Here is a 72,089-nt window from a genome sequence, read left to right on the forward strand (position 1 = left end):
TATCTTACTTGTAAAAATTACGCATGCGTATGTCCAACATCTGCTTAATAAGTCTCAAAAACATATTCATAAATAATTCTGTAGACGTTGTAAGAATGTCATTTTTTCACCCACTTTAACAGACATATTCATATCGGGTACATACGATACTTCACTTGGATTACCCACAAATACATCACTTAAAACCATTGGCGGTCCCATCCAACTGATTGCTAGAGGGGCCTTAAATCTCGCACCCATACCAAGTACAAAAGAGTTCATGAAATAACCCATTATAACTAAATCAAATTTCGTATCAGGATTCTCGTAGAGAACTGTAAAGCGAGGATCTTTCAGCATGTCAGCCTGCATATCGATCATGGGTTTCAAAGAACCGAAAAAGTTGCCTATAGTAGTGAAAAGGGTAGTTTTCTGTGTAGCCATTCCTTTCATGGCTTTACCAATCAACTCCTCTACTTCTGCGCTGGGTGGTATGATGATTGTGTTTATTTATCATGCTTAACTTTGGGTTCTTGAGACGCAACTATGGTGACATTGTGTCCCCTTTCTGCCAGAACTTTAGCCACCGACGTATGAATAATCAAATGTGAGGTACTGTGGCTGGTAAAGATGCCCAAAATATTGGCTCCATTTACTTGTGATACTTGCCATATTAAGCATATTGTCAAGAGAATGCCAAACGCGGCTAAACTTTTTCCAGCCATGGCGAGTGTTGACGTTCATACGACTAAAGAAAAACTACTAAAAATTTGTATCAGCTACCGAGGGTTTATGTGTGTTTTCTAACGACAAGTGTGGGTAAGTTATCGGTGAAATGTATACATGCACTCTATACAATGCTTAGTCTTTTGAGATGGTGTTATCAGTTAACGATAAGAAGTGTAACGAAAATGTGTCGATGGTAAAAAGATAATGTAGATAATATACCTCTTAATTTTACGACCCCCCTACATTCTGGACTTTCTTCTATGAAATTTCTCCAGAACTGTTGCAATTACACAAGTTAGTGGAAAATATTTTAATCTATTTGTATCGTCATGATGACAGACGTCATTTCTAAAATGAAGAGTATACATCAAGAGTTATATACTCGATGTAAGTACTACAGAATCTATTAAAGTACTATTACAGAAGGAATTATAAAAGGTGACATTTTGTTGGTATTAGAGGAAAAGGGTGGATGAACCGATTTATACTTGGTATTTTGATATGTGATCACCTTAAACAAAGTCGACCAATTGAAGAAGTAAATGAAATCAACTCTAATATGAAAAGTCTAAAATAATTGATATATAAAAAGCCAGGAAGCCGTAATAGTAAACATTTTCATAATATTTTAATTCCTTGGACTGTCGTCAACAAAATTTCAAATTAAAATGTTACAAACATTACGATAAACAATATTTTTTCACCGATTTCATAAAATAAATATTAGAAATTTGAAAGGTTGATAATCGGTTATCTTATCGTTTGTGCGTTTTAAATCGTTTGAAATTTTTTGGACTATTTCATCAATAGCTTATAAAATCAACAGGGTTGCCATAAGGTTCTAAGTAACATTTATAAGTAACTTTAGCGAACTAGTTCCAAAATATTAAGAAAATGTTATTACATATCCGATTTTTAAACTGAGTATTAGAAAATATTCGCACACAAAAAAATTCCTATATAGTATATACATAGTTAAATATTACTAAAAATGTCAGTTTTAAAAATTATTGGTATGTCAGTCTTCAAATAAATAAGCGAGACATATTTTCGAAGCCCCAACTGATTGGGTTCTTCACATTTTATTTATATTTTAATTGCATTTTATCATGAAAAAGATAATTTCATATAAATCAAAGACTTCTAAATTTTGGCAACACTGATGATTTAATTATTCTTTCAAAATTATGATAAAAGTTACCTGCTTTCCTGCACAAATCCATTCAATTGTTATCAACATTTTATGAACTATTTTTATTTTATATTTTTAACAATAATCATGACTAGAGAAAACATCACTTTACATTTTAGGGAAGGTTATGGTTTAGTTTATTTTTAAAAAGCGTGGTTATGTTAGATAATTTTAGTCAAGTTATATTCTAGAGACTAACAGGGATTAATCAATTATAATTAAAAAATGTATAACTATAGATGTCAAGTCCACAGCGTGAGTCATTTCTACAATGAGGTCGAAAAAAAATATACATAGGGCAACGACAAAGTGATTCATATCACCAGTTTTTGGTGTAATTATCCGATATTTAATTTACCCCTCTGTTAATTGATTAGTAAGAAAAAGGGTAAACCTCGAACCAAAACTTTATACCTCCGTAAATGCCCTAAATCCCCTAGCTAGCTGGTAGCTGTGCCGAGAACCTGAATGGCTAGTCAATGGTTAAAGAAGACTGGTCGCTCCACTCCATTGCAAGAGTACGGATTGATTGTAATCGTAGCCTAACTCATGTAGCCCAACAATTATAAGATACCAGCTGGAGAAATATAAGCTGACGAAATGCAAACATTCAACTATCCTGCCCTCTGGTGGTAGTCCGACTTATAGCAGCGAGTTTGCCGTGGATGTCATACCAAGCACCTAAGTAGCTGCTCAAACCTACGCTGGTACGCCAGAAAACACCATGATTTTGGGCAATACGAACCAAGCAGTATTTCCCGCGTTCACTGGAGAGATTGAACAGTCGATTGGAAGAGCTACAACTCTTTCAGCAATCCACCCAGCCGAATACTAGACTTCCGAAGCAAGAAACCAAAGTAATCAATAGATTCTATCGTGGAAAAGTTGCTGATAGTTCATCAAAAAATGCTGTATGTGTTCTAGAAGATCTTCAAGGATAATCCTGGTCTATCTCCGCAAAATTACGATGCTGTCTTTAATAAAATATCTCTTAGACCGAGATCAGTGACAGTTATTCCTGCGAAACCACACGACCCAGAGGCGCTACTGGCCCATATTCAAATAGGAAACCCTGATCTCCCTACCCACAATAGGAAGGTGGTCAAGGTCTCCGTTCCTAAAGGTGAGCACAGGTAAGCGGTTGTGGTCCTTAATAAGAAATCTTTGGCTCCACTCCGGTAGAAGCAAGGCAGAATATACTATGGATTTGATAGGACGGCGGAAAAGTGAACGATCACAGTAATCCTGAGGAAAGAATGGATACCCAATCAAGCTCGGACTTGCTTGGAGATCTATTTTAGAGTCTGGATCCGGTAGTAGACGAAGGGGTTCTTCCATCATCTGATGCACAAGACGCCAATGTTTCCATCGCCTACTACCCAGACAGATACAAAGCCTCGATTGCGCTATCCCTCCGCTTGACATTAAGATCCAAGATCCGAGGACCCGTAACGTCAGCATGTATGGACTGAATGTATAGTCTTATACAAAAGGCAGAGTTAATATTAGATCATGCATACACAGGTAAAATTAGTTCAGAGAAATTAGTGCAGTAAATAAAAATCGCTCTCCTGGGTTTATTGACACAGACGCAATCGCCCATCATACGATATGGGGTAACAGTACACAAATGCCTTGCATCTGTGTACCTGTCTTTCGACTGTCCGATACCGCACATGTTGTATTTCATTTTTCCATATCGAAGCATATCAATGAAGATATGTTTACAAATGTCTTGGTAGAACCACTTGAGGATAGATGTACTTTACGAGAGCGCACATTCGACTATACTGAAGCCTGATTACCAAGAATGAAGAAGACACTGCAAAACTTTCCCTGCCGTTCGCTGAAATTAGATCCAAACATCTCTGGAGCGATGTTATAAGAAGTATTCCATCCCCCAGAAACACTAATCGGTAATTAAATATACATTATCTTTTAAAGCTAACCCATATCAGGGACTAATAAATTTTATGTTTTTAAGCCATCAAGTAAATACCGCTGATTTATAAAATAAATATTTGTTATAATAAATATAATTATTTTATTAAAAATTTTAATAATAAGATGAAGAAACTACTTAATTACAATTTTATTGTGATTTAACCTTTTTGGTTTTCTTGCTTTTCCTAATACTAGTTTTAGAACACTTTTTACAGACTTTACAAACTACAAATAACACTACAAGTTTCATTAATCTATAAACGATATAGAATATTATTAATATTATTAAATAAATATCTAAATTTAAACTTTCTATGGTTGTCATATGAACCAAAGGGCTTTGCATATGGGCAGCACCATGATGACGTATCACATATTCTGTCCAAAAGGCAACACTTTCCCGTGCAGTTAGGGGACGATCACGATAAAGTTTTGAAAATGTTTGTACATTTAATTTGTACTGTGGATTACTGAGAACTTCAACGATGGTGATATTAAATGATTCTTCAGTTAATTTTAGCAGATCTAAATCTTGACCATAACCAGCATTTACTAATTTCTTAGCATTGACATGTTGGTCGGCAAATACGGGTAAAGCGACCATGGGAACACCATGATATTGAGCTTCTGCTACACCGCCTTTACCGGCATGAGTGATAAACAACTTGATATTAGGATGTGCCAAAATATCATCTTGTGGCATCCATTTTTTGTATAGAATGTTGGGCGATTTTCCAGGTGTTTTATTTAAGTCTTCCCATTTCCAAATAACTTTCTGCTGCAGTTTTGATAAGACATTAAAAATATAAGTGGTAGTTTCGGGTTTAATGCTGGATCCTTTTAGATTGGAACCCAAACTAAAGAGTATGGCTCCGGTTTCATTGGCAGAATCAAGGAATTTAGCGATGTCCTAAAAAATTATCATAATAAAATATTAAAAGAATTCTCAAAAGATAATTCATAGAAATAGGTGAACTGAAAATAATGGAGTGAAACCAAGTTAACTGAAAGATTGATATTGAGTCTTAAGATCACTTTTTGTGAAAATTTGATTCAAAGACACTCACCTGTGGCAAGGGTTCAGGTTTATTCTTAACCTGAATACCACCAATTTCAACAACGGCTGGAACATTGGGTCTAACAGAACCTTCAGTAAAATGACTGTTGCAGAATACCAAAGAAACATTCTTTTCCATATCACTCAAAGTGGGAAAAGAACCGTCAGTAGGGTACAGTTCACTGTAAATGAAAAACACTAATTAGAAACAATCTTTAACATTAAAAATATTAAATCTCTCATTTACCTGTACAAATGACGCATACGAACATCCAACATTTGTTTAATCAATCTGAAAAACATATTCATAAATAAATTCTGAAGACGTTGTAAGAATGTCATTTTTTTATTAACTTTAATAGACATATTCATATCAGGTACATATGACACTTCACTCGGATTACCCACAAAAATATCACTTATTAACATTGGTGGTCCCATCCAACTAATGGCAAGTGGCGCTTTAAATCTGGCACCCATACCAAAAACAAAAGAGTTCATGAAATAACCCATTATAACTAAATCAAATTTCGTATCAGGATTTTCGTAGAGCACTGTAAAGCGAGGATCTTTTAGCATATCAGCCTGCATATCGATCATGGGTTTTACGGAATCAAAGAAATTTACTACATAAGTAAAAAAGGATGTTTTTTGTGTAACCTTTTCTTTCATGACTTTACCAATCTTCTCCTCCACTTCTGCGCTGGGTGGTATGATGATCATGTTTATTTTATCATGCTTAACTTTGGGTTCTTGCGACGCAACTATGGTTACATTGTGTCCTCTTTCTGCCAGAACTTTTGCCACCGACATGTGTACAATCAAATGTGAGGTACTGTGGCTGGTGAAGATACCCAAAATGTTGGCTCCATTTACTTGTGATCCTTGCCATGTTAAGCATATTGTTAAGAGAATACTTAACACGCCTAAACTTTCTCTGGTCATGGCGAGTGTTTTCATTTGTATGATTTGAGAAAAACTACTGAACATTTTATCAGCTAAGTGAGTTTTATGCATGTTTATTCTTTAGCGGCAAGTGACCAATTTATTCTGTGTATAAGTTATCAGTGAATTGCGATAAATTACAATCTTTAAAAAACAAATCATAGAAATTAGATTATAATCGGTTATCTTATCATTTCATACAATTTTGAACTTCAAAAAAAAAAAATATTTTTATTTAATATTTTTACCCATAATCATGACGGGAGAAGAAACTCATTTTGCTCTTTAGAAATATTCTACAGATATGGATCAATCAATTGTAATATTTGGAAAAGTCATGTCCACATCGTGAGTAATTTCTTCAACATGGGGGACTTAAAGAAAATAATACATATGCGTATAGGGCTAAACTAAAAGGAGTCACATCTATTATCAAAAGTTTTCTAAATAGAATCTTAATAAAGGTAATTTTGAATACTTATTATGAAATGAATATTGTTTGTGATCGTATATCGGCATGGAAAATTCAGTACTATATCAAAAAATACCGTGTTACCCCCATGGCATTCCCATACTTATGCCAACTTATAAACCTTTTTGATAAGGTGGACTACTTATCAAGAGAGTTTATTATAAAAAAAGTTTATTATAAGTACGAAAAAAAGCCGAAATAGTCTAGTCTAGCCTATTGTCTAGTGTATAGTCTAGTCTATAGTCTTGTCTATAGTCTAGTCTATAGTTAGTCTATAGTCTAGTCTATAGTATAGTCTATAGTCTAGTCTATAGTCTAGGCTATAGTCTAGTCTATAGTCTAGTCTATAGTCTAGTCTATAGTCTAATCTATAGTCTAGTCTATAGTCTAGTCTATAGTCTAGTCTATAGTCTAGTCTATTGTCTAGTCTATAGTCTAGTCTATAGTCTAGTCTATTGTCTAGTCTATAGTCTAGTCTATAGTCTAGTCTATAGTCTAGTCTATAGTCTAGTCTATTGTCTAGTCTATAGTCTAGTCTATAGTCTAGTCTATAGTCTAGTCTATAGTCTAGTCTATAGTCTAGTCTATAGTCTAGTCTATAGTCTAGTCTATAGTTAGTCTATAGTCTAGTCTATAGTCTAGTCTATAGTCTAGTCTATAGTCTAGTCTATAGTCTAGTCTATAGTCTAGTCTATAGTCTAGTCTATAGTCTAGTCTATAGTCTAGTCTATAGTCTAGTCTATAGTCTAGTCTATAGTCTAGTCTATAGTCTAGTCTATAGTCTAGTCTATAGTCTAGTCTATAGTCTTCTATAGTCTAGTCTATAGTCTAGTCTATAGTCTAGTCTATAGTCTAGTCTATAGTCTAGTCTATAGTCTAGTCTATAGTCTAGTCTATAGTCTAGTCTATAGTCTAGTCTATAGTCTAGTCTATAGTCTAGTCTATAGTCTAGTCTATAGTCTAGTCTATAGTCTAGTCTATAGTCTAGTCTATAGTCTAGTCTATAGTCTAGTCTATAGTCTAGTCTATAGTCTAGTCTATAGTCTAGTCTATAGTCTAGTCTATAGTCTAGGTCTATAGTCTAGTCTATAGTCTAGTCTATAGTCTAGTCTATAGTCTAGTCTATAGTCTAGTCTATAGTCTAGTCTATAGTCTAGTCTATAGTCTAGTCTATAGTCTAGTCTATAGTCTAGTCTATAGTCTAGTCTATAGTCTAGTCTATAGTCTAGTCTATTAGTCTAGCTAGTCTATAGTCTAGTCTATAGTCTAGTCTATAGTCTAGTCTAGTCTAGTCTATAGTCTAGTCTATAGTCTAGTCTATAGTCTAGTCTATAGTCTAGTCTATAGTCTAGTCTATAGTCTAGTCTATAGTCTAGTCTATAGTCTAGTCTATAGTCTAGTCTATAGTCTAGTCTATAGTCTAGTCTATAGTCTAGTCTATAGTCTAGTCTATAGTCTAGTCTATAGTCTAGTCTATAGTCTAGTCTATAGTCTAGTCTATATCTAGTCTATAGTCTAGTCTATAGTCTAGTCTATAGTCTAGTCTATAGTCTAGTCTATAGTCTAGTCCATAGTCTAGTCTAAAGTCTAGTCTAAAGTCTAGTCTAAAGTCTAGTCTAAAGTCTAGTCTATAGTCTAGTCTATAGTCTAGTCTATAGTCTAGTCTATAGTCTAGTCTGTAGTCTAGTCTATAGTCTAGTCTATAGTCTAGTCTATAATCTAGTCTTTAGTCTAGTCTATAATCTAGTCTATAGTCTAGTCCATAGTCTAGTCTATAGTTTAGTCTATAGTCTAGTCTATAGTCTAGTCTATAGTCTAGTCTATAGTTTAGTCTATAGTCCAGTCTATAGTCTAGTCTATAGTCTAGTCTATAGTCTAGTCTATAGTCTAGTCTATAGTCTAGTCTATAGTCTAGTCTATAGTCTAGTCTATAGTCTAGTCTATAGTCTAGTCTATAGTCTAGTCTAGTCTATAGTCTAGTCTATAGTCTAGTCTATAGTCTAGTCTATAGTCTAGTCTATAGTCTAGTCTATAGTCTAGTCTATAGTCTAGTCTATAGTCTAGTCTATAGTCTAGTCTATAGTCTAGTCTATAGTCTAGTCTATAGTCTAGTCTATAGTCTAGTCTATAGTCTAGTCTATAGTCTAGTCTATAGTCTAGTCTATAGTCTAGTCTATAGTCTAGTCTATAGTCTAGTCTATAGTCTAGTCTATAGTCTAGTCTATAGTCTAGTCTATAGTCTAGTCTATAGTCTAGTCTATAGTCTAGTCTCTAGTCTAGTCTATAGTCTAGTCTATAGTCTAGTCTATAGTCTAGTCTATAGTCTAGTCTATAGTCTAGGCTATAGTCTAGTCTATAGTCTAGGCTATAGTCTAGTCTATAGTCTAGTCTATAGTCTAGTCCATAGTCTAGTCCATAGTCTAGTCTAAAGTCTAGTCTAGTCTATAATCTAGTCTATAGTCTAGTCTATAGTCTAGTCTATAGTCTATAATCTATAGTCTAGTCTATAGTCTAGTCTATAGTCCAGTCTATAGTCTAGTCTATAGTCTAGTCTATAGTCTAGCCTATAGTCTAGTCTATAGTCCAGTCTATAGTCTAGTCTATAGTCTAGTCTAAAGTCTAGTCTATAGTCTAGTCTGTAGTCTAGTCTATAGTCTAGTCTAGTCTATAGTCTAGTCTGTAGTCTAGTCTATAGTCTAGTCTATAGTCTAGTCTATAGTCTAGTCTATTATCTAGTCTATAGTCTAGTCTAGAGTCAGTATTGTGTCTAGCGGAAAATTGGTTTAATAATTGAAAACCTAAATTAGTACTATTTTAGATGGCAGTGCCGGATGAAAAATGAATTTTAAAGTACCTTTTGTATAAGTTACTCTAATTTGTACTATAACTTTAAGAAAATACTTATCCCCTTATTCACAAACAACATCTTTATTTTATAAAAGGTTTATAAAACAAAATTTTCATACAAAATCTAATTTATAAACTGTATTACAAAAAATTTAAAAATAGCTTATGAATCCAGGGGAATATAAAAAAATTATATTTTTTAAAAAATATCTTACTTAATTTAATTTCATTGTGATTTTACTTTTTTAGCCTTTTTATTCGACGCCGCCGCTGAACCTTTTTTGCAAACTTTGGCCAAAATGAATAGAGTAACGAATTTGAAAATTCTAAAAATCACATATAATATAATCACAATAAACAAGTATATATCCAAGTTAAGACTCTCGATGAAATTCATATGCACCAAAGGACTTTGCATATGTGCAGCACCATAATGACGTAAAACATATTCGGTCCAAAACACAACAGTTTCACGTGCTGTTAGAGGACGATCACGATAAAGTTGTGAAAATCGTTTAACATTTTCCCTATACTGTGGATTGTTTAGGACATCCAAGATAGTCTGTCTGAAGGGATCTTCAGTAAGTGTTAGCAACTCCAAATATTGGCCATAGCCATTGGCAACCATTTTCATAGCATTGCCATGCTGATCCGCAAAAACGGGTAAAGCCACCATGGGAACACCATGATATTGAGCCTCAGCTACGCCTCCCTTACCAGCATGTGTGATGAACAATTTGAGATTTGGATGTGCCAAAATATCATCTTGTGGCATCCATTTTTTGTATAGAATATTGTCGGATTTTCCAGGAGTATTTTTTAAATCTTCCCATTTCCAAACTACTTTTTGTTTTAGTTTTGACAAGACATTGAAAATGTGAGTGGCAGTTTCGGGTTTAATGCTGGAACCTTGGAGATTGGAACCTAAACTGAAAAGTATGGCACCGGTTTCATTGGCACTATCTAGAAATTTAGCAATGTCCTAAAAGAAATTCATTTGTTATTGGCTTTAACTTCTTGAGATTATTCTTCACTTACCTCGGGTAGTGGATCGGGGGTATCCTTGACTTGTATACCACCAATTTCTACAACAGCTGGTACATTGGGTCTAATAGGACCCTCGCTAAAGTGTCCATTGCAAAATACCAATGATATATTCTTCTCCATTTCACTTAAACTGGGAAATGAACCGTCAGTGGGGAACAAATCACTATAAAAATAAATAATGCAAATAATTATATGTTCTTCTGAAAGCAGATAATCATACTTACCGGTAAAAGGAACGCATACGAATATCGAGCAGTTCTTTTACGATTCTAAAGAATAAGTTTGAAAATAAATTTTGAAGTCGTTCCAAAAATGTCATTTTTTCACCAAGTTTAACGGCCATATTCATACCCGGTACATAAGACTCTTCACTGGGATTACCTACCATGATATCGCTCAATAGCATAGAAGAGCCACTCCAACTAATAACTAAAGGAGCTTTAAATTTAGCTGCTACACCATATTCAAATGAATTCATAAAATAACCCATTATGACCAAATCAAATTTTGTATCAGGATTTTCGTAAAGTGCCGTAAAACGGGGATGTTTTAATATGTCCGCTTGCATATCGATAAGCAGTTTTAACGAGCCGAAAAAGTTACCGATGGTGGTAAAAATGTTATTTTTCTTTAAAGCCATTCCAGAAACTTCCTTGCTGAGTAGTTGCTCATGCTCTTCGGTAGGTGGTATGATGATTAAGTGAATTTTATCGTGTTTAACTTTGGGTACTTGAGACGCTACTACGGTTACATTGTGACCTTTTTCCGCCAAAGCTTTAGCCACTGACATATGAACTATTAAATGCGAGGGACTATGACTAGTAAACAGGCCCAATATATTGGCCGAATCCACTTGACCAATTTGCCATGTCACACACACTATCAGAAGATGTGTTAAAAACGTTGCTTTTTCCGGACCCATTGCAGTCCGTGGTTGTTGTGTTTTCGACTTATTGTAATAAACTGAAATTTCTCATTCAATAATTGCATTCGTATAGCAAGTGTCCAATTGAGAAATATAAAATTTTTAAATTAATCTCACGTACTATTATTGTAGCTATAGTATTGTCATCGGCTTTGGTAGACATTTGCATAATAATAAATACAGTTTTTTAGGAAGTTTTTAAATTTGTCGTTATCTTAATTTTTGCCTGATTCATTTTTTTTTTAAATTTATGAAATATATTTTGTTTTTAAATTTTGTTGCACAAATCTTTGTAGAATTTAAAATGACTTTATCAGTAGGGGAGTTAATTATTTAAGTTTTAATTAAGGGTATCCAAATGTCGAACATATCACCGACTAAATATTACGTACCAGTATTTAATCTCTTTATTAATTGTTTATCTAATCAGTTCTATACATAGAGACTCTCTTCTCTCTATATTTCTAACACTCTTTCTCATTTTTACATTTTAGGAAAATGACTCCAATAACATTACAAATACATTGTACATATATGTGTGTTATAAATGCAAATATAAATTAATTGTTACTACGATCAATTTTACACCCTACATTACTAAAATATAATATAGTTTTTAAAACTAAATAATTTTTATCATCCCTCCATTATAAAACCTACTTCCCCTATTAGCCCTTCTTCCTAAATTTAACTTGAAAAATGTCTCCGAAACATTGATGTAGGGTATCGTATGGTCAGCTATGGTCAACCATAATTGCTTACTTATTTCTAATAAGTAGTTGTAGATTAATAATTACTGTCATTGTGAGAAATTTATCTTATCGTTGTGGTTTTTAAATTGGAAATGATGAAAATTTAGTAATTGTTTTGAAAAATACTATTTTGTTTATAACTTGTATCTTAATTTTAAAATGACTTGTATATTTTTTTTTTTTCAAAATAATTATATTATAATCAATAAAGGCTAGTGTCAAAACATTAATCACTATATCCATAAGTGATTAATAAAGTTATTGATGATTTATTACAGGAATTTTGTTTGAGAAAAACTGCATAATAAACCATAAATAAGCGATTAATAACTTTTTGAATACAAGCGTAATATATTATGCTGAGTTTGTAATTCCCAAATAAATGGGTCTTATACCCTTAAAGTATACCAATCGGCTCAGAATCACTTTTTGAGTCGATAAAGCTATGCCTGTCTGGCTGTGTGTCCATGTAAACCTTGTGCGCACATTACATTTCGCAATTTTTAGATAATTTGGCACTTGACGCAAGGTCGAAGTCTACTGAAAACTGTTGAAATCGTTCCATTATTTTACATAGCCCCCATGTAACCGTCACACCGAATTATACTCTCATAATTGTGTTAAATGTTTTAGTATCTCTACAAAAATCGCCACAAATTAGTTACACATATATGTATAAGTCTAAATAATACAACCGATTTTCGTATCGATCGGGCCACACTAGTCCCCTTGAGAAAATGACTTGAAGGTTAATAATTCACTTATAAACCTAGTACGACGGTGTTACTATTTACCTTTGCCTCCATATAACCCCTTTTTTTTGATCAACAAGTAGTTCAAATATTTCGGAATTAAGGTAAAAAAGAACTTAAATCCACCTTAACATACTCACTGCTGTAGGGTATAATATGGTCGGAGCTGTCCGACTATAAATATGCATAATTTTTTATTAGCTACATTTAAATTTTGTATAAAATTATTTAATTATATACTTGCTTAGTATTTTTATACTCTACTCTAGGGTCTAGGGTAATAGGGTGGTCAATTATTCGACATTTTCCAAAAACCGGGTTTCGAATAGTTGACATTTGAAAAAATGGTTGATATTTTTTAAATTCAGAAACAAATTAAAACATAAATGTTGTTTTAATTTGTTTAATATTCCAAATTATAAAATCCCTTAGTTCTAACTCTTCTGTATAATATGGCGGATCACACTTATGCTTTCTATCTTGTTGTTCGATTTTAAATTATAATTTTAATCAACCGATTAGACTTCCTTATTTGTTTCGATTTGTTTTCAATTAAAATAAAAAAAATACTTTAATTAAAAATATAATAGCTATTACCATGTTCACACGAACAGTTGAATTACTTAATTCTGCCTTCGAATTACAATACAATACGCTGTTTTCACGCCACATTCGTAATTAGATTTTTTCATTCGTTATTTTGTTATTTTTTGGAATATGTATTTATTATTTTTTTTATTATAATTTGTCTCCAACAAATAAAAACAAACAGCTGATTATGATTAATACCCTATATAACTTAAAGATGACACTCATTCATTCGTAATTCGTAAGTGATTCGCAGCTGAAATTTTGTTTAAATTCAGTTCGTAATTGGGGATTGAATAAAGAATAATTGCTTCGTGTGAACGCGGTATAACGACTGTTTGCTTGTTTCATGTTCTTCTGTCCAGCGTTCATTAGCTCACATGTGTAATTTAAATGAGATTTTACAAATGTAATTAATCAATAACAGACATTAGGGAGGTTAAAAAACATAAAAATTACGATTTATAAAAATTCTATGACAAATGACTTGAATGTGATTTTGCCATGAAAAACTTAAAGTACATAATATTGACCTGAAGTTGAAGTAGTCATTAAAAAGTATGCTGATAGGTAAGTAATTACAATTGAAAGCATTACCCAGTTTTTGCTGGGTACTTTTAAATTAAATAACAGTTACAATTTTTTATAAAAATAATTTATTTTTATCACACCTTAACCGTTTTTCTGACATCCCCAATAGACACTTAATTCTTCTCTTAATTACTTTTCTTATTTCTTTCGCATGGTGGTACTGGATTCGGTTTCGTTCTCAACAACTGCTTATTTTGACCAATAATGTGTTCCAAAAATGTACACTCCCGCAGCTCTTCTTTAAATTCTTCAAGTGTTTTTCTAAACACTGGGTACAGTTGTGGTAGAACACCATGATCCAGAGTGGGAAATAAATGATGTAAAGCATGTTCACCAAAATGAGTAAGAACCATAAATTGAGATCCCTTAATATCACCACGATCTATAACAGTATCCAATTGATAAAGGCCCCAATCGCGATCTTTACGATTGGCATCACCATCATGATAAATAGTTGGTGTATGATGGGCAGCATTAAGACCAATTAAACCGAATAGAAAACTACCGATAGCGATAATACGAGACCAATGCAGTAAAACATTTGTTAAAGAAGAGTTGGAGCAAATAAGCATTAAGAGAGGTAAAGAGAAACCGATAACATCATGCCACAATAGTTCATTTTTTACAAAAACAGAACGTAATAGTCTGAAAGAGAGAATTATGGAAAATAAATTATTTTCTTAATTTTGTTGCTTATTTTGGACTCACCTTTGTATGAAGTGGAAGGGAAATATGGCAACATAAAATATGGGCTGTATTATCACCGATAAAATTCGTTTAACTTTGGAGGAAATATGTTCATTGGGAATCCAACATAAGAAGGGTTCAAACAAAGACATTTCCAAGTCGTATAGTGAATTAGTATAAACATGATGAGATATCGCATGCGAAATGCGCCATTCGGCAAAATTCATTAGTGTAAAATTAAAAGTATACATCTGCCAATTATCTTTTTGGTGAAAATAATTATGAGCAGAAGTACTCAGCCAACATAGAGATAAAGCCGCAATAAGTTCAAATATTACACCAGCATTAAGGGCTGATAGTATGGAACACACTAATGTGGAGATCAGAAGAGTTAAATGGAATAACTGGCAATAGAAGAAATAATATTAAATCTTTAGTAAATAGGTACACCATTTCTATTAGGCATGAAAAATTTAAATTTTGAAATAGTACTAACTTATATATAGGTTCCAAAGTACTAAACTAATCATCCGCTATACTCTAGACTAGACTATATCGTACAGACTAGTCTACATACCTAGACTAAAGACAAAACTACAGATTATAGACTAGACTGTATTCTAAATTTTAGACTAGATTATAAGCTAGGCTATAGATTAGACTATGGACTAGACTATAGACTGGGCTGTAGACTATACTGTGGACTTCGCTGTAGACTAGACTATACAATCTGCGAAGTAGTACCTATGAGCAATTCCGTAGGAAACAGTTGAATTTCACATAATGTATTATATATATTATAATTCATATCTATGAAGATTCAGCACCCATATCAAAAGAAAATACTAGACTATATACTAAGCTCTAGACTGGAATATAGACTACACTATAGACTACACTATAGACTGGACTAGACTATAGACTAGACTAGACTAGACTATAGACTAGACTATAGACTAGACTATAGACTAGACTATAGACTAGACTATAGACTAGACTATAGACTAGACTATAGACTAGACTATAGACTAGACTATAGACTAGACTGACTATAGACTAGACTATAGACTAGACTATAGACTAGACTATAGACTAGACTATAGACTAGACTATAGACTAGACTATAGACTAGACTATAGACTAGACTATAGACTAGACTATAGACTAGACTATAGACTAGACTATAGACTAGACTATAGACTAGACTATAGACTAGACTATAGACTAGACTATAGACTAGACTATAGACTAGACTATAGACTAGACTATAGACTAGACTATAGACTAGACTATAGACTAGACTATAGACTAGACTATAGACTAGACTATAGACTAGACTATAGACTAGACTATAGACTAGACTATAGACTAGACTATAGACTATACAATAGACTATACTATGGACTAGACTAAATAATAAATTTTAGACTAGGCTATACTTTAGACTAGAGTAGATTAAAAACTGGTCTATTGACTACGTAGTGGACTATATACCAAAAGTTTATAAGTACTTTTGGATATCTTACGATATCCAAAAAGTACTGAAAAAAGTACTATAGTACTAAATTTTCAATGCCTGATTTCTATACTTACATTTGACTTTTCAACGGGTGTATAATCTAAATCCTTTAGTGTTTCAGCGACTCGACTTTTAAGTGTTTTATAAAAGCCTTTTTCATGCATGGTGAAGGTGTAATTTCTTGGTTTCAATGCCTCACGTATTTTATACTTTTGCAATAGTAGTGGAGAAATTCCCTTAATGTGATGTGTCTCAAATGGTTCTGTAATATCGGTACCTTTGGTTTTTTCTAACCAGAATGAACCTCCCGGATGTTTAGAAATGAAGGGTGTAAAATCGTATAAGGTATCGTAGATACGCCACAGTCCTTCAGCCTCATCGTCAATGTGTTTGCCCTCTAACCAGCTGCAAGAGATTATGAATAATGTGAGTGCAAATGGATTTAATATAAATTAAATAATCGTTTAAAAGCTTAATAGATATTAATCGATTTTCCATGGTATTCAATAAGTTTGTTCGTAAATGGACCCTATACTTTAGAACGGTTACATCTGTAGCAGTTTGTGTTTTAAAGCATGACGTATGACAATTTTCCGAAATATTCAGTTTTGATCAAAGAGTTTGGTATTGAAAAATAATATTTTAAATTTTCTTTCTGCTATTCAAAACTGGTTAATAGAAAATGATGGGGCCTAGACTACTAGACCTTAAGTATTGAAGAACATGTTAGTGCCGGTATGTTGTTTTAAAACATCACGGTTTTAAATATTAGGCTTTAAAACAAGCTTGTTATTACTGATATAAATATAATTAAAACTTGTTTGAAATAAATAGCTTCAATAAAGGTGAGTTTGTATTTAAATTTTAATTGTTTATCAATTCATTTATTATACTCTTTGTATGTACTTGTAAATAACATAGATACGAAGTAGTCCCATAATGTTGTTAACAATCAACTTGATAATTTTAATCTAAAAAATTACAGTACAAAAGTACGCTTCAGTATAAATAACTTAAAATAATAACAGATATTAAAAACAATAAACAAATTTTAAAAACAAGTTAAAGTGTTATATTCGGCTATGCCGAATCTTAAATGCCCTCCACATGTAGCCTACTTTTTTGTGTTTGTTTGTATGTTTGAAGTTTATAGAAGACTTAACTGCAAAACCGTTTTTCTTGAAATTTTCACAGTGTATTTCTGTATGTCTGAAAGTAGTTATAAGCTTCTTTCAAGTGGGCGAGGAGCCACGCCTACATATTAAAAGTTGTATATCTCAGAAATTGCAACAGCTAGAGACCTAAAATGTTTTAGGTCAACTTTGACATCCATAAGAATAGTTGTGGATAAAATGGGCGGAATGGCTATAGTGGGCGTGGCACCCTCCATGTGAACAAAATATTAAATATAGTATTTAAGACAAAAAGTGGGCGCACTATTTGTGGGCGTATTTAATATGAATTAAATACGAAAATTTGTTTATCTGGGAAACTATTAGGGTTAGAACCCTAAAATTTAGCATGAAGAACTTTAACATCCATGTAAACATTTTGGGTAATAAATTGGTGGATTACCAATGATGGGCTTGGCACCACCCATATGAATTATATGCAAAAATACGTCTATCTGGGATATTAATAGTGTTAGACTCTTAAAATTTTGCACGAAGAATTTGAATATTTATCTGACCATTTTGGAAAAAATGGGCGGATTTTGATTAGGGGACTAGCAAACTTTGTATGAATTAAATACAAAAATTCGTATATTCTACTTGCATGATAAACTTTGACAATCAAGTGAACATTTAGAGACTTTAAATGGGGAGCTTGGTACCTCCCATATGTAACTGGAAAACTATTATAGTTAGAATCTTCAAATTCGTAATACACCTAGGCCTCTATCGGGCCTAACTACTAACTAACTAACTAACTAACTACTACTACTAACTAACTACTAACTAACTAACTACTAACTAACTACTAACTAACTAACTAACTAACTAACTAACTAACTAACTACTAACTAACTAACTAACTAACTAACTAACTAACTAACTAACTAACTAACTAACTAACTAACTAACTAACTAACTAACTAACTAACTAACTAACTAACTAACTAACTAACTAACTAACTAACTAACTAACTAACTAACTAACTAACTAACTAACTAACTAACTAACTAACTAACTAACTAACTAACTAACTAACTAACTAACTAACTAACTAACTAACTAACTAACTAACTACTAACTAACTAACTAACTAACTAACTACTAACTAACTAACTAACTAACTAACTAACTAACTAACTACTAACTAACTAACTAACTAACTAACTAACTAACTAACTAACTAACTAACTAACTAACTAACTAACTAACTAACTAACTAACTAACTAACTAACTAACTAACTACTAACTAACTAACTAACTAACTAACTAACTAACTAACTAACTAACTAACTAACTAACTAACTAACTAACTAACTAACTAACTAACTAACTAACTACTAACTAACTAACTAACTACTAACTAACTAACTAACTAACTAACTACTAACTAACTAACTAACTAACTAACTAACTAACTAACTAACTAACTAACTAACTAACTAACTAACTAACTAACTAACTAACTAACTAACTAACTAACTAACTAACTAACTAACTAACTAACTAACTAACTAACTAACTAACTAACTAACTAACTAACTAACTAACTAACTAACTAACTAACTAACTAACTAACTAACTAACTAACTAACTAACTAACTAACTAACTACTAACTAACTAACTAACTAACTAACTAACTAACTAACTAACTAACTAACTAACTAACTAACTAACTAACTAACTAACTAACTAACTAACTAACTAACTAACTAACTAACTAACTACTAACTAACTAACTAACTAACTAACTACTAACTAACTAACTAACTAACTAACTAACTAACTAACTAACTAACTAACTAACTAACTAACTAACTAACTAACTAACTAACTAACTAACTAACTAACTAACTAACTAACTAACTAACTAACTAACTAACCTAAAACTACTGCTAACTACTACTAACTACTAACTGGGTAGCAAATACAACTGGGTATACTATAACTAACTCTATTAATAACAAATGACTGTACGAACTTACTAATTGTATTAACTAGTAACTAACTAAGTACTAACTAACTTGTACTAACTACGTAACTAAAACTACTAACGACGCTGAGCAAAGTACCTGGGTATACCTAGTAATATCTATATATATAAAATGAATGTGTGTTTGTTTGTTATGTTTGTATGTTTGAACGTTATAACTACTAAACGGCTGACCGATTTTCTTGGAAATTTTCACAGCATATTCCTGCATGTCTGGAATAGGTAATAGGCTACTTTTTATTTCGAAATTTCAAGTGGCGATGAGCCACGCCCACATTAAGAAAATATAAAATCCGTATATTTTAGATAATATAACAGTTAGAGTCCTCAAATTTTGTCGGAGCCATTTTAGTGTCAATATGATCATTTAGGACAAAAAGTAGGCGGACTAGCATTAGGGGGCGTGGTACCTCCCATATAAATTAAATACAAAAATTCGTTTATCTGGGAAACTAATAGAACTAAATTCTTAAAATTTAGCACGAAGAACTTTAACATCCATATAAACATTTTGGGTAATAAATTGGCGGACTACCCATGAGGGGAGCGGCACCTCCTATATTAATTAAATACAAAAATTCGTTTATCTGGGAAACTAATAGAACTAAATTCTTAAAATTTTGCACAAAGAACTTTAACATCCATATAAACATTTTGGGTAAAAAATTGGCGGACTACCCATGAGAGGAGCGGCACCTCCCATATTAATTAAAAACAAAAATTCGTTTATCTGGGAAACTAATAGAACTAAATTCTTAAAATTTTGCACGAAGAACTTTAATATTCATCTGAACATTTTTAAGGAAAAAAGAGCGGACTTTCATCTGGGGGGCTTGGAGCCCCCATATGAATAAAATAGAAAAATTCGTATATCTGAGAAACAATTAGAGCTAGAATCATTAAATTTTACTTGAAGAACTTTGACATTCACCTGAACATTTAGAGTATAACGGGCGGACTTCCAATGGGTTACTTGGTACCTCCCATATGAATTAAATACAAAATTTCGTTTAACTGGGAAACTAATAGAACTAGATTCTTCAAATTTTGAACAAATTATTTTAATATTCATCTGAATATTTTGGAGGAAAAAGGGCGGACTTTCATCCGGGGGGCTTGAAGCCCCCACATGAATTAAATTCGTATATCTGAGAAACTATTAGAGCTAGAATCTTCAAATTTTACATGAAGAACTTTAACATTCATGTGAACATTTAGAGAATAACGGGCGGACTTTCAATGGGGGGCTTGGCACCACATATATGAATTAAATACAAAATTTCGTGCATCTTGGAAACTCTTATATTATTCAAATTTTTTGTAGATAGATAGAAATTGGCGATGGATAGAAACTGGCGAACTTGCAATAATTTGCTTGACATCTTTTATATGTAACATATAATAAATCTGGTATTTATTTATACATATTCCTTTTAGGGTAGCAAAGCACACTGGGTATAGCTAGTATGTACATAAATATGTATATATTTAACTTCTTTTAATGCATAGTGTTGCCAATATATATAATTTAAAAATTGAAAACAACCAAAATTGTCAGATCTGGCAATGGCAACGTAATGTGTTTACACGATTGTCAGATGTCTGACAATATTATTGTTTTATAATGTACTGCCAATCCTTTTTCTGACAACGTTGCAAAGAAAACAACAATTTGTTAAAAAAATATCGTGTGCGCCATTATAAGCACACGACATTTTTTTTCACAAATTTTGTCTTGTACAAGCCTTTATTAGACATTCACTAAACATTTTTCTGACAACATTGTAATGAACTGACAACCGTGTAAGCATAGCATAGTGTAATAGAAAAACTCTTTTAGAACCACTCTTTACAGTTTTACGAAGAATCTTCTATTTAGTCGCATAACAGTTAATTTATTCATTTTAGAAATTTGTTTATTTTTTGTTTTGGGATTGTGATCTATTAAAGTAGACCTACAAACTATATTACTGTATCGCTGCACAGTGGAGCAGAATCTTGTATCTAACTGAGAATGGAGAGAGTCTTATAAGTATGTCAAAATATATGTTGTTACCAAAAAAATTAGACTAAAGTTTTTTTAAGGCCAATAAGTTCTTTTGAGCTTTTGATTGATTATAAAATAACTAAATTTTATTATGGCCGTAAATCTTTTTGTTTAACATATTGCGCAGAAATGTTTTGAATATAAAAATTCCAAAAATATTCCATTTCGCAATTTTCCACTTGAATTTTAATTAATACATATCATATTAAATATAATCGTCTAACAACTAAGTAATTTAATATTTTATATATTTTTTTGTATTATTTAATGCAAGTTGTTAATAATTAAAAAAATCACCAGATTAACAAATAACAAATATAAATAATTTTCCTTTACCTTTCAGTTGTTATAAATGGATGATTTCTATATGATGGAATTGTCCTAGAAATATTCGAACGCCTCCAATCATCTGTGAATTTATTGCTAGATTTTTCCTTATTTACTTTAGACATTTTCGATTTTTTTCTTTTAAATAAAACTTTCCACAAATTCGATAACTTCATGTGAGTATTTTCAACAATATTTCGTTTCACAACAACACAACTATATATATTTTAATAAATTCATTAACTAGAGAGGTCATTCATGTTTAATCTAAATTATTGTTTTATTTTTTTGCTGTTTCGCCGGTTGGGAGCATTAACTCTTCGTCGCTCGTTTGAACCGATCGAGTATTCAGAAAACAATGTTTCTAGTTTGTTTACACACAAAGTACTGATTGTTTTGCTTGATCGAAAACCAGAGTTCTGGGGAGAATTAAATATTCGTCACATACGAGCGTGTGTGTCTACCAAATACATACTTAAATATTATTTTTATTTATTTCTTTTGATAAAGCTTCGTTTTATTATTTAGGAGACTAAAAAGAAAGATTAATAATGAATAAAGAAACAAATCTTCATATAAATATTTGTATAAACACAAAAATGTTTATCATACATTCGAAAAAACATTCTTAATATTGAGAATGAGCACTGACAGATACTAACATCATTAATGGTCGTTGGCAATTAAAGTGCTGTGAACAAATTTATGAATTTTATTTGAAATCTAATTCCTAAACCAATTGATGGTTATGTTCTTAGCCAGTGCCAGTTTGGGGTACTTTTACACGATGTGTTTTTTAGGCCCTATAGTGATTGAAACACAAAAAATAAATTTTTCTAAAAATATGTATGTTAAAGCTGACAGAATGGACTTTCAGATGGCATACAAAATTTTATAAATAAAGTTGTCTTGGCGATGTTATAACGTCTCAAAAAGGGCCAAAAATTGAGTTTTTTTTCAAATTTCAGGACTCGATATCTCAAATCCCAGATGTGATGGAGAAAATCAGTTTCGGATTCAATACGACTCAATCCTTTAGAAACGTCTAACTTGGTCTCAGCGTTTCGAGTTTTTTCAAAATTTGTCGGACTGTGTAAATGGCATTAACTGGACATCCAATTTTATCCACTTTTTCGATCATACGATAAATAACACAAACATTGTTATCACTAGAATAAACTAGTGATTTTATGTGAACCCACAGAAAATAATCGAGATGTGTCAAATCGCACGACCTTGGAGGCCAATTGACAGGCAGGTCCATTTCTCGAAATGTATCAGGATATTTTGATTTTAATATATTCGTGGTTGCGGCTGCCAGTTAAATCCACTCCATCTGCTTTAACCGTAACCGTAACCGTACTAAACGGTTTTGTTTGTAACGTAGTCTGTTGTGGAATAATTTCACTCACATAGTGAGCGAAAATACAAAAGGATCTTATCCAAACCTTAGACTATTTTCGCATGTGTTGGACTAACCACTTGTTGAGGAATTAGATGGTTAACCTGCGAGCTGTATGATATAACTATCAGAAAAAGACCATTATTCAAAGTAGACGAAACACATGGGGCAAAGATTAAAATTATTTATGTAGTAGTACCGAGGAGGCCTTAAATTCGCCCTAAGAATGGACTCTACCGAGACCGCATTATGTTTTATTCCCAACTACATTGAATCTAATTTCTTGGGCGATTTTGGTGACTGATAGTGTTAAGAAATCAGAAATTTAAAAAAGTGGTTATAGGACATGCCGGAAATTAGGAGATATCATGGTCAAGATATTATTGATACAGCTAATGTACTTACTATAAAAGAAACTTGAGGTAGTCAAATTGACTGATTGAGTAATAGGTCGGCGAAACCTAAGAGATGTTAAGACGAACCCTAAGATTGGTAGGATAAACCAAATTCGTAGAATATAAAGCATATGGAGAGAACAAGATGTCGAAGTGATTTACGTGAACACCTGCCGTGTTAGCCGTATTTCACCGTGGTTCTTTTTCAACCACTGGGTGAGCTGACTAGACGACTCATCACCGCCCCTTTGTGTTTCTTACTCGTCGATGACCACTTTTGTACATGGTTCTGCCGGTCCATCTACAAGCACTTTACTCAAGTTCTCAAGATGTAATATTTGACAATTTTTGCCGATCCATGTACAAGCATGACTATTACTGCCCCGTTGCTTAACCTCCGAGATGCACAAAAATTCAAAATTCTCTTCTGGTTACGAAGTATAGGTCTTCAAATGTTGATGTTTCATACAAAGTAATTGTAATTTCAGAAAATATTTATTTTTAAGAATTCGATTAGGATTGCTATGGAAAGTTAAGTTGTATTTATACGCTATACCCTACACAACTATAGTGCGTTTGTGCTGATATTTGTAACACCCAAAAATATTGGTACTAAGTGTACCCAACATAAAGTATACCAATCGGCTCAGAATCCCTTTTTGAGTCGATTAAGCTATGTCAGTCCGTCTGTCTGTCAGTCACTCTTTTACACACTCTTTTTTCGACCCAGGGACGAAGCCTGTTGAAAATGGTTAATTCGGCTAGCCCCCCTACAACCGTACACCCTAAATAGGGCTTTTGAGCTCATAATTATGTAAAATGTTCTAGTATCTCTACAAAAAATCGGCATAACGTTTTTTTGTATACGTCTAAATTATACTCCCGATCTTCGTAATGATCGGTCCATATTTGGCCCTAGTCTCCATACAAAGTCCCCTTCGGAAAATCACATCAAGGTCAAAATTTACTTATAAACACTAGTATCACGATAAAATTCTTCATAAATAACTTTAATGTAAACGTAAATGTGTAAGAAGAGGCCCATATTTACTCTTACCCCCACATAACTCAGCTTTTGGAAAATCTCTTTTTTGTCAATAAATTGTTAAAATATTTCGGAGTTAAGGTGAAAAACTTAAATGCTTTATTATTAAAAAATAATCCACATTCTTAACATACGCTCTGGTGTAGAGTATCATACAGTCGGCCATGCCCGACTGTACATTCTTACTTGTTTCATTTTAATTGAATTGCTTCTGATTGATAAAATATTTGTTCGTTTGTATAAAATTTCTTTGATCCATTCACTTTGAAATATATTGAAATATATTGGTGCCCTGGTCATCTCCCACTAACCCCTTATTAAGTAATGATGAATTTTGCATGTTGTTTACACAATTTATGATCGATTTAAATAAACAATCTATATAAATAGGTACAAATTAAAATATCATTCATGTTTATTATTAATCTGCGATCATTAAAATAAAGCGTGTTTGAACTATTAGCCCTTTATTAGAAATTAATTGAAAATATATGTATATTTTTAACTTTTTCAAATATTTAGCGTAGTTCAATTAATATTTTAAATTCCATTTTTTTGATTTAAAAAAATTAATTATTTTTGTATAAAAATGTATGTCGAATGAATTGTTTCTGCGTCTATTACCCCATTGACAACAATTGCTTTCTAAATTTTATTTTGCAATTTGTTCGTAAAAATTGTAGGAATGTTTCTCATTAAATTATGCTGATAACAGGTTTTATGCTAAAAATCCAATTTTTAAATTAATTTAACGATAATCAAAATAATTTTGTCTTTTTCCACAACATCTGTCTGGTCCATAATCAATGTCTCTCCCTAATAAAGACTTTGGTGATTATTTAATCTATATACTTATATAAAATTCTAACGTTACTGACTGACTGATTCACTATCGCACAGCCTAAACGGTTGAAGCTAAAGAGCTGAAATTTGGACAGGAGGTCGGTCTCCCACTTTTTGGAAATTCAAATGTTTAGGGGGTAAAAAAAGGGTAAAAACAGGTAAATTCGGTAACCTCATATCTCCTAAACTAGAAAAGATACAAAAACAGTTTAAAGCTTATCGTCGTTCATTTAAAAAATAAGTGTCTGGTACTTTTTTCCCCTTTAGGGAATAAACGGGCAAAAACTGTATTTTAGTACTTTTTTCGCACCAGTGAACATACAAAAAATATTTTTGACTCCTTCATAACTTGACAAAAAAATAAAAATTTGAATTTAGTACTTTTTGGATATTCGGACGTTTAAGGGGTGAAAATTGTACCTATTTTTGGTACTTTTTTCATAAAACATTGTTTTTAAAGTTAATAAAAACATATACATATGAATACATAATAACGGGCTCCCAATACGATGTTGCAACTTTTTGGAACATAATTTGTATCGTTAATGGGGAGGAAAAAAGTACCAAAAGGGGTAAAAACACAATGATCCAGTTTATATAATATTTTTAGATTTAGAAACACTAAATATGAAATTGAAATCGAAACTTGAAATTAATAATAAAGGGACTTTTCGCTTAGGAACATGAAATTAAGCACTTAAAGCCTGGAATAAATGAGAATCTATAAAAGGGAACTTTTTGGATTTTAATCGCACTTCGACTGGTACTTTTTGAGTTTTCTATAAAATTAAACCTAGAAACATAAAAATAAACATGTAAAGCCCGGAGTAAGTTATAATCTACAAAAGGGGACTTTTTTAGTAGTTTTTCGTTCTTCGACTGGTACTTTTTGATTTTTTTATAATATTGAACCTAGAAACATGAAATTAAGCATGTGCAACCCTGATTAAGTGAGAACGTATAAAACTGGACTTTTTGGTACTTTTTCGTTCTTCAATTGGTACTATTTGAATTTACTATTATAATGAACCTAAAAGCATAAAACTAAGCAATCAGGGACTTGAGTGAATGCAAATTTAAACTGGAATATTTTCTGGTATTTTTCGTTCATTAACTGGTACTTTTTGAATTTTCTATAATATTGAACTTAGAAACATGAAATAAAATAAAAGAGGACTTTTGGTACTTTTTCGCACTTCATCTGGTACTTTTTGAGTTTTCTAAAATATTAAATATATAAACATAAAATTAAACACGCAGTATCTTGATTGAACGAAAATTTAAAAAGTTTACTTTCTGGTACTTTTTTGTTTTTTTACTAATACTTTTCGAATTTTTTATAATATTGAACCTAAAAACATAAAATTGGACGCGCAGCTTCCTGATTTTATAATAATCTGTATGCGAGGAATTTCCGGTTGAAAATCAAACATGCATCATCCGGATTTAATTAAAATCTGTAAAAAGGCACTGTCTGGTACTTTTTTGTTCTTCAACTGTTTTTTTTAATTGTCTGTAATATTCAGACTAGAATCATAAAATCAAACTTATATAAATGAGGACTTTTTGGTATTGCAAATAAGTATATGTATATAATATTTATTTTATTCCATTACGATGAGGGTAGCGAAGCACACTAGGTATAGTTAGTAATAAATAAAGTAATAATATTTTTATTACATTCATATAACAAGTGATTCTGAATGTTTCGGAATATATTTACAATTGATAAGGATTATAAAAATGTAAATAAAAATTTATATAAAACTTATAGCAATTATTCGTGTAACATTATTAATAAACAAAGTGTCAAACGCAAAAGTGATATATGAAAAACTTTAATACAATTGAACACGGCTATAAACTAATTACTTTTATAGTAATGGTAAAATTTTGGATTGAAATTCAAGATTTTTTATTAATTTTCGAAACATCTGCATAATCTGAAACACCAACAGAAAGTTACAAATTTAGAAAATTTCTCTAATGGGATTTCCTACAACTTGTTCTCTTTAGCTGTATTCCACTGTATATTTAGAAAATAATTACGTATTTTTATAATCTAAAAAGAAATTTTGCCAAGATTTTACGGAGGTAGTGTCGAACAAAATAATGTTAACAATTGTCATTAATTAATAGAGATAATGAATACAGATCTAAAATATTATGAGATTAACAAATAATTAGGAATAAATATCAAAACAAAATAATAATTCTAAATTAGTTTAAGTTCATATTTTGTTGATTACAGTGCCTATAAAAAGTTCCAGGCTAGACATCATTAGCCAAGTGAAGTGCAATTTAGAAAAAAAAATATATTATTAAATCAAATCCTGATTGAATTAAATAAATAAAATACAAAAATGGTTACCGAGGAATGGAAAAAATGTAGTATAGCTACAAAATTTCCCACATATAGAAATTCAAGTTTAGTGACTACTAAAAGGTAAAAATTCCTCGCAAGGATAACAATTACAAGGATGCATTTTTCAAATATTAATATTTCACAGTTGGTTAGAGGGCAAACGCAAAGATGATGAGGCTGAAGGTCTTTGGCGTATTTATGATACCTTATATGATTTTACCGATTTCATTGATAAACATCCGGGTGGTAAATTTTGGATACGAGAAACAAAAGGTCTTGATATAACCGAAGCTTTCGAAGCTCATCATTTGACATCGGCTCCAGCTAAAATGATTGAAAAATATAAAGTGCGCGAGGCTGCGAAACCAAGAATATACACGCTGACCCTGCATGAGAATGGTTTCTATAAGACTCTGAAGAAAAGGGTGGCGGAGAAGATGAGAACAATTGATAATAAACCAAAGAAGATCTCGGATGTAAGTTGTCCTATAGGGATTTTTAAAATTTAACGAAATCTCTTTATAAAAGACTATTAGACTATTAGAGTTTTACAGACCAATTATTCTACATTCAGAGTGTTCAGGGTAACAGAATTAAAAAGAAATCTAAATCCAGAAAGGTCTGAACAATGCTGAATCCGAATTTGGCTTTAGAAATTCTCCATTACATCATATTTTCCAGATATGGTGTCATTAATATTGAAAAACCCCCTTTTTGGCCGTATTTCAGACGCTACAAGACGCGAAAACATCTATATTTATAAAATGTCTACTTTAAGAAAGGTTTATCATCCGGTATATCTTCTTCCTACTTAGAGATTTCTTAACTTATAGTTAGAAACAAATATAAATTCCAAAAAATTAGACACGATATCTTAGCAAATACAAGAGATTTTTTACCACTTCAAGAACAATATCTGTAAGAAGAAAGATGTTAGATGTTACACATTGGACTTTCTGGCGACATAACAAATTTTATAATTAATGATGTTTTCGCGCTGTTGTAATCTCTCGATATTAGGGACGTGATATCTAAAAAATGTACTGTGATTGAGCGCTGCTCACTCCTTTAAAAAAGTATTTCTGGGTTAAAAATTTGTTGACCTGTGTTATACAGGCCTTATATGGGAGACAAGGCTCATTATGGTCTGATCTTATAGAATTTGAGAGAGCGTGAGCTGCGAGTTCAGCATGGGCGTGATGTTGATGAGGTTGTCATCTTATCCCTTTTACAGGAAAGAAGAACCTGGGGAACTCTATTTGTAATAGGTATCGACAAGAATTCCATGACTAGTCTTGCCAAGAATAAAGGTAGGGTTTACTTCGCCTCTAAAGCTGTCATATTAAAAATTGGGAAGGTGCCAATTGGAAGGGATGTTACAACAAGACAGTGCCATCAATAGTACCCATTGCATCAATGGCAAATCATAACACAAGCTTCCAGGCAAAAGCAAGACGAAAAATCTCCTCAAGTCTGAAGTTAGTATGATAGTACGTATTCTGAGTGGACACACAGAATTACGAGCACGTCTATGCAAAATTGGACATGCGGATTCAGACGAATGTAGAGCATGGGGAGAGGACTGTGAAACTTTGGAAGTTAAAACCAAGTATCTTGGAAGTGATGTTATTCCGGAAATAACATTCCTGTATAACACTAATTTTTTTTTCATGAAAAGGAGCGCACAACAGGCCCGATAGTGGCCTAGGTGTATTTCTTCGGATTTGATGTAGTATACATCCTCCTATCAACCTAACCTAGCCTAGAAAAACTTTATATTAGGGGGAATTCAAAATTAATCGTTGCTGCATAGGTATGTTAATAGGATATTTAATGATAATCTAAATGGACCGATTTTTTTATAAAGGACATTAATGAAGTGCCCAATTACATTTAAATTTAAATACTTATCCAGCTAAAATCATTCAAATTAATTTCACATTTTTCCCCCAATTTTTTACAGGCAATCCATTTGGGTTTGCTCTTAAGTACCTTTATTTTTTCCATGGCCAGTGCTAAATACGATAGTTTGGTATTCATGGCATTAGCGGGTGCAGCTCTAGTTTGGACCACAGTGGTATCACACAACTACTTTCACAAACGTGACAACTGGCAAATGTATGCTTTCAATTTGAGTATGATGAACTTTACAGCGTGGCGTATATCTCACTCTCTGTCACATCACATCTATCCAAATTCCTATATTGATCTGGAACTATCAATGTTTGAACCACTTTTGTGTTGGGTGCCAAGTCCACATATAAAAAGTAAAATGATGCGTTATGTATCCTGGGTAACTGAGCCGATTGCCTATATGATTGCATTTTTCCTGCAAATACTAACAAGGTACTTTAATTACTAAGTTTCACTAATATTATCAGATTAACTGTTTTTTTTTCCTGTAATTTCAGAATTTTTTACTCCCTGCGTAAGACGAATATCATGTACTGGCACGATTTAATATGTCTTTCTCTCCCATTATCCATGTATTTATGTTCGAATTATTCCATTTTCTGGTGTTTGCGTCAGTGGATCTTTATCACCGCAATAGCCAGTTTTTCTTTCTGTGTTATTGGCTTAAATGCAGCCCATCATGATCCGGAAATATTCCATGAAGGTGATGCCAATCGTGAAGATCGTGATTGGGGTCTTTATCAAGTCGATACTATAATCGATCGTGGTGATCTTAAAGGTTCTCAGTTCTTGGTCTTGACCCACTTTGGTGATCATGTTCTGCATCATTTATTCCCCACATTAGATCATGGTATTTTGCCTCAATTGTATCCTGTACTTTACGAAACATTGGAGGAATTTAAATGTGAATTAAGAGAAATTAATCATTTGGAACATATTATTGGTCAACACAAGCAGTTATTGAGAATTGAAACTAATCCTAAGGCTCCGGGTTCTAAGTAATTTTTTTTAAATTTCTTTGATTAGTTAATTAAATTTAGGTTTTAAAAATAATAAATGTTATAAAAAGTGTAATTATCAATTAGAAGTCCACAATAATATTTATCTATATCTATCTTCTATATATATTAAAATTAATGTGTGTTTTTATATATGTATGTATGTTTGTTTGAAGTCTATATACGTCTATACGGCTAAATCGATTTTCTGGAAATTTTCACAGTGTGTTTCTGTATGCCTGGAAGCAAAAATAGGCTACTTTTTATTTTGGAATTGGAATGTCCTCTTACTAAATAACTATTAAAAGTAGTATTTCTCGAAAACTGGTACGTCTATATTCCTCGAATTTTGCACAAACATCTTGGACATATATATGAATGCGCGGGGAAAATTTGGCGAACTAGAATTAGTGGGTGTGGCACATCCCACTCTTATATTGCTAGCCAATACTAAATTATGTAAATTTGGAAATCTATAACAAAATAAAAATTTTGTGTAATAATGGGCGGATAAGAAATAGTGGGCGTATCATCCCCCACATAAAGTTAGTACCAAATATATCGTATATCTGGGAAACAATAAAATTTGGAGTGCTCAAATTTCGTCCGATCCACTTAGATATCAATATGAATATTTAAGACAAATATGGGCGGACTAGAAAAAGGGGCATGGTACTTCCTATATGAATTAAATTAAAAAATCGTATATCGGGGAAACTATTGGAGCTAGAATGCTCAAATTTTGCAAATACAATTTTGACACCCATGTAAGTATTTGTCTACTAAACTGACGGGGGCATGATCCCTCCCATTCAAGGAAACTTTTGGAGCTAAAATGCTAAAATTTGTCTAATAAATTGGTGGATAATGGTAGCGTGGAACCTCCCATATGAATTAAATACAAAAATTCGTATATCTGGGAAACCATTATAGCGAGAATCCTCAAGTTTTGAACGAGCAATGCTGAAAACAATGTGAACAATTTGCGGAATAATAACCGGACTAGCAATAGGAGCATGGTCCCTCCCATAATAATTAAATTTTTACATCTGGGACAATATAGGAACTAGAAACCTGAATGATGTTGTACGTGTTGTAGGCGACATGGCACCACCCATATTAATTAAATAAAAGAAATCTCAACATTGAAATCCATATGCACATTTGGGTAAACTATCAATAGCGGGCATCTCCCATATAAATTAAACTCAGGTTCCCACCTATCAATTCAACAACAGGTTCCTTTAGAAACAGTTCGTTTAGAAGGGGTTCTACTAGAATCGTTTTTTAGCAAAAAACTAATGTTCACGATAATTTTGAGAACAGGTTCCTACTTTATCAATTCTATAACAGGTTTCACTAGAATCTTAATTACCTTAGTTTTAATGTGTTTACTATGGCATTGAAATTATAGAAGTCAATGTTAACAAAACAATTGTCTTTTGGTCGATGAAATTAATATCAGACGCGATCTTCCTCATCGCGCTCACAGTTAGTGCCATTGGTAGCATTCTTGTCTAAAATAAATTTAACTTTGGCATATCTAGACTTTCTGGCCCTTTCCTTCTTGTTCATTTTCTTCTTCTTGGCTTCAAATTGACAAGGGGTATTTGTCGAGAGTTGTGGAGTGCTATTATATTCGCTCTCACTACCTGGCATACTGTACATCTCTATATATATAAATGTTATTTATTGAGCTTCGTATCGTGAAGGAGTTAGCTGATACTTTAGCACCAACACCGCGAACGTTTAACGAGAGCATAGTTGAATAAGATAATATCAGGTGTTACTGATAGTCATATGTTTTAGGTTAACGTTAAGTAAGTTCCTGATCACAGTATTCAAATGTGTAACTGTATGTGAATTAGTTAGTAGAGGTGCGTTAACTCTCTTACAAAATGCAAGTCCTTGTTCAATATAAACCGTAATGTCTGGCTGAACTTAGGTGTCGAAGTCAGCTTACTTCATGAAAAGTCTCCATATAGAGAGATTAAGAGTAATAATTAGGGGTCTTTAGACGACACACATGTTGGGAATCCGAGTCTTGTCTTCAAAGAGTACTGCATAATTTTGAACAATAAAAAGGAAGAAAAGATGTCACGGCGTCAGTTTAGAACACTCTTCCTTTTTGCATGGAGTAACCACGAACTTGATAACATTTAACCCGTTTAGTAGCACTTAATGGCGAGTACATTATATTTCTGCAAACCTTAGGGCATCTCAACTTTCTTGTAGAGCTGCTGAACGTATCTTAACAAATTTGAATATATCGCGAATAGATAGATGTACCAACTTAACTGATTCTACGTTTTTGTAGATCTGATCCCTGAGTGGCGTCTCGTTTTTCGTTCATTCGTCGATTATGTTCCATGCCTTTATCGGGGGTTTATAGTAAGACATTAAAGATCGCAATTAAATTTCCCTGAATGACCTCATGTTGTGTATTGTCAGATTTGAACTTATAAGTTGGAGTTGGGAGCCTTTTCTCCACCATATCAATAGTGTAAATTTGCGCCTAAAAACGAGGCAATCTGACGGATACCAAAAGTTATGGGTTTGTACAGATTTCAGTTTTTGAATCATCAGTGTAGAATGATATCGCAGTGTTCCGATGTTCAGCATATGCCTTTTGTCAAAAAAATGTACCATTAGAATTTTCGGGGGGGATTATCAATCCTGTAGATGACATTTCAGGATTTAATTGAAGCCTACTACTTATATAACTATAAAACCAATTCTTTATTTTTTAAAATCCTTTTGTTTCCCGTTCGTACCCCATTGTTTTAATTGAAAGACTTGATGTTGTTGTTTTTTAATTGATTTACATTTATTTTGTTCCTTTTTTGTATACTTGTTCCTTTCTTTTAATTTATTTTATATTTTAAATATTATCATTATTATGTATATTTTTAAATTATTTAAATTTAAATGTTTGATTAATTAAAAAAATAACATAAACATAAGCGCCATAAGATGAGGGTGTTTGTTTGTGTTTGCGTTTGTGTCTCTGTGTGTTTTGTATGTTGAGTGAGTGATTGAGTAAGAGTAAGTGTAAAAGAGAGAGAGAGAATTGTAGAAATAGAAGTAAAATGTGCAAAAGTTATTTGATGAACTGGATGGAGTCCTTTTGTATGAATGCATGTGTTCGATCTCCAATATCAGTCAAATATCAATGTGTATGTGTGAGTGTAAAGTGTGCATTTTACAATAAATACATAAATAAATAACATTTCATTGGTTTTATTTTGTTTTTTTTTAATATTCTTATTTATTTGAAGATGTGTAGTAAATGTGTGTTTTTGGTTTTTTTTTATAAATTTCTCTTTTTTCAACTTTCGACACAGACAACTAGACAACTAGATTTAAACCTAAACGTACATATGTATGAGTAGTATTAAGTTTTATGACGGGGCTTAAGTCATGTTTTTCATAATACAAAAATTATTATAATTTTATATATAAAAAAATTAAAAATTTTTCTTGTTTTTTTCTTTTCTTTCTTCATTTACAACAATATGAGTAAAGGTTGTGTATTCTGATGTCAGAGAGCATGTATGGCGAAAGTTACTACACTAGGAAAATTCATTCTTTCTTCTTTCCACTTTTCATCATTTTTGTTTTGTCCTTGTTAGGCTTCTTATGTTGGTATTTTACAAAATACATTTAGTTGGATACTATCTCTAGTATTAGTATATTTTTTTGGTTTTTTAGATTTTTTTGTTGTTGTGATATATATGCCTAAGTGCATTCTTATCCTCCCGTCGTTCGATTGTTTATAGTTGTTGATGTTTTTTTTTTTTAATAAATTTTTTAAATTGTTTTTTATTTCTTTTTTTAATTAGAAAAACAAAAAGTGTTGTAAAATATTTATAAATTAAAGTAAAATAAAATAATTATGAAATAGTATTAATAAAATAAATTAAAATGTTTTAATGGCATTTAGAAATCTTCGGGAGCAAGGTCGAATCTTGGTGGGAAAGCCATACCGTCCAATTGTGGCCGCACGGACATAGCACGGGGCTGTAGAGGGGAAGAGAGACAAAACGAATTTATTAAATAAAATATATAAACACAAGGATAAAGAGTATGAAGCATGCATGATTTAACAAAGAGAGAAATAAAAAAACATCACCAAGAGAACAACAATATATTACTGAATACGTTACAATACAAAACTCAAAATGAGAGGAATATTGTCAGGAGAAATAAATTTCTCCTCGAATAGTCGAATTTTGGAGAGTGAAATAAATGATTTTTATAGAGGATCATGAATTGCATTTTCTGTTTCTCTGAACTTCTCATAACAGCAGAATGAGAGTGAAAGACAAGGTGGTGAGAGGAGAACAAACAACTCAACACGTTACAAGTGCAAGTAGTGATAATTCAATGTATATGTATCAAGTATGTGTGTATTCATTCAATGATTTGACACGCAACGCAACATTGGCTGTTTTCATTTGGGTTCGGGAGTACAGGATTTGAAAGAAAGAAAGGTGGGCCTCGTGGCCTCTTTGTCACTTACAAATGTAATGAAAGATTGTTTACTGGTCCAGCACACTTTTGCGACCACCTTTAGACGCTGCCGGCTATTGTTGTTGTACACACACACATACATATACAATTATAATAGTAGTAGTAGTAATTGTTGTTGTAGTAGTATTATAGTAGTAGTAATAATAATAAAATTATTATATTATATCGTTATAAAAAAAGCAGAGATATTTCTAATTCAGCTCGATTTCTACTGATCTGACTATGACTCTTTTTGTTTTATTCTTTTTTTTTTTGTTTTGATTGCGATGAGATTGATGCTTTTGGTGATGAAATAGATTGGGTTTTGTAAGCTGGTTGTTTATTTTTTTTTGTTTTTTTTTTCTTTTTTAAATATATTTTTCGATTTGGTTTAAAGTAATAAATTGAATGTTGAATGTTGCATTTCTTTTGTTTGAAAAGAGATGCATAAAGCTTTTACTTATGATCTAGTTTCTCTTTTTTTTTTTTTTTGCTAATTGAATCTCTATGTGGACCGTGTGAATCATTTACAGTGCCATTTTGCGTAATTTAAATCTGCATGTGGTAATATTGCAAGAGATTTGATTTGAAATAGAATAATAAAGAGAAAATGATCGTTATTATTTGGCAAATGGTTGGCAGTTGATAAAAAAGCATTCGAATTTAGAGATGGATGATTTTGGTTTGGACACTTACCGCGGGGCTGGCACCACGACCAACGGAACCGGCACGTCCCTTGGCACGGAATTTGCTGATGGCTTGTTCAGCCAAATCGGCACGTTCTTCGGCTTCTTCAAGTTCTTGTTGGGCTTTGCGGAATTTGGCCAAGTTGAGGGCGGCGATTTCTTCGGCTTCTTCGATTTGCCTCTTGTATGTCTTGATCTTTTGTTGGAGTTTGTCAACCAAGTCTTGCATACGTTCGTGGTTCTTGCGATCTTCTTCGGATTGGAAGCTCAATTCCTTAATGCGACGTTCGGATTTGCGGAGGTTCTTTTGGGCATCAGCGTGTCTTCTTTGTTCACCATCCAATTCGTTCTCCAATTCGCGGACGCGTTGTTCCAATTTTTGGATAGCCTTCTTGCCACCCTTGAGGGCGTTGGCTTCAGCTTCATCCAAACGGACTTGCAATTCCTTGATTTGTTGTTCAAGGGCCTTTCTGAGTTTCTCTTGGGTTTGGGCGTGGTCTTGTTCAGCGCGGAGTTCATCAGCAAGACGGGCAGCATCAACCATAGCCTTCTTGGCCTTCTCTTCGGAGTTCTTGGCTTCGTTCAACAATTCATCCAAATCAGAGTGGAGTGTTTGGAGTTCAGATTCCAATTTCCTCTTGGCAGCGGAGATGGAGGCGTTTTGGGCGGAAACTTCGTTGAGTTGTTCGTGGGCATCGGCCAATTCTTGTTCGGCTTGGCGACGACCGCGATCAGCTTGTTCGAGGAGGGTGCGGGATTCTTCCAATTCGTTTTGGAGGGCGTTGGCACGACGTTCAGAGATACCCAATTGTTCGCGGGCATCATCACGAGCTCTTTGTTCTTCTTCAAGGGCGGTTTGGATGTCCTTGAGTTGTTGTTGGTAGCGTTTGATGTTCTTTTGGGCCTCGGCGTTAGCCTAATTATAGAGAAAAAAAAATAGAAGTATTTAGTAAAATGGTTTCATAATAAGAACAGCTCTTGCGTATATGAGAAGCTGTGTGTGTTTTGAGAAACTTACCTTGTTGGCGTGATCCAAAGCAATTTCCAATTCGTTGATGTCGGCTTCCAACTTCTTCTTCATGCGAAGGGCCTCAGCCTTACCCTTGGCTTCGGCTTCGAGGGAGGCTTGCATGGAGTCGAGAGCACGTTGGTGGTTCTTGCGGGTGTTTTCGAATTCTTCTTCCTTCTCTTGGATGCGGCGGTCGATTTCTTGACGAACTTGAGACAATTCCAATTGAGCGCGCAATACCTTGTTTTCTTCTTGTTCCAAAGCAGCTTCAGCTTCTTCGAGGGCGGCTTGGAGTTCATCCTTTTCGGCTTCCAAGCGTTTGCGAGCCTTTTCGATTTCGTGGATGTTGCGGCCACCTTCACCGATTTGGTCGAGCAAGTCCTTAACTTCATCAGCCAAGTTCTTGTTTTCACGACGGACGGCTTCCAATTGTTCTTGGCCTTCTTCGTAGGCACCCTTGAGACGGAACAATTCGGTGGAGTAGTTGCGGCATTCCTTTTGGGAGGCATCGAGTTCAGCAGCCAAATCGTCAACCTTGAGTTTCCATTCGCCAATGATCTTGTCGAAGGCCTTTTGTTTCTTCTCGGCGGCGTTGGCAATAGCGTTGGCACGGTCGACTTCCAATTGCAAATCTTCGACTTCGGTGGACAAGCGTTGCTTGGTCTTTTCGAGGCCAATGCATTTTTGGTTGAGGGATTCAATGGTTTCCTCGGCTTCGGCCAAGCGAGCTTGCAACTTCCTCTTGGCTTCTTCCAATTCTTCGGAGCGGGCAACACCATCAGATTCGTACTTGCTGCGCCAGATTTGAGCTTCAGCGTTAGCCTTGCTGAGTTGACGTTGCAAATCGGCCTTGCCTTCAGCTTCTTCTTCTACTTGTTCGCGGAGGTTATCCAAGTCGTGTTCCAAGTTGCGGAATTTGCCCAAGAGAGTGGCACGTTCGCGGGCTTCTTCATCAGCCAAACGCTTGGTATCTTCCAATTGAGTGGTGAGGGAGATCTTGATCTTGGACAATTGGGAAACTTGGGATTCGGCTTCTTCCAATTGGCGCAAGAGGTCGGAGTTTTCAATGGAAAGCTTCTTCTTGGCGGCATCGAAGTCGTTGAGGGTTCTGTTGGTTTCATCCAATTTGGATTGGACTTCGTTGAGGGTGTGTTGCAATTGCTTGGCAATCTTTTCTTGGGCAGCCTATATTGCAAACGATTGATAAAGGTATAATTAATTAGTAAGGAATGGAAATATTCAGGAGAATGTAATTTTGTATTTGGCAATTGTGTGTACTATGTACAATTAGTTTTTTGTTAGCAAGGAATATTCTACATATTTTGGCAAGGATTAGTGCGGCAGTAAAGTATTTTCACAAATATTCTACATGTTAAAATCACAGGTCTTGTGCAAGACAAGTCCTTGAGATTCAATAGATTCAAAGCAGAGCTATCAGAGATTCGTTCGAGAATCCATAAGATTCCCAAACTGACTCTCTCAAATCTACAATAATAATCAGCAAAAATGTACAGCGGCGTTTTTTTTTTTCGATTCTAATTAAAGGAGTCAAATGTATGTATACCTTCTCGTTGGTAATGTGGTCAACACCAGCGCGGAGATCGTTCAATTGACCGTAGTATTCGTTCTTCTCCTTTTCAGCCCTAGATTGGTGATAAAGTAAGTTTTTGTTTTAGTTAGAATGTGTTAAATGTGTGTGTGGGGAAATATTTAATGTTAATCAAAGTTAAACGTTGCTTCTTGGAAATCCATCTTGTAGCCGTCGGTAGAGAAAGAGAGAAATGCCGCTTTTCAAATTTCTTTAAATTTAATTGAAGGAATTTAACATACTTTGTTTGTGTGTGTGTGATTTTTGGGAGGTTTTGTACAAAGAAGGGGGTTTATTGTGTAATTTGTGCAATATTTGTGATGATCCTCGAAAGGATTCATTACCTTATCACGAGCAAGTTGATCGCAGGCAGAACGAGTTTGGTTCAACTCATTGTGGCAAGTCTGGCGATCGTGTTCAGCCCTGTTATTATAGGGAGAAATTTTAAGAAAATTTTAATATTTGTTTTCAAAAAACATTTAAGACACGTTCAACACAGACAAAGACGACTGGCAGTACAAAAAATACTCTCCACAGCTACAACTTTGGAAGAAACAAACTGAAAAGAAAGATTTCAGGAGATTAGAATACTTACTTAGCCTTCAATTTGTTGAGTTGATCAACTTGTTCGGCCATTTCAGCGATAGCATCGTTGTGCTTCTTGCGCAAGTTAGCCAAGGTAGATTCGTGTTGAATGTTGGCTTCTTCCAAGTCACGACGCAATTTGCTGAGTTCGGCTTCACGCTTCTTGTTGAGTTCAATTTGGGCAGAAGTAGCACCACCGGCTTCTTCAAGACGTTCACCCAATTCCTCCAATTCGCGAGCCAAATCAGCACGTTGTTTCTCAGCCTTGGCGCGAGCTTGACGTTCGGCTTCGACTTCTTCTTCCAATTCTTCGATGCGGGCTTGCAATTCCTTGATTTGACGTTGGTGCTTGCTAACAACAACTTGTTCATCTTCCAATTTGGCGGTGATGGAGGACAATTCCTTGTCCTTGCGTTGGATGGTTTGTTCCAATTCCTTCTTGTTGCGTTCCAAATCGGAGACGGCTTCTTGGGTAAGTTTCAAGTCACCTTCAACCTTGCGCTTGGATTTCTCGATATCACCACGCAATTTCTTCTCGCGTTCCAAGGAGTCTTCCAATTCATCCAAGGTTTGTTCCAACTTAGCCTTGACCTTGTTCAAGTGATTGATCTTGTCTTCGGCAGCTTGGAGTTCTTCACCAGTCTTCTGGTTGCTTTCACCTTGCATCTTCTTCTCCTTGTTCAACTTGTTGATGAGTTCGTCTTGGTGGGCGATTTCATCGTTCAAGTTGCGGATTTGATGGTCCTTGGTGGCCTTATCTTGTTCGGCCTTTTGGACGTTTAATTCCAAGTCTTCAATGTCCTTCTTGAGGCCAGAGATTTCTTGGTCAGCCTTCTTCTTCTGTTGGAACAATTGGTTGCGGGCATCTTCCTCTTGAGTCAAGCGCTCTTGGATGTCCTATATATTGGTAAATAATGAAATGAAAAAATGTCGTGAGTGAATTATATGAATTGGCTAAAATCTATATTTAGCTTAAAAATTGCCATAAATATTTTTATTGGGAAATCAAAGCATTTTCAATTTAATTTTAAGAAATTATGAAAATTTTTCCGTTCGTTGAGTTTTTGATGAGCATTATTTTTATGAGGATGAAGTTATTTGCTTCACTGATTTCCACAATTCATTAACAATTTTTGTTTGCTTGTTTTCTTTTTTTTTAGGAAATTTTAAAATACTTACGCGCAATTGGTTTTCGAGGTCGTTCTTTTGAGCTTGGAGTTTAGCGCATCTTTCTTGGTAATCTTGCAAGGCACCCTTTTCACCAGACAAGGAGTCCAACAAGGCAGTCTTTTCAGCTAACAACTTAGCATTAAGGGCTTCCAATTCCTTGCGTACCTTAACTTCGGCAGCATGAGCTTCTTCAGCCTTCTTAGCCTTCTCTTCAAGACGCTGTAAATCAGAATTAGAAGATTTATTAGTGGATTCAGATGTTGGAGCTAGTGGTGTTGGCACTGCTGTTTCGGGTTCTTGTAAAGGAGCTGGTGTCGTTTCGGCAGCAGCTGGTTCTTCTGGTTTTATTTCAGCTGCTGCAGCTGCTGGAGTTTCCTCAGCACTGGCAGTATCAGGTTTGGCTTCAGCTGGTGGTGTAGCTGAACCAACCTCTTCAGATTTTTCACTTTTTTCAGATTTTTTCGATTTTTTAACTTTTTTATCTTCAGCCATTTTTTATTAATAAATTATTATTCGAGATTTTTAATAAATTTTCTTTTTAGTTTTATTTTATTTTAATTGAATTGATTTTTATTTTAATAAATTATTTAAATCGTTTAAATTTGCTGCAGCTATAGTTGCTTGATGTTCGTTTAAATCGTTTAGATGAAGTATATGAATATTATATGTTCGCTTTAGCCCAGGTAACTATTAGATCCGTTTAGCTACTGGTCAACAACTGGAATGCTTTGCAATTGCAAAGTGCTCGATGAATTTTCAAATTCATAATTCAAATTAATTTTAATTAGCAACGCCCAACAATTATATCAAATCGAATTGAATAATGTAAGTGTGAGTGTGTGTGTGTGTGTTGAGTACTTACTCATATTTTATGCACACTTGGTATGCTTCATCATTTTTTAGAATTTCTTTAACGATCATGCTAAACGATCGATTTGACACAGGTGTGTTTTTTCAATTTCATTTGCTGCCATCTCTTTTACTCATTTAGCATCAATGGAAATGTAAATTATTAGAATTCAATTGAAATACATATACACACAAACATTTATGAAAAGAATTATTAAATTTCATTTTGAAAAGGAATTTGTATATTTATTTCTGTGTGTGTGTAATTATTAATTACTCATCTTTTGAAACAAATTGTTAAGTTTATTTTTGCACCTCTTTTTTTTGAGTGGAAAATGTGGCATGAAAGAGTTGCATGTTTATGTTAATTGGGTGCGGCATACCCACTACTAGGGGCAAGAACAACAGCACACTTGTTTTCTTCTGTTAATTAATTAACAGAAGAATACAGATTTGATCAACAAATCACCAGAGGTTAGGCCATAAATATTTCATTACACCCATACAACTTTGGCCAAGACATATTTTTTTGTAGTGGTATGGATACGAGTGGCTTCTGCTGCCAAAATGTTCCTAAAATATAAATTATTAAGGCAATTGCTTGGCTATGCCCAAACAAAAATAACATTTCCTTAACTCATTAATTAAAATTTTCGGAAAAAAATATTCCAGATAAAAATCTATATATGTGTGTGTGTGTGTGTGTGTGAGTATTAGGCGAATGTAGGCCATTTTTATTATTTTATATTTACTATGGATTTAGGAAATTTTATAGTGAATGAGTAGAGCCTCTTAAAATAGATTTATAAAAAAATTGTTTGCCACCAACCAAATCAATAATAATTTAGTCATCAGAAATAAATCATGTAGTGATAAATTCATCTATTTTTCAAATTGCGTAGGTGGCTTAAGATTTAAATATAAATTTTGTATATATATTTTTTTAAATCTTTAATATTTAATTAGCAAATCGGAAAGAAAAACATTGTAATTGAAATAACCATTTGATAATTAAGTGAATGCATATTATTTGCCACAACAGCTGCTTAAGAAAAAAAAAATGATTTGTTCTTGCAGTGCCATGAGAAAATTTCAAATATTTGAGGGTCTTGTTTTTAAATACACTCGAAAACAAAAAATCTATATAAATATTAATTAATGCGTTGCCAGCAAAGAATTCCTTTTGCATTAGAGAAATACAGTTTTCTGAGAGTGTGTGTGTATAGAAATTGAGTGAATTATAATATGACAAATCATATTTAAAGCAACAAGCCAGCACCTCAATATTATTAATAAATTTTATGATTTGTTACACTCAAATAGTTTGATTTGTGTAGCTATTCGAAACCAGTCGAAGTACCCAATACGTAACCAGCTCCTTAAGCAACAACTTGACAGCTTCATTTTAAATTTTTTAATATTTCTTATAGAATACTTACAGCAATTTCATCTTCAACACGGGATACATTGAGCAAAGGCTTGACCTTTTGCCACAATTTGTACCAGGGCCAGGTACGCAATTGCAAGTATTTGCGCAAGTTGCGTTGAACAACCTTGAGGGCAACACGTTGTTCTTGCAATTTCTTGAAGCCCTTACGGGACAAGTAACCGCGAGCCCAGGCTTGCATCCAGGACATGATCTTGCCCAAACGTTCATCACGGAATTCTTCCATTTGACCCAAGACACCGGCACGGAAGAACACCTATATATTTTGCAAACATTTCAAAGGCACAAAACAACGAAACAACAATTTCGAGAAGCGGAATTGTTGGGGAAAGATAAATAAATAATATGTTAACATCTAGTAATCTAACGTTATTTTGTAAGCAATATTTTTTATGTTCCAGCAAAGTTTTTGATAATTTAAACTCTTTCTTAATCCAATATTTAGTTAACTTTGCTGAAACATATTTTTCTATTTGGCTTAAGCTTAATTCTTCAAAAACACTTTTTTTCATTTGTAGAGGGTTTAGTAAATGCTCCCCCTTTTAAGGGGAGTTTCTAAGGAAAGTTATTATAGAAACAGAACAAGAAACACAACATTTAATAATATATATTATTAGTATTTTTCTACTATTGATAATGAGTGGTTAGTTTCTATTGATTATTCTAATGCTGTAGAGTATATACAAATGTTATGAATTTGATTTTTTGTTCTTGTTGTTGTTGTTGTTTTTGTTTGGCAAGTATATTGTCAATTATATACCTTGGTGTTACCGAGACGATATTGATCTTCTGGCAAATCAATGTATTTAATAATAATTTCGGTGGCCTTCATGGGTTTATCAACACCCTTAAGCAGTTTAGGACACATGATCTGGTAGCTGTATTTGGTTTTGCGATCATGGTTTTATTATCAAAGATCACATGATAAATTAAGGAAACATTTAATGCGAGTGTGTGTGTAGGTGTAAAAAGAAAAAGTTAGTGTTAAATAAATTAAAAAATAAAAATTAAATAAATTACTAAAACTACAAATAATAAAAATGAACCTGAAACCCAGAGCGTGGTAAGGACCTTTTTGCTAAGGTTTTTTTTCGCCCTTAGGGTTCTTGGCTTAACTAAATAAAATCAAAATAAATGTAAATAAAAGTTTAAGGTGGGAGGGGGCATACAATATTTTATTGCTTTAGGCCCAGTAGTATTGGCAAGTTTACAAACTTGTTTCAAACTACTTTTCCTTTTTTTAAGGGGGTATAGGGGTAAAGAAAGAGACAAAGGCAGGCAGGTATAATAATATAACAATTATGGTTTGTGTGTGTGTGTGAAGAATTTTCATTGTTTTGGGAAGTAGCGGTATATTGGTTTTTTAATGAAAATTGGAGATGCATGCCTTAGTGTTACCCAAACGATATTGATCATCGTCAAGTTCAGTGGATTCAATCAAGATCTTGGTGCATTTCTTGGGATCATCAACGCCCTTGATACCTCTGGGGTTAAGGATCTGGTAACTACATAATGGCAATAGTGTAATAATGAGGTGTGATTAAAGTGTTTAAATAATAATTAAATAAAATAAATAAATAAATAAATGAGATACAAAATAAATCAAATGTACTACAATTTCATGTAAATGGTGTATGGTAAGGGTGTGTAAAGTGGAGGGGAAGTACAAATTGCATACAACCCTAATTTCTATAGGACCACGTTAGTAGAACGTTTGGCTAGGTCTAATAGAAAGTCCAACAGTGTCGATGTTTATAAATAAGAAAAAAACTAGAGTTTCCACTGTTCGAGTGTTTAAAGAAACTCTTTGGTGTCTAAAAAAACTACTAATAACGAAAGAAAACCAACACTTTTTAGTGCTTTAAAAGGTCTCTTCGTTTCGTAATGTTTGCAAAAATTTCTACAATAGTGTTTTTGTTTGCTTTGTTTTTGTGCGACAAGTGAAAAGTAGATTTATTGTTGTGATAACATGCCTTGGTGTTACCCAGACGGTAAAGATCTGAGTCCAATTCAGTGGATTCAATGAGAATCTTGGAACATTTTTTGGGATCTTCAAGGTCCTTAATGCCCTTAGGATTCAAAATTTGGTAACTAATGGTGGGAAGGGGGAAAAAATAATAAATCAGTAAATAAAAAAAAAAATAAAACCAAATCAAAAAAAAATAAAAATATGTATAGGAATAATTTAGCTCAAAAAATGTTCATAAATATATAAATTGTAGTCAAATATGATGAATGTATACGTGGGTGTGGTTGTTGACTGTCAAAACTAGATCAACATTTCGCACATGCACAAGACACAAACCAGAGAGTAAAGAGACAAATGCAAAAGACATTCCTGATCATTCTCAACATTTCAGTTTACACCGTTTATTTCTTATATAACGGTTATCATAAAATAAGTCAAATATCATGCCTTGGTATGGCCGATACGATACATATCGGGATCTAGAGGAGTAGATTCAAGAATAAGTTGAGATTGCTTCTTGATATCAGCAACGCCTACAATGCCACCTGGATTAATAATTTGATACCTGTGAAACACAAACACAAATATACATAAAGTGAGAGTGCAAACATTCGGTGAGAGTGTGTAAAACCAAGACCTTTAAAGGTCACTGTAACAACTTCTTTAAATCTGTATATAAAAATTCTAAAGTATTTGTATTAATGGGAACTGTGCAAATATGTGTATGTATAGATGTGTAGTTAATAAAAGTGCATTAACTATTAAATTCTTTTAAAAATATACATTTAAACCAATCGTTTACAGGGGAGGGGGGGAATGTGGACTAGGTGTGTTTGTGAAAATGTTTAAAATTCTACATAAGTGTATAAAACAATTTCTACAGAAAACATAAAAATAATCAAGCTCGTTCTCTCCAACTCCAATTGTTAACACTAACATAAAGTGTAAACGCCAAAGAGCTAGAGAGGGAGCATCAACAAACATTAATCTCCTTAAAGAGAGACAAGTGAAATACAAAAAAACCAGAGTACACAAGGTACAGCACCAAGGTTCACAATTACTACACATAAGTAAATGGATAAGACTACTTAAGGGGGACGGGGAGAGATCACTACATATGTAGGGAATATATATTTTTCATATAGCTTGCGTGCCTTGGTGTGACCAATACGGTACATATCGGAATCCAAGCCGACAGATTCCAAACACTTGGCTGCGGCATTCTTGGGTTGTTTTTCAGCAGCCATAATAGCTGGAGCCAAAATCATATAACTGTTTGATGAGGGAGAGTAAGAAAGTAAATTTTTTTAATAAAATATTTTCAATCGGAGGCAGTAAAAGTGAAATGAGTTCCTAATCAATTTTTCCTAACTAGTTGGGGTTATTGGTTCTAAACACCATTAACCTGAAAACCTAAACACAAATGATTTTCTAACTGTTGTCATTTGTGATTGATGATCGCGTTGTTGTCATAACTTACCGTTGCTTGAAATCAGCGTATACCATTCTGTTGGGGAAACCTTTACGGCAAATACGGATACCTTCAAGTACACCGTTACAAGTCAATTGATGCATAACCAAGTGAGCATCAACAACACCGGGTTGTTTCATTTCGTTGGGAATGATACAACGGACGAAGTGAGGTTGTGTGGAACGCAAGGTGGTCATCAAGCTGTTCAATTGTTCCTTGTAGGCTGAAGATACAGTAGCGAAGCCACCACCCTTCTTACCACGACCGCCCTTGGCTTGTTCACCGCCACCGGATTGACCAGGGTGATCAGCGAAGATTTCTACCAACAATTTGTTTTGGGATTTCTTGAATTGATCGACAACAGTGTCGTTCAAGGGATCCTTGTTCTTTTCCAACCAACCGGTGATGTTATAGGCTACAACACCAGCATAATGGCCAATAGCGAAGTGAGCAGCTTGTTGACCGGGCTTTGGTGGTTTGGGCTTCTGGAAGGGAGCAGATTTGCCCAAGTGAGTGTTGGTCAACTTTTCGGCGAAGGTTTGATCAGTAGCCTTGGGGAACATAGATTCTTCTTCAAGGATGGACAAGATACCCATAGGCTATTTATTGGCAGCAGAACAGGAACAGGAAGAGAGAGAGATAGAGAAAGAAATTTCCATTAGTTTTTGTTTTTTAGCTGCAAGATTTTAGGGTTAGATTTTTTACATTATTTTTTAACGAGCCACGTTTACTAGAGGTTTAGTGCACAAGATTTTTTTTATTAACGGTACTTACCAATACCAAAGAAATGGGTTAGTTTTTCTTTTAGAAAGCATAGAGAGAGCTAGTTCTGAGAATTTTAATTGCTAAATAAGAAAACACTTAAAATTATGATTATTTGTTAACAATAACAGTTTCTAGCTGAGTTAGAGCACGGGAGTGACAGAGAGTAAAGGAAAAGTGGTTAGGTTATAGATCAGAGATAGGTAAGTGATAGTGTGATTTTACAGTTTTTTCAGTTTTGGCTTTTGTTTTAGTAAAAAGCTTTAGTTTTACTTTTCAAACGCTACTTTTTGTTTAGAAGAGTAGTAAGTAAGTAGTTGTTGTTTTTTAGAAAATGAGAAAGTTTAACACTGATCGGTGGTAGGCAGTGATCAGTTTTCTCTTAAGTTTATACCTTCTCAATCAATTCAATACACATTTGCAAATCCATGCCAAAATCAATGAAAGTCCATTCGATGCCTTCACGTTGGTATTCTTCTTGTTCCAAAACGAACATGTGATGGTTGAAGAATTGTTGCAATTTTTCGTTAGTGAAATTGATACACAATTGTTCGAAACCGTTGTACTGTATATCGGAATTAGAACATTTTTTTTGGAAATTAGTTATGGATTTGGGGAGGATGAAGGGATAATAATATATATATGTTTCTGGTGATGAGGGTGATATTGTGGAGGTTAGTTAATTATACATACATGGGTTTTTGTTTCATTCTTTGTTTCTTTGATGAAGTTGGGGATTTTGAGGTGCTTTTAGAGCACTTTTCTTTTCGAGAGGAAATTTTTATGTTTTAGGCCAAATAGGTGATAAACTTGATTTCTCATTATAGTTAGATTTATCAAGTTTATTTTACTTTTTGTTGTTTTTGAGAGGATTTTGTAGTTTTTTTTTTGTTGGATATAAAGCCAAACAAACACAGGTATCACTTAAGTCTTAAGTTTCAGTGATATGCATGAAAGTAAATCCTTTTGGATAATAGAATGGGAACATATCAAGCATGTTTATAAACATTCCATTGTTGTTTTGCATTCGATTAATTTGAGGCCAATTTTTATTTTTTTTTTTCATATTTTTTAAGGACAAACCTTTTCAATTAAATCAATACAGGCCAACAAATCCATACCGAAATCAATAAAGGCCCAGTCAATGCCTTCGCGTTTGTATTCTTCTTGTTCCAACACAAACATGTGATGGTTAAAGAATTGTTGCAACTTCTCATTAGTGAAGTTGATACACAATTGTTCGAAACCATTGTACTGTTTTAGGGTTCAAGGGTTTCGAGACAATTTTTGTTTATGTATGTAGAGACAGTATAGATAGTCCAAGATGGAAGAAAAATTTGAAGAAATTCAGATGAAAAACAATACATAAAAAGGATTGGTGCTAAAGATATTTAAGGATACATAACACATGTAAAGTACAAGTGTGGATGTGTATATGATGTAAGAACGTGCAAAAGAGAGACAGAGAGAAAGACAAAAGTGTGTCAGAAGAAGAAGAGACACATTACTAGAGAGTCTCAATTCGCAGTAATGTGCCAGAGAATACGGTAAATAATCTCATTTATTACTTATATCACTTTTAAAGTAACTAAAGAGAAGAGAAATAGAATAAATTTGAGGCCCGCGGTTTTAGTTGAAGTTTCTCTTTTAGTTTTTTTCTTTTAAAGACAAACCTTTTCAATTAAATCGATACAGGCCAACAAATCCATACCGAAATCAATGAAGGCCCAGTCAATGCCTTCCTTCTTGTATTCTTCTTGTTCCAACACAAACATGTGATGGTTGAAGAATTGTTGCAACTTCTCATTGGTGAAGTTGATACACAATTGTTCAAAACCGTTGTACTATAATGGTGGATACATTTACAGGTGTTTATGTGAACATTCATATTCTTACAAATTGTAGGTGCATTTAAATGTTTGTGCTTAAATGTTCGTTTAGTGTGCAAAGTGCAAAATTTATACAAAACAAATTTACCTGTTACCCTTTAAATTGTTCACATTTGAAAGAAATTTCTAAGAACCCATTAGCTTTGTTTTCTACTAAATAGATACAAACAATAAAAAAATAACAAAAGGTGGTGCTGACATACATTCATTGCATAGATTTCTAAAGAAAAAGCCAGAGCTTTTTCTAAAAAAAAGCTTTGTAAAGTCAAATCTATACTGCTTTTGCAAGTATGCATAATTTAACTTTACAGTGCTTTTGAAACTGTACAAAACAGTTCTATATAGCGAAGACAATGGGATTTTACATTGAGGACAGGACAGAACAGAACTAACATATTTAAGTGAATAATTGTCATTTAAGCACCTTTTCAATCAAATCGATACAAGCCAACAAGTCCATACCGAAATCGATAAAGTCCCAGTTAATACCTTCTTTCTTGTATTCTTCTTGCTCCAATACGAACATGTGATGGTTAAAGAATTGTTGCAACTTCTCATTGGTGAAGTTGATACACAATTGTTCGAAGCCGTTGTACTATCGAGAGATTAAGTGAGCAAGTCATTGAAAGTTCACTCTCGTAGTATAAGAGATAGTGTGAAGTTTTTTTTTTTTGAAATTATGCCCAATTGAGTATAAATATATGTAGGTGGAGTGTTAATTTGTAGTGGGATAAAGCAAACAATAAGAGTAAACATTTCTATTAAGCTCTTTTCTTTGCTTATCCCTGCTTTTATATGAAAACCCACTTATTAAGAGCGTTACACTTTTACTAAAGAGTAACAACATTTAATAAGATTTTCCTTAAAAGCTTTTGTATGATAAATGTATTTGTATGTAGGTATGTATGTATGTGTGTGTGTTTATATGTGTGTATGTGTTGGTATACTGAAAACTTACGTCGAAAATTTCAAAACCAGCAATATCCAATACACCAATGAAGTGTTGACGTTTTTGCTTGGTATCCAAAGTTTCGTTACACTTCTTGACCAACCATTTGAAGAGACGATCGAAGACACCCTTACAGAGAGCACCGATAGAGTTGGTGACTTGTTGTACGTTACGACCTTGGGTGACGAATTCGTTACCGACCTTAATGCGGGGTTTCAACAAGTTCTTGTACAATTCAGCGGTATCGCAACCGAACAATTTGGCAACACGACCACCTTCTTCTTCACCATCTTGTTCAGCCTGTTCTTCGCGACCACGTTGCTTGAACTTCATGCCACCCATGTGCATGACAGCGGCGGTGATCTTGTAGACATCTTCCTTTTCTTGCTTGGTGAAGCCCAAGATATCGAAGGCTTGCTGTTGTTTTTTATGGGAATTAGGGGGAGAGAGAGAAAATTATAGATTAAAATTTTGCTTTTAGATTTTCCAGTGATTTTTCTTTTTGTGGGTATAAAAAAAGCCAGTTGTAAGCGTTTTTTCAAGTTGAGTTTTAGGTGAGTTTTAATTGTTTCTTTTCTGTGAGTTGCATGCCTAATTTCTACAATTTATTAGTTATTTATTAAATATTTTTTTTTCTTAAAACTAATTTTAGTTGTAATCAAGCTTTTTTTTTTGTTAATTTTTAATTGTTATTAATTTTTGTTTTTTAAGCAATATTACACCTAAACATATTTATTTAACATTCCTGTGATTGTTTTTTAAATTTCTTAACAATTAAATCCGTTTTTATGGATTTTTTATTAATAACTTTAACTAACATTCCTTATAATTTCTTGATTGTATTTTACATTAATTACAAAAGTAATGAGTACAAAAATATTCCGGAATTAAAGATGAAGATATGTACTTTGGAAAAAGTATAAAATGACGGGGGGAAAACGGAGTGGGAATTTTAATTTACAATTTTTTTCAATATCTAATTAAATATGAATTTCAACAAAACGTGCATTCAATAGTCAAATGTATGAGATTAATAACATTAACTTAAGATCAAAACAATAATATAGTAATATTTTAAACGACACGATCAAGTATTCTATTGATGGTCAGTCGTTACTTTCTATTCAATTCGGGAATTTAGATATTGAGATAATTGCAATATCCAATATCGTTCAACATGCCAAACATTCATTCCACTTTAGTCAATGATTTGTAGATCTTATTGGAGCTTCAAACCAAGTCAAGTGCTACAAATCTTACGAACACAAACATTAGAGGGGGGGTTGAAACAAAGGGATACCAAATCCATTAAAACTAAACTCTTCTTTTTTTCATCTGTTTCATCGTCTTCTAATTCATCCAGAGAGAGAAAGACACACAGAAATACTTCAAGAGTTTAGAACAAAGAGAGGCCATACACAGTACAATAAAAAAAATTATTAAAAAAAAGAAAACACAGAATCGAATCGAAAATTAAATGTAAGTGTGTATGTGTTTTTGTAAGGGAAGTAGGTGTTGGATGTAGCCATCACACATAGACTGGCATTTTCTATATAGGTATTTGGGTTATTGGTGTTGGTTTATGTTGGTATATTGGGAGTTGTGTTTTCTTGAATTTAATACCCTGACATTTTGACTTGGAACTTACATCGGCAAGCTGGAATTCTTCACCGTCATCCATGTTGGGTACAGTGACTTTACCCTGGGATACGTTATAGTAGTCGTAAATGTTGTCAGACAAGAAGCACATATCTAAGTCACGAAAAATTCAAGTTTAAAGTTTTTTTTCTCTTTTTCTTTTGGTTTAAACAATGAAGAATTATTAACAACAATATGTAAAAATACGAAACGTCCATGTTTTTTTCCGCTCAAAACGCTCAATAATGGAGAAAAGATTTTTGTGATTTTTTCCAAAGGACAATCAATGCTGGTGTTATATGTGAGTGTTTTTGTGTGTTTTCATGATCAACTCAAAGTGTATCTACAAGGATTCATTTCAATAAATCCAAGCTAGGAGCGGGCATGTTCTCATTTAGAATTGTGTTCTCTTAACTTTAGTAAAACAAGAAAAAACCCAGTGCCCAGTAAGGAAGAAGAATTTTAAATTAAATTTTGTAAGTTTTTATCCCAAAACAGAGCCCTGCTCCTAACCAGATTCAAAAGGATTAAGGGGGTATTTACAATACTGCAAGGGACAGAGTGTGTAAGTGTGTGTAAAAAGACACAGAGATAGAGACAGAGAGTAAGAGTAAGATAGTTGTAGAAGAAAGTAAATAGAAATAAGAAAATTTGTGTATAAGAGAGAGAGAGAGAGAGAAAGAGAGTGAGAGATATTTGTTACGTCAAACGGAGCTTTGATATATTTATAATTCAAGAGATAGAAATTCCGGAATAATTAATGAAAATTATTTCTATATATACAAGGGATAAACAAAATATATTTTTTTATAATATTTACTAATTTATAATATTTATATGTTGTATTAACAAATACAAACTGGTGTATAGAGAAAAGTGAGAGCTTTTCTAAAAGAAAATGTATATATAAAACGTAAGAGACAGAAAGAGAGAGAGAGAAGAGAAAGTTTAAGTAACTTTTTACATATATAGCTCTAGGCTCAAGGGATATAGAAATATTTTCAAAAGTAGTTTTTCTTTTAAAGGGCTCTAGGATATTTGGGCTGATTTGATTTGGTTTATTTGCGTTTTAGTTAAACCCAACTTACATCGGTTAATTCAAATTCTTCACCATCGTTGACACCGGGTATCCTGGTTTTACCCTGACATATTCCGGGATAATCACCAATATGTGGTGATAAAAATGTCATCTCTTTATATCATATATATAAAATACATACATACATATTTATATAAAAAAAAATAATTTTAAGAATTCACAGTTAAATAAAAATTAAACTGAAATTTTATACTTTTTATATACAATAATGGGTAAGACCATAAGAAGTTTCCGAAGAAGTCAAAAGTTGAAAAGAAAGAACCTAATCATAACTGTATAACACAAAACTATTCATTTCACTTGCTATACCTACTATCTGAGGGGTTAGAATGTTAAAGCTTTTTTAAACTTTTTGTACTAGAAGCTTTTTGCTTTCATTTGAATCTATCTACTCCAAAGTTAAAAATATTGTTGGAACTAAGTCTGATAATTGCTGCTTAGATTGCATTAGAGGCGTTAGATTTAAAAAAATATATATAAATATAAAAGTAAAAGGAAATTACATCGGTAAGGGAGAATTCATCAGCATCATCGATACTGGCAACAGTAACCTTGCCCTGAGAGACAATGTGGTAATCGTAGATGTTGTTGGACAACAAACAGTAATCTATATAAAATAATATCAAATGTTATGGATGAGTGAGTGTTCTATGTAAATGTTTGCAAAAATTCAATGTTATTCTAAACAAAAGAGAATTGTTTAAAAGACACAAGAAAAGTTAACTGTAGTTTTTCAAATGTTTAAACATGAATAAATGAGTAAAGGTCATCGATTGACCTAAAATCTAAACATGGCGAAGACCAACAGATGAAAATGACAGATACAAACGTATAAAAGAGAGACAATTGAGAATGATATAGATATAGAGAGTGAGAGAGTGATAATGATGTAAACATAAGAATATACCTTTAACACCGGGAACGGAACCAGACATGATCTGGTAGAAAATGTGGTAAGAACGTTCCAAAGATTGTTGGGAGATGACACGAGCCTTTTCCAACAAGTCTATAATAAAAGAGAAAAGAGAGATACAAAGTAAGTAAAAATAAAGGGAGATTTGATAAGAGATAAAAGCTAATACTTACAAGTTTCAATATCAGCACCAGCCAATTTACCAGTGGGGCCGAAGTGAATACGGATGAATTTACCCTAAGTACCAAGAGAGAAAGAGAAAATTTGTATTAAGTACTAGAGAGAGAAAGAAAAAACGACAAGTTAATACTTACGAAACGAGAAGAGTTATCGTTACGGACGGTCTTGGCGTTACCGAAGGCTTCAAGAACAGGATTGGTTTGTACGACTTGATCTTCCAAGGAGCCCTTGTTCTTTTGGCTTTCATCCTTCTTGGTGGAGGCACCAACGGTGGCGAAGTAAGCAATTACCTTTTTGGTGTTTTCAGTCTTACCAGCACCAGACTCACCGGTAATCAACATAGATTGATTGACGTGGTTGGTCAACATGTCGACGTAGGCACCATCAGAAATGGCGAAAATGTGGGGTGGCACTTCATTACGGCGCTTACCACGGTACATCTTAGCGCAACGGTTGGTATATACGGGGTAACGCTTGTAGGGATTGATGGCAACGCAGAAAAGACCAGAGTAGGTCTGTATTAAATAACAAAATTGCCATTACGGAGATTGGGGGGAAAAAAGATATTACATTAGTTTTTCCTTAATTAAGGTGCTATAGAACGATATCTAAGTTTGTGCTTAATTTTCGAAAAGAAAATTTACGAAATTTACTGCCAGTTCTTAGATTTCGCTCTATGGGTTTTGATATATAAAAAATTTTACTACAGGGTAAAAACAAAAAGATCATGTTTTAAATGATTTTATCTTTTTTTTCTTGGTTGGGGGTAGGAATTTTTCTAAATATATTTTGGAGTATGATGAAAATCTCAGCTCAGTTAAGTCATAGTTTTACTGTTATATGCTGGTTTTCTTCGTTTAGCTTCGTTTTTGTCTATTTTAACGAAGTGTTTTTTTTTTGTGTGATTGTGGAGAGAGTTTTTTTTGTATGATCGCATCGTATGTTGGTATGTTTTGTATCCAGTTTGTTTGGAGTTCATTTCTATACCGATTTATGGGTGTGCGTGTGTTTATGGGAGTATCGGGCCAGTTCAAGTTCTCAAGACTGGTGGTGGAGGAGCAAAGTTTTAGCGTTTGTTTAGAGCATGCATTGTATAAAGCTGATTTATGCATAATATTAATGACAAATGCAAAATGATAATTATTACAACATTTAAAATGAAGTAAAAATTTTGAGAAATTTCCCATACAATTGATTTGTTAATGAATGGGTACAACAATTAGACCCTGGACGCGTAAGATCCAATTTTTGGACCTAAACACAACAAATAAAGGGAAATTTATGATTCTAAAGCGGGTATTAGCTCTTTTGGTCTAAAGAAATGCCAATTAAAGTTTTTTAAAGCTTTTTTTTTACTAATTTCAAAATTTAAAGGGCTAGAGCAGTTAAAATGAGTTTCTCCAAAAGTTTTACATGATATGGGTTAATAAGACTATTGAGGACCTAACATGTTAGATTATAAAGAAAACATAGAACATAGAAAGCTTTCACAAAAAGCTTAATTTTGATAAGCTTTTGCCCGGCATACTTACGTAGATAAGTTTGTGGTAGTATCTTTGTCTCAAGTTATGGAGTACGGAGGCATCGTTAAGGTATGTCAAGTTAGACATATCCTCAGCCTTTTCGTATTTGGGAGGGTTGACTTGTTGGAGCTGATCTTTCTTGAAATCTTTGGTCTTTTATTTTACCATTAAAAGCAAATGTTTTGAACCCCATTACGTTTTACAAAAACCCCAATTTAGAAGATTTTTTGTTTTGTTTTTTTTTTTTTTTTTTTTTTTTTGTTTGGGTTAAGTTTTTAATAGATTGTTTGATAGAAAGAAAGAGAAGGAAAGAAAAACATAGATTAGTATGGTTTGTTGTGGGACACTTACGTAGATAAGTTTGGAATAGTAACGTTGCTTCAAATTATGTAAGACACAAGGAGTGTTCAAGACAGTCATGTCAGCCATATCTTCAACTTTTTCATATTTTGGAGGATTCACTTTTTCAATTTTATCGGCTTTAAAATCTTTTACCTATATAATAGTGAATAATTTTAGAATTTTCATTATCTAAACAACAAAATGTACTAGTGTGGTCCAGAAGTAGTAGATAAATTTAAACACAGCTGCCCCTTTAGGGAAGCTGGTTAAATTTAACCTTAAACAGAGACAAAATTAAAACATTTTGTTGCCATTCTTTAGGAAATGTTAAAGAAAATGAAAACTATAAAATTTTTGGATTTTCATTATATATATAGGAGTTGAATGAACACGGTTGGTTGTGTTGGTATGGTTTCGTTTAGTATTACCTCACCGCCGGGCAAGCCAACGCTGACAATATCACCCTTGGTGGCCTTAATTTCACCAAGGAGATAACCCTCTTTCTCATCGGGAACCCAACAGTTCTTCTTAGAGTCATAGGGTTTCGATTGATCGATACGCCTTTGTTCCAACGATACAAACAAGTATGGGGTTGGATCCTCATCTTCTTGGCTAGCAATTGGACGCGGCATTTTGAATTAGTTTTCGCTTTTAAAAATAATTAAAAAAAACTCGTTTGAGATAGGGCTAGAGTTTTTTGCAAAAACGCAAAATTTCTTTTTTTTTGTATAGTTTTAGAATTAAAAAAATGAACAAATTATTATATCGTCGTCTCAGCCCAAATGCTTCCCTGCAAGAGAAAAGAACGAAAAATTTAAGGTTATTAAATTTGTTTAGTTTTTAATTATTTTGAAAAAAATATTGTTTAAATTTTAGTTATTGGTTTTATTTTGAAATATTTTGCTTATTTAGTGGTGACCTAATTTCCTATGGATTACCCGTGGATTTCATATTCTCTCTCTCTCTGTTAATTGTTTAACTAAATTTTTCGAAATTCCATATAAAGAAATTTTTTCCTATTTCTGTAGTTTACTCTTTCTTTCTTAAGTTTGGTTGTGTGTGTGGTAATTGGATAGTATTTTCCTATTGCTGTTATGCAGCCATAACCCATACACTGAAACTAATTTTCATTTATAAAAAGAAAATTCTTTAATTTTCGAAAAGTATTTTTACTGTGCGTAAGTTTACACAGACACTAACACATGTTTAACATACAATTTCTATTTGTTGGTAGTAGTAGCTGGTATTTTAAACGATTTGTTTAAACAACCCACCGATCGAGCCACCCCACTATAGATAGATATACTTAAGGTGTGGGTTGTTGCTAATTATAGATCGGCACAAAATAAACAAGTGATTGAGTGAGTGAGTGTATGAATGAGTGGCAGCCAGAATTTTAAAGAATTTTATAGGCGCAAGCGTTTCACTAGCGTAACCACTAACACAAATCAATGAGCAAATTAATAGAAATATTTTATATTCAAAATCTGCCTAACGGGGTTTCACTCTAACATTACGTAAAATAAAATTTTATTTCAAAATTCCCTTATTATTTTTTTTATTTAAAATACTTTTTTTAAAATCATTTAAAATTTTTTTAATTTTTTTTTTTAAATTTAAAATTTTTTTTTTCAATTTTAAAAATTTTTAAAATTTTTTTTAAATTTTAAAAATTTAAAAAAATTTTTAACTTTTTTTTAAATTTTAAAAGATTTTTTAAATTTTAAAAGATTTTTTAAATTTTTTTTTAAATTTTTAAAAATTTTTTAAATTTTAAAATTTTTTTTCAAATTTTTTTTAAACACTAAAATTTATTTTGTTTCTTTATTTCAAATATTTTTTTTAAGAAAAATTATTTAAATTCCAAAATAATTTTTTTCCATTATTGGAATTTTATTTAATTATTTTGTTTTAATTCAAAATTTTTTAAAAATTTATTTGTTTAAATTTTTTTTTTTGTTAAATTTCCCACTTCAGCACTGTCACTTACTAGAGTTTATTTGTATTAAAATTAAATCACAATTGTCTATATATTTGTGCCACACAAAAAATAAGCTTCGTTTTTTTTTTGAAAGGACTATAAAGCCTTTTTTATCGCTTCGTTTTTCAGTTAAAATCAGAAAAAAAAAATTCGTTTGAAAATCCGTTAGAATTCGTTAAAACATCCGCCAAAGGAATTGATCTAAAACGACCGAAGTGCGAGATCGCAATGATTTGAAAACATCTAAGAATTTCAACAAATTGTCTAGGAGTTTATTTTTAAATATTTTATTGTTGTTGTTGTATATATACACATACATATATATATGTATGTATGTATGTAGGTATATATATATATTTTTGGTTCGAAATGATTTCGAAACTTTTTAGTTATAGACACACTTCTAAGTATAACCAAATATCTATATATATATACACACATATATCTGTATATATATCAAGAGCTCTCTTACAATTTCTCTCTGTGTTTTGTTAGATAAAACTCTCTGTATTCGTTTTTCTTTTCTGGTTGACCTATCTACTTATAATTTTTTTTATATATATATCGTTATATATAGAATATATATATAGAAAAAAATCAACGCAAAAAGCTTTTTCTTTTCTCTTCAACTGACTGTCAATCGTCTGCCTTGCCTTGTCTTTTGCCTTAAATCAAATTTTTTAAAAATTTCTTTTTTAAACATTTTTCTACTAATATTAAACAAATTTTGTATATAACATTTGTGTTTTTCTTAAATTTTTTTTAAATTTCAAAATGATGTGTGCTTTTTAACTTAATGTTCTTTTAGTTTTTTTTTTTTTTGTAAAATTTTAAAAATATTGAAATATTAGTTTTTCTTTTCAAGAAATTTGGATTTTAGCCAATATTTCTTTCATTCTATTTTCAAATTTTTTTTTATTTTATGTGACATTTCCTTTTCAAAACTGTTGCTTTATGACAGTTCTTTAAAATGTTTTTGTTTTTTTACCTAAATGAAAACAATTAAAAGTTTTAATTATTTAAATAAAAATTTAAAAAATTTAAAATTAAAATTTTGTTTCGAATAGGAAAAACCATTAGATTTTAGTGGTTTTTATATAAAGTTTCTTAAAAGTTAAGTTAAAAAGCTTTTTTTTAACAAATTCTAAACTTTATGTAATAAAGTGCAATTAAAGTTTTAAAGTTATTATGTAATTTAATGTTAAAATGTAATTTGAAATACTTTTAACAAAATGTCACTTTAATTAATTTAAAAAAAATTTAAGAATTGCAGTTAATAATTACAAAACTTTTTCATAAAAAAAAAACTCTAAGGCCTTGTTACACAAGATATCTGTTGTGCGTTGCCACGTATTTGTTTTTCAAATTTAAGGTTATGTTCTTTCTGTAAGTGTAAGTTTTTTTGTAGTTTTCTATTAGAAATTAATCCAGTTTAAGTAATCCATAATAAAAATTGCTTGAGTAATCCATAGTTATTGTTGGCTGCTATTTTAAGTTTAGGTTTTCTTTTAATTATAACTTAGAGTCACTTTTTTTTGGAAGAATTTCTCTTAGAAATTTTTAATTATTAATTTTTTCTTTTTTTGCAAATGTTTATAGTTCAGTTATTTAGTTTTATAACTTTTTTCTCTTTTTTTTAATATTTTTTCAAATAATGAAGGTTACTTTTAGGACCTTCTATTTTTTTTTTATAAATTCCAAACAGGATACACCACTAAATAATTTCAAAATATTTTTTTCTTTATTTTCACACTATTCCACACAAAAAAACTGAAAATTTCCCCTCTTCTTGCTGCTTCAATTATTTTTTCAGATTTTTTTCTTTTTTTGCTTGATTTACAAAAACAGTGTGTAGTAGTAGTACAGTAAAAAAACCAATATCCAAGATTATTAAACCAAAAAAAAATTTATCAACATCAGGTGTTGCACTTACGCGTTCGAAAGCCGTTCTGACCCACACAGCCGGTAACGTTCCTTTTTATATGAGGCAATTTGATACCGTTTATTTGCCACGATCTCTGCTAAAGCGATCGTACACTGGCGATTCTAGCCCCTCTTTGCCTCAACGTATGCTAGTGTGTGTTGTGTTCCCCCTTAAGGGGGTGGTAGAATTAGTTTCGCTCCCTTTTTCGGTTCACACATGTACATTGGCGTTGCTTCAACGCTTTAGATGATCTATACATTCCATCTATGTACACCACTACTCTGGCATAACAACACCCCACAATACACTTTCACACACACTCATACACACGTGATCATCACTCTCAAGTTTGGAGGCAGACATAATAGTTGATTTGGTAATAGCGTGTAGTTGTATTTGTTTGTTGGGTTGTCTAATATAGGATGCTAGCATAAGATGATTTTATGAGTCAGTTAGTAGGTGATCAGTTAGTTTGGTGTGTGTGTGTGAGAATATTTGTTAGCCACCAGCTATGACTATGATGCAATCGATTGCGTTTAGTATAAAGTTAGCACAGAGTAAGACAAACGAAAAAGGATATTTGAGCGAAAGCTTTTTCGCACTCTCTCTCTCTTTTCAGCAAAATCTCTTTTGCGCATTGCATTATGCGCATTTCCCATGCTCACGCATTTAACAATTAGCGTAAAATGTTCTCTTTCAATTGTGTGGGTGAAAAATAGCCAGAGAGAGAGAGAGTCCACTCTCTCTCTAAAATTTAAACAATATTTCAATGACAAAATATGGCAAAATCTATGCATACATGGAATTCCTTTCAAGGATACTCAGTGAAATGATAAAAGAGCTCAACAGAGAAAACTTAAAAAGCCAATTAATACTCTTTGTTGTTTCTCTCTCTCTCTCTCTTTACATTGATATTAAATGATCATAACTAAATCAAATTTCAGATTATATTCATATTCAAGAAAAAGTAAATTGGTAATTATTGTTGTTGTTGTTGCCAATCTAACAACAACAACAAGAATGTTGAACATTTTTTGAAAAATATTTTCTTCTACTCTTTATTAATGATTTATTGTAGTTGTTGCTGTTGTTCTTGATATTGTTAAAAAAATACAACAACATATATGACAAAAGCAACAAGAAACAAAAAAAAAAAACAATGAAAAATTATAAGAAAAATTAAAGTTTTCTTGTTGTTGCCATGTTGTTGGCATTGACTGCGTTGGTCTAGTCATTCCCTACAAACATTTTCTATTGCGGAAGTTACCCGTGTGAAACTTCCAAACGTGCTAAAAGCTCGCCAGCGATGTTGCGGAAGTATAAGAATTCTTGTCACCAGTCGGGAAGAACTGATGCCGAGCTGGGGAACGTCTAATAGTAACTTGGAAGATACTTCTGGAAGACCAGCAGAAGAAACTTCTAGATGACTCTTGGAAGTAAGGTATTGCCAAAGACTCTTCTAGATGTGACTAGGAAGTCACTTCTTGAAGTGACTCAAGAAGTGACTACCTAGTATCCTCTAGAAGTGTTCCTATCTTATCTTCTAGAAGATGAGTTTTCTCTTCTTCTAGAAGAAGAGTATTCTCTTCTTCTTGAAGAAGAGTATTCTCTTCTTCTTGAAGATGAGTATTCTCTTCTTCTAGAAGATGAGTATTCTCGTCTTCTAGAAGATGAGTTTTCTCTTCTTCTATTTGTATACTCACCAAAATAAAATCTATAAAAATAAATCTAAATAAAATGAAATTTTATAGTTTTTATTGAATTAATTGAAATTAAAATAGTAGAAAAAATAACAGATTTAACAACTAATCTAAAAAAAGTAATATATGTACATTAGACCGACTCACAAAAAATGGTGCTTGAGTTAGCCCCCTCATAATATTCGCTGTTATGTAATATGATGTTACCCAAAATATTTTCGGTTAAGTGTTGTCCATTCGTGAGCTGGACAGTTTTAAAGAAAATATCGTATGGGAACACGATTCTTCATGTTAAATTCAATATTTTATCCAGCTTCAAAAAATCTTTGTTATGTTTTATAATGGTTCCCAAAATATTTCTAGTCTATCGGTGGCCGTTCGTGAGCTGAACCGGTTACAAAAAAGTCCCTTTTTAGTTATTTTGTTTTAAATTATACAGCATTTCTTAAACAATATATACAGTATGTGGTATCATTTGAAAGGTTTTTTAAAGCCAGGTCTAGTGGTGCGCAAAATTTGCAAAATTGTGCATATATTTAATTTTTCTTAGTAAAAACCTAACAATTTTAAATATTTTGGAATATGACAATTATAAGCAAACGGTTATTTATGATTAATACATCATTGGACGCGACTTTAAAATACCTTTTAAACGATACCCCGTATTGGATATTTTGTTTCAAAACAAACAAAAATTTAAAAAAAATAATTCCAAAATACCTTTTTTTAATTTGGTTCAGTGGTCACTTAAAATATTTTGGGAATCATCATAAAACAAAGCAAGGTAAATTTTGGGAGGGGTAACAAAAACACGTTTTTGCTTTCCATACAGAGGGAGTCGGTCTAATGTACATATGTATCAAAAATTTAGAATTATTACCTTATAATAAGATAATTTTCAGGGAGTCTGTATTAATATTCCAACTGCTGACTGGTATACTTCCAAAAATTGTAAAACGTTGGACTCTAAAATATTTTTGTAGTTCTTCATCAATTTTATGATTAATCCATCAAATTGTAAGAGTTATATTATGGAACGCATTAATCCTTCAACGAAATAAACCAAAATAATGTTATAATTAATATTGAATATACATACTTTTGTATTTATTGAAATTACCAGTTATACTTTAGGAAGCAATAAAAATAGGATTCTCTCATGTCCAATACATTTACCACCAAAGTTTAAACGGTCAGATCCATTTTTTACATTTTCTGCAAATAATCGACATTTTTAGTAGAACCACGTGATGAAATAAGACATTTATAACTTACCAGATCCCTTTTTTATATTTTAATTCAGTTAGAAGTATTTTAATATTAGCTACTGCTTTCTAAAAAATAAAATAATTAAAAATTAATTAATTTATTTATTTATTGTTTTGAATCAATAAAAACATTACCTTTCATGAACATTTTTTCAATAACTTGGAATTAAACCGTCTATAAAGATCTGAAATTCCTAAGTCATGGATTATTTTTTAAATTATTTACAGTCACTAACGATAGAAACACCTTAACGAACCTAAACGGGATATTGCTTTTGACATTTTTTGTTTGCTCTCTTCTAATACTTAGGTTCAATATCTTGGGAACAGCATGCTAAATATTAAGAATATTAGTATCTTATGATAGGTCATAGAAAGACCTGGTATTAATAACTAAAAAAGTACCTATAATTAGAATAATTAAATCCAAAGCTATATGGAAATTAATAAAATTGTATTTATTTAAAAAGGGTGGGTTTAAAACTATCTGATTTCAATATTAAATATCTTATATGGGCAATTTCGTGTCGAGTGACCCAAGTCAAAAAATAATCTATATATATAAAAATGAATGTGTGTTTGTTTGTATGTTTGAACGTTATAGACTACAAAACCGCTGAACCGATTTTCTTGAAATTTTCACAGCGTATTCCTGTATGTCTGGAATAGGTAATAGGCTACTTTTTATTTTGAAATTTCAAGTGGGCGAGGTGCCACGCCCATATTATAAAATATTAAATCCGTATATTTGAGATAATATAACAGTTAGAGTCCTCAAATTTTGTCGGAGCCACTTTAGTGTAAATATGATTATTTAGGACAAAAAGTAGGCGGACTTGCATTAGGGGGCGTGGCACCTCCCATATACATTAAAAACAAAAATTCGTTTATCTTAGAAATAATTACAGTTAGAATCTTAAAATTTTGCACAAATAACTATAACATCCATGTTTACATTTTGGGAAATAAATTGGCGGACTACCCATGAGGGGAGCGGCACCTCCCATATTAATTAAATGCAAAAATTCGTCAACTTTTGCACTAAGTACTTAAATATTCGTCTGAACATTTTGGATGAAAAAGATCGGACTTCCATCTGGGGGGGGCTTGGAGCCCCCATATGAATTAAATAGAAAAATTCGTATATCTGAGAAACTATTAGAGCTAGAATCTTCAAATTTTACTTGAAGAACTTTGACATTCATCTGAACAATTAGAGTATAACGGGCGGACTTTCAATGGGGGACTTGGTACCTCCCATATTAATTAAATACAAAATTTCGTTTATCTGGGTAACTAATAGAACTAGATTCTTCAAATTTTGCACAAATTACTTTAATATTCATCTAAACATTTTGGAGAAAAAAGGGCGGGCTTTTATGCAAAAATTCGTCAACTTTTGCACTAAGTACTTAAATATTCGTCTGAACATTTTGGATGAAAAAGATCGGACTTCCATCTGGGGGGGCTTGGAGCCCCCATATGAATTAAATAGAAAAATTCCTATATCTGAGAAACTATTAGATGTAGAATCTTTAAATATTACATGAAGTACTTTGACATTAATGTGAACATTTAGGGAATAATTGGCGGACTATAAATGGGGGACTTGGCACTTCCCATATTAATTAAATACAAAAGTTCATTTATCTGGGAAACTAATAGAACTAGATTCTTCAAATTTTGCATAAATTACTTTAATATTCAACTGAACATTTTGGGGGAAAAAGATCGGACTTTCATCTGGGGAGCTTGAAGCCTCCACATGAATGAAATAGAAAAATTGTATAACTGGAAACTACTAGAGCTAGAATCTTAAAATTTTACATAAAAAACTCTGACATTCATGTGAACATTTAGAGAATAGCGGGCGAGCTTTCAATTGGGGGCTTGGCACTACATAAATGAACTAAATAAAAGATTTCGTATATCTTGGAAACTATTATATTATTCAAATTTTTCATAGATAGATAGAAATTGGCGAACTTTCAGTAATTTGCTTGGCATCTCTAATATGTAACATATTGTAAATCTAGAGAACTATTGCAGTTAGAGTCTTCAAAATCGTTAAGTGCGTTTTTTATTTATACTGCTTTTAGGGTAGCAAAGCACACTGGGTAAAGCTAGTTTATGTATAAAACAGTAGTATTAATTTCAATATGGTGATTCCAGACCTAAACGCGCAAATAGTTTTAAAAATATTGAAAGTTAAGATTTAACTCAAATAAATCTAAATATGTTAAAAATGCAATGTTCATCAAATGAAAGCCGAAATGTACAACTTGAAAAAGTCTTTAAATGCTTATACCTCCTAAACGAATTAAGAGAGAGTCGAAATTTAATATAAAAACATTTTTAATGAAACATATTAGACTTTTTTAAAAATAATGGAAATGGAAGCCGTTTAGAGTTGTTAACATATTCCTAAAATAGTATTTTAATATGACAACTTACTTTTTAATTTTATTTATATAATCCTTCCTTATACTTTTTGGTATATATTTAATACACTTCGCCAATTAAGAAAACCTTCTTAAATGTTTATTAACAGTTGATTTTTAACACAACACTGTCATATTGTTTTTTATTACTTAAGATTCACAATATTTTAATTACACTATTTTTCTATGAACATTAAATTCAAGAACTCATTTAAGTTTTACGATGAATAATTAAAACTGAACATGACTGAACAAAACACAAAACATCACTGAACTTAACAAAATTTCTGCATTATTTATTTTTTTTTTTTTTCACGCTAAAAAATGGAGTATTTATATTTTTTGTTTTTGTACTCTTCTTACTATCATCCGGAAGTAACCTAAAAGTATACTTCCAGACGGCGAAAACTAGAAATCAATGTATTTTGTTTTTGTAAAATGTGTGCTCTCGTCTGACAATTGTACAGAAGTGACTACAATCCACACTTCCAGATGAATAAAATACAACATTAATGTGAACACTCTTCAAACTGTCTTCCAGAAGTGACATAAACATACAAATCAAGAAGATACAAATTAGGAAACAATGTATTTTGTTATTGTAAAATGTGTGTTCTCACCCAACTCTCATACAGAAGTCACTAAAACGTATACTTCCAGATGAAAAAAATTCAACAGGCATGGTTTTTTGTTTAAGCAAAATGGATGCACTCTTCTAACTATCATCCGGAAGTAACTTAAAAGTATATTTCTAGAAGACGAAAATTCGAAATCAATGTATTTTGTTTTTGTAAAATGTGCGTTCTCGTCTGACAATCGTCCAGAAGTGTTTCTGACGTGGCGTCTGGGGTGATGCGCAATAGTTTTCTCTTTTAAATGTTTGAAGGGATTTTAGCCATAATCATCAAATCACACATACACTGATAACCCCAACCAAAAGAACAACAACAACAATAGCTAAATAATAAAAAAAAAACAGTTTATATCTCTCTAACCAATACACAGGAATGAACGGAGGAAGAGGAACAACAGCATAACATTCATATGAGTGAAAAATAGTAGTGGGTGATGATCGTGGTGGGTTCAGGTTATAAAGTGGTTCTGTATATAAACACTCTGGCATATAGAATTTTTATATATATACATATATCTGTATATACCATGTATGTATTTATATAGAGGTAAATAGGTACTATAAAATAGACAAAAAAAAAAAACAAATTTCTTCGTCAAGGTGTTTACATATGTATATGTATTATATTGTTATTCGAATATTTGTTGTTGCATTAGTGTTGTTGTTGTTTTATCGCTAACGCATTATTCTTATTTATCTAAATCATCTCAATACAACTGATCTCATCTCATCCTATTTCATCTAAATTCGCATTCTAATATCAGCAGTAAATAATTATTTAACAAAAACTTGGCAGCATTTAAAATATAATGCATTTTTTTTTTTGATTGAATATAATTTGTAGTTGTTTTTTGTTGACGGCGCCGTATTCAATTGTTTTTCTATTTTTTTTTTTTGTCTCAATAGCTCTGGGGATTCCATACAGCAAAAGTTCTAGTGCTTTCTATAAAAAAAAAACATTCTTAAAGTGGTTGTTGTTTTTTGTGTATATATAGCTAAACTTTAAGCAAACAGCTGATTTTTTGTTAATTGCTTCAATCGTCAAAAAGTGGTCGGTCCTGTTATCAGTTTTGTTGACATTGATCTTGATTGAATAATTTTGAGTTAAAAAAAAATTTTGTAAAAATTTTGTAAAAAAAAATAAAAATTAAAAATAAAATTATATAATAAGGATTTAAAAAGTCAATAAAAGTAAATTAAAAAAAAAAACAACAAATAAAGTTTTTTACTTATCATAAATAACTTAATTTAGTAAAGTTAATTTTGTAAAAAAAAACATCCAAAAAATTTATATTTAGAAGAAAAGTAAACAATTTGTTATTACCGTTCAATAGACAGACAGACGGACGTTGCTTATGAACCATAATATGTTTTCAAACGAAATTACAAATTCAAACACTTCCCCTTCCTGAGAAGGGTATATATAAGTTTGTTATTCCGTTTATAACTTCCACAATATAATTTTCCGATCTTATAAATACATAATATGTATTCTTAATCCTTGTAGATATCGATAAGGCTAAGTCCGTCCGTCTGTCTATCTATCTGCCTGACTATTTGTTGAAATCATTTTTCTGAAGACCTCAGATATCTTAGGAATCCAAATCTACAGCAATATCGGTGCATAAATAAAGGAAATATGAGAAAAATTCCGAAACAACCATGTCATTACATACCAAAACACCATTAAAAAAATGCCACAATAACATGCAGCTTCATTGTTATATCTAATTTGTTGTTAGTTTTATACTTAAAAATTTACTTCCGCAAACAACAACAAAATATGTTCTTATTGTTTTGTTTTTATTATAAACAAGATTTGTCACACAATTTATTATTCTGGATAGCGGAGTCGTTTAAGCCATGTCCATCTGTGTGTCTGTTGAAATCAATTTTCTGAATCTTCAATATATCAGACATGTTTTCATGAAGTTTCCTATTGAAAATTTTTGTCTCAAAATTTTAACAAAAATTAAATTTTTTACATCCAAACTCAAAAAAAAAAAAAAAAAAAACAACGTACTGATTGTGTTTCCTTGTTGTTGGAGACCAAATAATTATTTAATTGTTCGGAGCTCCAACTTCCTATATAAAGGTATTGGTCGATTGGTCTCTCCGAAACAACGTGGGATAACCTGTTATTTTGAGTGTTTAAACACACCGCCAACAAATTACAGAGTTAAAAACAAAGATTCAACTAAGATATGAAGTAGTATTCAAATGCAGAACAGAAAGATGAAGGGTATATGGTCTAAGACCCACAAAAGTACATATGTATATTCTGGGTCATTATTAGATTCTAAGACGATCTGTTGAAAACACGATGGAGTCCAAACGGGATAAACTAAGAGCAGAAATTTCGCATAAATATTTTTGGTTGTTGCAGTTTATTTGGAATTGAGAAAGGGCAATAACGATTTCACCTTGCCCCTTATAAGGTTCTCCTCAGAAAATGTCTATGATATGATATGACTCAGATAACTGACTCAAAAAATCTCGTATAGCAATGAAATTCGACATAAACAAGTTTTATAAGAATTAAAATGTTTTTGTAAAATTTTCAGAAAATGCTTTTAACGTTCATAAGTCGCATAACATAACTCGATTACTCTGTCAAACTTCATGAGGAACGGTCCAAAATTGACCCAACCCCCCCATGTAAGGTCCCCTTCAGAAAATGACTATATTGCTTATAACATCTTCCATAGTATAGCAACGAAGTTCCACGTTAACAAGTTTTATGGGAATTAAAATCTCTCTGTCAAATTTTATAAGAATCGTTCTACAATTGACCCAACTCCCCGTGTAAGGTCCCCTTCAGAAAATGACTAAAACACTCATAACTTGCTTCAAACTGCCAGTAAAGTATCAAAATTCGTCATATACATATTTTATAGAAACTAAAATTTCTCCACCAAAATTTATGAGGGTCGGTCAATAATTGACCCTACTCCTCAAAAAACGCTCATTACTTGTTTCAAACTGCCAGTAAAGCAACAAAATTAGGCTTAAACAAACTTTAATCTCTCTGTCAAATTTTATAAAGATCGGTCTATAATTGACCCCCATATAAGGTTCCCTTCAGAAACTGACTTCAACACTCATAAATTGCTTCAAAATGCTAGTTTAGCAACGAAACTTTACATTGAAATCTTTTATGGGAAATAAAATCTGCACACTAAATTTTATAAGGACCGGACCTTAATTAACCCTACCCTTCGACATAATATGTTTTATTGGTCAAATTTTATAAGGATATTGAACGATCCTGACCCTACAACCGATATAAGATCACCTTCAGAAAATAATTTTAAACCCCAAAAACTGGCTTAAAATATATATGTATGTACATACATAGCTATGAAATTCGACATTAACAGGGTTTATATTTCACCTGGAGAAAATAAAACTTTAGCACAGATAAGTGGCACAAAAAATATGGATAGTGTAGACAATTCAACATAACAAGATTTATTGAAATCAACATATTTGTCAAATTTTGTGAGAATTTGTTCATATTTGACCATAACTCCTATAGAACCCCATTTACCAAAAATAATAATAATAATAATAACATAGTACTATCAACCTGACGTTCATACTACCTATTTACATACGATATATTAACATTTAGAAAATAAAAGGATCGATTCAAAACTAATGGATATTCATATAGGACCACTTTTCGAAATTCACTTGAAATATATGGCATATGATTTGATGGTGATTGATATTCGGAATAGCCGAATATAAAACTCTTACTTGTTTTTATTACATATCACTTCGTATTGCATCGCATTTAAAATGAACGTGATTATAGATATGGACAGAACTAAAATGATTGTATTTCCAATTAAATTTTTTTTCCTTTTCCTTCTACTTCCTTTTTTCAACGTATTCTATCCCTTCATTTTAACTCCATATTTTGGAAAAAAAAAAGTTCCGAATGGATTGAATTTTTTATATATGGATAATTTACAAGCAAAAACGATTAAGTCACTCAAACACTACATAGTAATCTCTGAATGGAACAGAATGAGAAAATTATTTTGAAAATACTCATATTTTTCATTATATTTAACTTCAAAGCGCTTTTAAATGTTTACTTTATGAAATTATTCTTCTTCTTAAAATCAGCACATTCACATGAAAATGATAGTTTGACATTGAATACAACAACATAAATAAATATACGAAAAATAAACGTAAAGTTATACGAGTGTAAAATAATACGAAAATATACAAGATGCATTAAGGCGAAACAAGAAACAAAGAAAAAATTAAAATATTTCAGAAACTTGATGTGTCAGAAAATAGATCAAACGTCAATTAAAATAAGTAAAAAAACGTGGCCGACCATATTATACCCTACAGCAGTTGTGATTATAAAATTTTATTTATTTTTCATAATAATATAGAAATAAGATCCTTTATATGAGGTCCATTATGGACCGATCATCATTAAATTTTCTATATAGATAGGACTTGTTTATTTCATCGTTAAAGTTTTTGTGAAAAGGGGATCTTATATTGTGTTTTGGACTATACAAAAGTGACTTGTATGGAAACTTGGGTAAATCGTGGACCTAAATTGTCTATTGTGTGTGTCGAATGAACCAAAAATATATAAATTATAATCATATGGAAACACTCATTGAAAAAGTGCTAACTCCAAAAAGTCTAGTAGAGCAACAAACCTGTTTAATTTGCATAATAATAACCGACTTTCTAATTTACTAATTATATTTTAATTTACTAATTTATATTTATAACATACGAATTTATTAATTTTATTATATGCTTCACCTTCCTGAGAAGGGTATATACATATATAAGGGCAACTTCATGTGACCCAACTCAAAAAATAGATTTTGATAAAATTTGCACCAAGGTTAGTACAATTGGATAGAAGGCAAGCTCTATCGGTCAATAACTGCCAGACTTAGAGGAGGTAAAAGTTGGACATTTTGGTCATACCAAGTTTTATTCAAATGAGTGTAACTTTTCACCCATTGATCCAAAGGAGTTCAAATAGCTATTTCTTCATTGTTGCCAAAAAAAATTAAATTTTTTTTAAATTTAAAAAAAAAAAATTAAATAATTTTTTAATATTTTTTGCTCAGAAGAAAGCTTATACAATTTCCTTTTAGTACTTTATAGTCCCATAATGGGATGCGAGTGGGATATCTATCAAAAAAATCATTTCTCAACTCTAGAATAAGATATTTTTCAATATTTTAAACTTAATTTTTACTCTATTTTTTCAAAATGGAAAACATCGATTTAAAAGTTGGGTCACTTGACACCATTTATATTGTTAATGTAATTAAAACATATCTAAATCAATATTTTTATCGTATGTATGGACAAGACATTAATCAACATATCAGTGAATTTTATGATCGTGATCACGTATAAATATTTAAATCAAATCGATTTAGAATTTGTTTATAAAATGTTTATTTTTGGCAGAGTCAAACAAACAAACCAACAATAACAACACACATGATAAGGATTTGTATTGTGTGTGAATTTTGAAAATCCACTAAGAGCCAACAAAATTTAATGAATTTCCATAAAAGTTTAAAAATGCTCAAAAACAAAAGGTATATCTAGTATATAATTGTTGTTGTTATTTTATCTATATATGTAGTATATATATAAATGTATTTGTGGTATGTACATGAAATGAAATATAAATATAATACTATTTTCTGGGTCTTAGACGTATTTAAGAAAAACAAATACCTAAATATTTGTATTTTTAATAAAAAAATTAAAAAAAAAAAAAACAAAATAGAAACTCAACCGAAAAATAACACTATAAAGAAAAAAAGTTTTCAGGTCTCAACCCACATATGAATCGAGGAAAATAAAAGTAGCACAAGTAAATTGTGTGTGATGTTTTTCTAAATTTCTACTTTTTTTTTATTCAAAATTGAAAATTTTCTTTATTTGAATAATGTGTCTGTCCGTCTGCTTCTTCATTATGATTTGCTTTTCGAAATGTTTATCGTATGTGTTTCAGTTTCGAATGGAATACAAAACAATACTGAAAACGAAATGAAATGAAATGAACGAAGAAATAATATTAGAATAGATTAGAATTGTGAAAAAAATAGTGATTGTCTGACTGAATGGCTGGCTGGCTGACTGCCGGGCTAAATGACTGACTGTATGTACATATGTCTGTATGTATGGGAGTGAGTTGAGGAGATTGTTGTGTGTTATTTTTACACAGTTAGTACGTGGTATATTCAATGATGCTGCGGATGAGGATGATCAAAATGATAATGAGGTTCCTCATATTGTATTTTATGCCGTGTAGTACGATTAGGTTGGTATCATTTTATTCTCTAAACAATTTTCTATCTATCATCAGCCAAAAGTGAACTTTTTTTTTAGAAAATCTTTTCTTATTTTTGCCTCAAAATTTTCAACAAATAAAATAAAATAGACTATTATACTTATTTTATTTTTATTTATTTATTTGTTCATTGTCTTGGTATTGGTGGGAAATTGTTAAACAAAATGAACGAACGTACGAATCTCTACGATATCAGTGATAAACAAATACACATCGTATCTATCAGTACATGATAGATACGATAGTATGTGTTTGTATTAGAGAATGCGTCAATATTTTTATTTAAATTAAAAAGAAAATATATAAAATTTTCTAATTTTATACATATGTCTGTATGTAGTTGTATTTCGAATCGAATTAAATATTCTTTTTAAATTAAATAATAAAGGAAATATTAAACTTTTATCAACTCTATATTGTTTCTTTTTTCTACCGTTTTTAATACTTAATTGTATAATTTGTTGTACAGTGTTAGTATTTACTTCCATTGTATCTGATATAATCCAATTATTCTTATTTAAATAATAAAAACACCTGGTGTGAAATATAATTTAGAATCTATTTTTTATCTAATTAATTATTAAAAAAAATGTTTAAATATATTATGTTTTCAATATGTTATTTTTATTGCATATTTTCGTAATAGTTATAGTACATAGTTCA

The 72,089-nt window shown here is 32.0% G+C and overlaps 5 protein-coding genes across 54 annotated transcripts; 1 reads left to right on the forward strand and 4 right to left on the reverse strand.

The window, feature by feature from the left end:
* Positions 1-3,953: 3,953 nt before the first annotated feature.
* On the reverse strand, positions 3,954-5,969 carry LOC119607651 (UDP-glucosyltransferase 2-like). The gene is made up of 3 exons (XM_037961651.1): positions 5,149-5,969; positions 4,912-5,083; positions 3,954-4,754 (listed from the first exon to the last, which is right to left on the reverse strand). The coding sequence occupies exons 1-3, from the start codon at positions 5,916-5,918 to the stop codon at positions 3,993-3,995; spliced, it is 1,704 nt and encodes a 567-aa protein (XP_037817579.1). The 5' UTR covers positions 5,919-5,969; the 3' UTR covers positions 3,954-3,992.
* Positions 5,970-9,360: 3,391 nt separating this feature from the next.
* Positions 9,361-11,195, reverse strand: LOC119607652 (UDP-glucosyltransferase 2-like). The gene is made up of 3 exons (XM_037961652.1): positions 10,437-11,195; positions 10,204-10,375; positions 9,361-10,147 (listed from the first exon to the last, which is right to left on the reverse strand). Exons 1-3 carry the CDS (start codon positions 11,132-11,134, stop codon positions 9,392-9,394), a joined length of 1,626 nt encoding a protein of 541 aa, XP_037817580.1. The 5' UTR covers positions 11,135-11,195; the 3' UTR covers positions 9,361-9,391.
* Positions 11,196-13,866: 2,671 nt separating this feature from the next.
* LOC119607654 (cytochrome b5-related protein) lies at positions 13,867-21,951 on the reverse strand. The gene is made up of 4 exons (XM_037961653.1): positions 21,578-21,951; positions 16,101-16,431; positions 14,529-14,911; positions 13,867-14,465 (listed from the first exon to the last, which is right to left on the reverse strand). Exons 1-4 carry the CDS (start codon positions 21,742-21,744, stop codon positions 13,946-13,948), a joined length of 1,401 nt encoding a protein of 466 aa, XP_037817581.1. The 5' UTR covers positions 21,745-21,951; the 3' UTR covers positions 13,867-13,945.
* Positions 21,952-27,456: 5,505 nt separating this feature from the next.
* On the forward strand, positions 27,457-30,665 carry LOC119607660 (cytochrome b5-related protein-like). Its single transcript, XM_037961714.1, has 4 exons — positions 27,457-27,699; positions 27,764-28,094; positions 29,582-29,964; positions 30,030-30,665. Exons 1-4 carry the CDS (start codon positions 27,617-27,619, stop codon positions 30,532-30,534), a joined length of 1,302 nt encoding a protein of 433 aa, XP_037817642.1. The 5' UTR covers positions 27,457-27,616; the 3' UTR covers positions 30,535-30,665.
* Positions 30,666-33,764: 3,099 nt separating this feature from the next.
* On the reverse strand, positions 33,765-57,365 carry LOC119607659 (myosin heavy chain, muscle). Of its 50 annotated transcripts, none has more exons than XM_037961713.1 (19): positions 57,102-57,365; positions 55,540-55,901; positions 54,779-54,922; positions 53,381-53,761; positions 53,240-53,303; positions 53,061-53,159; positions 51,065-51,168; positions 49,426-49,833; positions 47,662-47,832; positions 45,826-46,415; positions 44,793-44,910; positions 42,369-42,632; positions 40,090-40,299; positions 38,921-39,807; positions 38,670-38,748; positions 36,747-37,922; positions 35,739-36,644; positions 35,053-35,116; positions 33,768-34,550 (listed from the first exon to the last, which is right to left on the reverse strand). In XM_037961713.1, exons 2-18 carry the CDS (start codon positions 55,741-55,743, stop codon positions 35,072-35,074), a joined length of 5,850 nt encoding a protein of 1,949 aa, XP_037817641.1. In that variant the 5' UTR covers positions 55,744-55,901; positions 57,102-57,365; the 3' UTR covers positions 33,768-34,550; positions 35,053-35,071. The 50 variants fall into 50 exon arrangements, 46 of the variants coding, with proteins under 46 accessions (XP_037817632.1, XP_037817635.1, XP_037817633.1 ...); XM_037961708.1 differs by lacking the exons at positions 38,670-38,748; positions 44,793-44,910; positions 47,662-47,832; positions 51,065-51,168 and adding exons at positions 38,302-38,380; positions 43,764-43,881; positions 46,973-47,143; positions 52,657-52,760 and having other exon boundaries at positions 57,102-57,364; XM_037961712.1 differs by lacking the exons at positions 44,793-44,910; positions 47,662-47,832; positions 51,065-51,168 and adding exons at positions 43,764-43,881; positions 46,973-47,143; positions 52,657-52,760 and having other exon boundaries at positions 57,102-57,364.
* Between the last annotated feature and the right edge of the window lie 14,724 nt (positions 57,366-72,089).

This window comes from Lucilia sericata, unplaced genomic scaffold, assembly GCF_015586225.1.
Source record: "Lucilia sericata isolate MDLA Ls3-8-SP2 unplaced genomic scaffold, ASM1558622v1 Contig000725F_arrow, whole genome shotgun sequence".
In the NCBI taxonomy this organism is placed as follows: Eukaryota; Metazoa; Arthropoda; class Insecta; order Diptera; family Calliphoridae; genus Lucilia; species Lucilia sericata.

Bases quoted from the DNA above. Each gene is read 5' to 3' on its own strand.
- LOC119607651 (XM_037961651.1), bottom strand. From the start codon at position 5,918: ATGCATAAAACTCACTTAGCTGATAAAATGTTCAGTAGTTTTTCTCAA. The intron at 5,084-5,148 runs GTAAATGAGAGA...TTTCATTTACAG, and splicing joins CGTATGCGTCATTTGTACAG to TGAACTGTACCCTACTGACG. The intron at 4,755-4,911 runs GTGAGTGTCTTT...ATAATTTTTTAG, and splicing joins AACCTGAACCCTTGCCACAG to GACATCGCTAAATTCCTTGA.
- LOC119607652 (XM_037961652.1), bottom strand. From the start codon at position 11,134: ATGGGTCCGGAAAAAGCAACGTTTTTAACACATCTTCTGATAGTGTGT. The intron at 10,376-10,436 runs GTAAGTATGATT...TTATTTTTATAG, and splicing joins CGTATGCGTTCCTTTTACCG to TGATTTGTTCCCCACTGACG. The intron at 10,148-10,203 runs GTAAGTGAAGAA...AATTTCTTTTAG, and splicing joins CCCCCGATCCACTACCCGAG to GACATTGCTAAATTTCTAGA.
- LOC119607654 (XM_037961653.1), bottom strand. From the start codon at position 21,744: ATGAAGTTATCGAATTTGTGGAAAGTTTTATTTAAAAGAAAAAAATCG. The intron at 16,432-21,577 runs GTAAAGGAAAAT...AATCTCTTGCAG, and splicing joins CCATTTATAACAACTGAAAG to CTGGTTAGAGGGCAAACACA. The intron at 14,466-14,528 runs GTGAGTCCAAAA...TCTCTCTTTCAG, and splicing joins CCCTTCCACTTCATACAAAG to ACTATTACGTTCTGTTTTTG.
- LOC119607660 (XM_037961714.1), top strand. From the start codon at position 27,617: ATGGTTACCGAGGAATGGAAAAAATGTAGTATAGCTACAAAATTTCCC. The intron at 27,700-27,763 runs GTAAAAATTCCT...AATATTTCACAG, and splicing joins AGTTTAGTGACTACTAAAAG to TTGGTTAGAGGGCAAACGCA. The intron at 28,095-29,581 runs GTAAGTTGTCCT...AATTTTTTACAG, and splicing joins AACCAAAGAAGATCTCGGAT to GCAATCCATTTGGGTTTGCT.
- LOC119607659 (XM_037961704.1), bottom strand. From the start codon at position 55,743: ATGCCGCGTCCAATTGCTAGCCAAGAAGATGAGGATCCAACCCCATAC. The intron at 53,160-53,239 runs GTAAGTATTAGC...CTTTTATTATAG, and splicing joins TGGTGCTGATATTGAAACTT to ACTTGTTGGAAAAGGCTCGT. The intron at 39,808-40,089 runs GTAAGTATTTTA...ACCAATATATAG, and splicing joins ACCTCGAAAACCAATTGCGC to GACATCCAAGAGCGCTTGAC.